Here is a 72,089-nt window from a genome sequence, read left to right as displayed (position 1 = left end):
TAACAAAGTAGGTGTGTTAAAACATATGTTGGATTTTTGTACATAGTATATCAAAATATACTTTGGTAGATCACATTTGAGAGCACATCAAACTGTACTTTTGTAGTATATCAACATATACAAAGAGAGTGTGATTTGGTATTCAACAAAGCCTTAGTGTATCAAACTACACTTTGGAGACTATAGAAATACCACGAAGGCAATTTCTATTTGGTTTAAATTTGGTTTCTGACATTCCATACAACAGGAATGGGGTGTCTAGTCCTATAGCGCTATATCATACTACCAATCGGCTGGGTGAATGTGTAAAAATGGTACAATCCAACAATTTGTTTATTAAGTTTTGGAAAATCAGTGTTTAAACCATAGGTAATTGTTTAATTTGTCAAAAGAATATGTATTAAGCATGTGTAATCATATAGTTTAAAATCAGGAAAATAACAGATAGGCATATATGTTTCACCCCAAAACAATTGAAAACAGTAAAAGAGGGGACTATGTACTCACTTGATATTGCAAGTATCCTTGATTAAGTGTCCTAACAAAGCTCGGGAAATCAAGGAATCAAGTGGCACCTACTATGGATCACTATGTTAAACAATCGGATCCTAAATCGGGAGATAGGATAGAATGAAGTTCTATAAATCAAATGAGTATTGCAACTCATATGGTATGATTTAATAGAGCTAGCATTCTGATTTGGAAGTTTACCTAAGTGCTTTTGACCCGTTTCGACCCATTATGGTAACATAAGCCACTATAATGCGTCGTTAGCGTAAAACTATGTTCGGATGGTAATCTATGTGCTATGTCAAGTCTTACATGCCCAATTATCCCTAAACATGTTACTAAATCAGATTACTTGTCAAAAATATGTTCACATAGTCAAATTACGGATTCTAGCTTCAAAAGGGCATTTTGGTCATTTACTATGGGCATACAAGCTAACTAGCAAATGACTAACCAATCCTATGTGATCATAAGGTTATAACCTCAGTGGTTATTCCCTATGAAATTATGATCACTAACTAAGCTTGGTCGGATCCAAAGATCGACCAAACGGGTCGGGTTCGGAAGTATAAGCGGTTGTTTAGTCCGCTTATCTTACGATCCTAAACAAGCACAAACTAATAGTGTCGAGTTAGACATGTCAAAACATGTCTAACCTACTGATTTGGTATCAAAACAAAGTGTTTTGATACCCTAAAGTAGTTCCGTTGCAAAATGCGTGCTAAAACGCATTTTGACCGAAACTTTGACTCGACACTACAACTAGATAACGTGGTAATCAGCGGTTATAATCGCGAAGGATTACAACTATCGTGATTACAATCACGTGTCAAAGTTCAATTGAACTTTGACTTGACCAATTGATGGTCAAAACCGAAAGTCAAATTGTTGGCCAAACGTTTGACTTTCTGCACTACAAAAGGAAAAAGGAAATAAAAAGAATGAAAGAAGCTCACTTAAGGTCCTTGCTATCTTTTCTATAAGAAGACAAAGTCCCAAATGCTTGAGAGAGAGCTCCAAAGCAGATGTGAAGAGAGGAATGAGTGAATGAGCAAAGAAATGAGTTGATGGAGCATGGTATTTATAGTTGGACATGAAGAACAAGATCTCTCCAAGTGTTTTTCTTAGTCATTAAGCATTAATCCTAGCCATACATGTGTTAGGAGCAGGTGCAAAGCCTTGGAGAGGTGGTAACTTGGTTACCACACAAAGAAATTACAAGTTTGGCCCCTGAAATTACAAACTGTTGCTGAAAATGAACTTTCTGCCCAGATGTGGCACTCGCGTAGCGCGACGGCATAGGCAGGAGGGCTCGCGCTACGCTACGGTGTGTCTGATTCAGCAAAGTTTCAAAAATGGCAGAAATGGTCCCTGCACGCGTTTAAAGCCTTTTTCGATGCGTTTAAACCTCGTTAACCTCATCTCAAGGCTCTAAAATGAAGTTAAAGTATAGGGGACTCAAAACATGCTCAAAAATATCTCGGGTGTCGGTTCGTTTGGTCGTACGATCGCGTTGTTCGGTTAATTACGACGGAACTCAAACGGATGCGAAAACGAACCAAATTAAGCGACGAATGGAATTTTTTGCACGCCGATCACTAAAATAAAAATATTTTAGTGTGTACAAAAATTTTGGATGTCCAGATGTGTCCAGAACGTAAGATATGCGCGAAAATGCAAACTTACACCGTTTTTGACACTTTTAGTCCCTGAAAGATCACATAAGCATGTTTTCGCACACCGAACCACTCAAAGCTTGTTTCTAAGCTATGATTAGGTTATATATGGTATGTTTAACTTATGATCAAGTTCCGGACTATTCGTTACCTTACGAATCGGTATAGTTTCGCAGTTTGACGCAAATAGTCCCTGCGATTGAATAAACTTGTTTTTGCCATACCAAACCTTCCAAAACTTATTTCTAAGTTATGTAAAGGTCATTTAAGGTATGTTAAGCCTATTTCACTATTCCGGAGTGTTTGTTGCGCTAAAACTGATTAGTTTACGCACCAGTGCGCATCTAACTTTCCAGAAAGCGATTTAAAGCTCGGAATTGAACAAAAATTGATATGTGCAAAGGATACACATATTTATACAAATCCCAGGTATGAAACACAATGTTTCATAGGTTTGGCATTTGTTTGGTGTTCGTGGTGACACAGGTGTCACACCAACCTTTACTAGTCTTGAGCTTGTAGCGTTTCAAGATGATGCTCCTACCTCCATTCCCCTGACCACTCCCACGACGTCCTTGCATCCACCCCAACCTGTTAATGAACATCAACTCTCAAGTGATATCTTGCGTCATACATCCCCTAACCCACCAATCTCTTCATCATCTCCTGTGCATTCGCCACCCTCATCACCTACATCATCATCCCCAATGATAACTATATCACTGCCCACTACTCCTTCGTCTCCCTCAAGTCCGTCCTCGACGGCCTCATCGGTTCCTCCACCACCTCCTCTTCCATCTCATCCCATGATCACTCGTGACAAAGCTGGCATATTCAAACCTTTCCACTTTGCCGACTTCTCCCATTTAGTTAATCAACCGCTCCATAATGCCTTGCTTGCGGCCAATGACCCTAAAACTCATCAGTCGGCACTAAAAGACCCTAAATGGTTAGATGCAATGCACAAGGAGCTTGATGCTCTTCATAAAAAACAAACATGGTCCCTCGTCCTCCCAATCGCCACATTGTTGGCTCCAAGTGGCTTTTTCGGACAAAATATCTCTCTGATGGCACGATTGATCATAATAAAGCTCGTCTCGTTGCTCAAGGTTTTTCTCAATACCCGGAACTTGATTACTCTCACACGTTTAGTCCGGTTGTCAAAGCATCTAATGTTCACATTATTATGACCTTGGCTGTCTTGAAGAATTGGAAATTACACCAACTTGATGTCAACAACTCGTTTCTTCATGGGAACTTAACTGAATCCATGTACATGGAACAACCACCGGGATTTCATGATCCGCGTTTTCCCAATCATGTTTGTAAACTAAATAAAGCTCTTTATGGCCTAAAACAAGCTCCACGGGCTTGGTTTCGTAGGCTAAGTGATTTTCTTATTTCTAGTGGATTTACTTGCTCTCAAGCTGACCCATATTTATTCATATTTAACAAGGGTGCATGCACCATGTATGTTCTTGTATATGTTGATGATGTTATTGTAACAGGAGGGACATAAACTACAGACGTTCATCAATGCTCTCAACACTGAGTTTGCCCTCAAAGACCTGGGTGAACTTAGTTACTTTCTTGGACTTGAGGTTGTTTACACGTATCAAGGTTTGTTTATACATCAAACAAAATACGCCACAGAAGTGCACGAACGGGCTCGTATGATGGATACAAAACCAGCGGATACACCTTTGTCATCAACGGTCTTGTTCTCGTCTACAGGTGATCCGTACCCCGATCCGACCTTTTACAGGTCTATAGGTGGTGCTCTGCAGTATTTAACTATCACTCGTCCCGACCTCTCGTATGCGGTAAATCAAGTGAGCCAATTCTTGCATGCTCCGACAACACAACATTTTCAAGAAGTCAAGCGTTGTCTTCGATATGTTAAAGGCACAGTCTCGTATGGGCTAAATTTCACCAAACCAACCAATGTCAACATCCTTGGGTTGCGGATTGGGCTAGGTGTCTTGAAACACGGAGGTCCACCTATGGTTATTCCATCTTCTTTGGAGGCAACCTGGTGTCTTGGAGTGCTAAGAAACAGCCAACTGTGTCCCGCTCCAGTTGACTAAACCCATACCCGGTTCCTACCAGCAGTGGCGGATCTAGGAATTTTTCCATGGGGTGTGGAACATTTTTAAAAATTTTAGGCTCCTAGGTATATAAGTAAAAAAATCGGTTCGTATCGGGTCGGGTCGGGTCAGGTCATGTAAATCAAACGAACATCAAGCTAAATTTATATAGTCATCAAAAACATGTCAAACCTTGTTACAAACATAATTAAAACGTCGACGCCGTACGGGTTTTCATTTTTTGAAATCTATCCAAAACATTATCTAAAACTAATTTCTTAAGCAATTCTTTCTCTATATAACATAAGTTTATCGCTTCATAACATAATGTTTCAATTTTAATTTTCAACTATTCAAGCCCTAGAAATCATAACGTAAGTTGTAATCACCCTAAAATTATATAAACAACATAATCACCCTAAAAATATATAAACAACATAATCACCCTAAAAATCATCTAAACAACGTCAACACACACAAAATTTCAAACCTATTTAACAACTTTATTACCCTTTTTTCTCCTATAATATCAACCAAAATCATCAAAATAACAAAGAAACTTACACGTGTTCGGATTCCGGTTAGATTTGGTGTCAAACGACGGTGGTATGGTGGCTGATTACGGTGGTCGCCGGCTGCTGGATTGTTGTCGCTGGGTGATGTTGTTCGTGGGCAGTGCAGGGACGCAAGAGAGAAAGAGTGGGAGAGAATTTTAAAGGTTTTGGGCTTTAATTATTTTATTATAGTTTGAAATATTGTTGGGTTTGGTTAATGGGCTAAGACTTAGTGGGCTAGCTAATTAGGAATTATAAGTGGGTAAAGGTATGGGTATTTGAGTTTAATTAGTTAGGTATTAAAAGTTATATAATTTAGGTAGTATTTTTTTTAAATAAGAGTTTACTAAAAAAATTTAAAATATAAATTGTTAACACTTTTTACCTAATGGGTGCGGACGAAACATTTCAAGGGTGCGGTCGAAAAATTCCAAGGAGTGCGGACGAAAAATTCCAAGGGGTGCGGACGGTATTTTCGACGAAACTTAGCACTAAATTTCTTTTTCCCCGGGGGTGCGCCCGCCCACCTTTGGCTGGGCTTGGGTCCGCCCATGCCTACCAGGTTCTAAAAAAAACTATTTTGTGCCTCTCTAGCCCAAAGGAATAAGAAGGAAAAAATATTGGAGGGGTAGCTGAATTCAAATTGTTACTATGTACTTGATTTGGATTTTGATATTATTTTGGATTTGTCGAAGATTTTGATATTATTTTGGATTTATCGAATATGTTTACTTTATTTGATTAAACAATTTTGAGTTATTAAACTTGAATTTCATTTCACCATTTACTTTATTTGTAGTCATCAACTGATAATTAGGATTAAGTTCTCGTTTGTCAATGGCTTGTTTATCATTAACCAATGAAGCTATTGTTTTTAGTTTCTTTAAAACCTAGAACTAGTAATTAATTAAGTTAATACACACTTGTGCAAATTATTTAGTTTCACATTGTTAATTAGCACACCCAGATAAACTCTCTTTTTGTTATCTATAAACAAGAAGTTTAACGAATCGTGTCTTTGTGATTTCCAGCTGATGAAAAAGGTAGGTTACTTGATCCGCTTCACACCCTAAAACCCAGGGCTTCATCATTCTTCTCAACAACTAAAGTTCATTTGCTAATCGCAAATATTTTTCCAAACAAATCTAAATATCAAGTTTTACTTTTAAATTAGTAAGCTATATTTAGTTTAAATAATTAAATGAAACATCTAATACTGACCACATACGCTACTTATTCTAGCCATCATGTTTAATTAGGTTTTTCATGACTTAAACAATAGTCATCATTATCCTAACAAGTATTATAATGTCTAGTATAAATATAACATATCCACTATATATGTGAAATATTTCTTTTGTTTGAAAAATATATATAAACACTTCATGTGACTTCGTATAAATAAGTTTCGGTGCAGATGACTTAAACGATAGTCATCACCAGCCTCTTTCTCAAAAAGCGTGGGAATACTGGGAATGCGTACGTGCTCTACGTTTCCAACAAAATGTGTTATTAAATATAAAAAAGAGCAAAATGCCAAAATGGTTCCTAAGTTTAGGTTATTTTTACCATTTCAGTTCAAAAATAAAACTTTTTTGTATATGGGTCAGTTCAAAAATGAAACTTTTTGTATCTCGGTCCCTGATCTTTCTTTTTTGTTGTCATTTCCATCCAAATTACTAACTCAATTAAAAATATATCGTTAACTCCCATGTACGATTTTAGCAATTCTCAAACCTTAGGGACGATGCACTTTCCCATTTATTTTTTTGTTTTTTAATTTTATAAATTTTATTTTATCTTAAAATAATTATCAATAACATATATATGTATACACACAGATGCACACTGTACGTCCCTAATCAGATCTTTAACAATGATATCAATATATCCATATCAAGTATGGAGGAAACACACAAGAAACGGTGAATCAAGAAAAGATGAAATAGAGATAAACTTGCATACGATTACTTGTGAAATCATCTGATACAAGTGTAGCCCTTCTAATGATTTCGATAAAAAACACAATGAACCAACAACCCTAATTGTTAATCAATAACCCTTTATATAGTGGTCAACATGACCTAGCCCATATCAAAAGTCGTATAGATTTCGAGATCCCTAGCCCATATTGCATAAACCTTTATTAGCCCAACAATCTCCCCCTAGGTTTACGCAATAGACTTCAAGCACTGCCTCTAGTAGCACCTGTGCCTTCACCTGCTCTGGTATTAGTACCAACACTCAGCTTATACTCTTTCACATTTTTAGCAGCATTGGTCCACATCTTTGTATATACTTCGTATTGCTCTAAAGATCGAATTTGACTGGCACATAGCACAAGCAGGTCTTCTTAGCAAAAACTAATTAAGTCATTTGGATCCACCAGCCGATAAGCTTTATCAGCACATACTACTACTACTACTTCTCTCATCTTTTCTTCATAGATCCAATACTTAAAGTTCTTCAGGCATCCTTGTGGAAACTTCTTAGGGAGTGGTATGTTCTTTTCCTTCTAAGTTGGTGGCCGTATCATAGTTTGCAGACGTTTGCCAGTATCAGTATTCATCACACCTGGATTTGTCTTCAGATATGTTTTAACATTCTTCATATTTGGAAAGTTATGTTCAACCTCATGCTCTAACTTTCTAAAGAATGCCCATCTAGACCCACCGGTCTTGGCGTCAGCATATGGAGCCCTTATCAGTGTCTGCAAATCTAGTTTAGTTAACGAATCAAAGGTAGCTTGAGTTTTGTAGGACTCAATCTCTTGATTACCTCTTGTGATAACCCAAAGACTTCTATCATGATCATATCTCCAACTCACTATACCTGACTTGTTCCCAACCTTGTCATACAAGCTCTTGCCAACATGCGTCAAATATCTATTGGGAACCTTGCTTGGATCAATGAAATTCAGATTCTTATCCAGTGGATTCACATTTTGATTTTTTGTAACAATAATCTCTCTCTTCTTATTTGCTGGTCGAGCTCTTTTCTTTGGATGCGGAGTATCAAAATATTGCTGCAATAAAGCTTCACGTTCAGCGTCTAATTAAGCCATTTCTTCAGCAGTTGGCCCTCTTCTCTATTCATATCGTTCTTTATCGCCCTTATCGGAAAATTCTTCTCCAAACTTCTTCTCAAGTTTTCCCTTAAGATCATAAACCAGCGAAATAAGCATTGTAACATCACCCTCTAACTGCTCTATTCTCCTATCTGTGTCTTCCATCTGATCTTCTAGGGCAATGATTTTTGCATCTTTCATTAGAGAGTCTTGTTCAAGAATCATAACCTTCCTTCTCAAATCAGCCACATCCACATCTTTGTCATTAGTAAGATCATCAAGAATTGGTTTTTTCCTCTTTCCATTCTTGATCCTTCAGGCATTTGCACTTCTGTATTACCGCCACTTGAACTACTAGTTTCAGAGTGACGAATTGATTCTTGAAAATCTGCTTGTTTTGAAAACGAAGGTTGCATATCTTCAGTTTGGGCATGACTAAAGGTAGGGTTTTCTTCAGTAGCTTCACTATGTCTTCTTTTCAAAGGGTTAGAGTTGGTCACTGACAAATCATCTTTATCATCTGGCACATGAGTAGCAGTGGGTAGCTAAAAAGGAGGATTTCTGAGACTGCCTTGCAAGCTCTTTAGTATTTCAGCAAGTCGTTCAGCAGTAATAGTGGTCAACTGCCTCTCAGATTCTTGAGCTTCAAACGTCTCCTGCTCCATTTCAACTTCCACATTCGCATTCAACACTACATTCTCATCTTTTGAGACTAAGTCTTCGACTTCCACATTTTCTTCTCTCAGATTCTCTCCAACAAACCGTACGTCATGTTCCTCATCCACAACAACATTAACAACTGGCTCAGGTTCATTTGCTTCTTCTGGTAATGCTGGAAATTTGCCATACTTCTTTAATGGAAATTTTCATAAAAAATTCTTCTTGGCAGTGGTTCGCACCTGGTTGACAGCAGTAAAGCAACTAGGACCCATTGACATTCATATGAGGTAGAAATGGCAGATGGTACAATCAAATTAGCTTCCAAGATTCTTGAAGGATGCGCCATATCCATTAAGAATCATTCCATTCCAATAAACCTTTTACCCATGACTCTTGCGGGATTTGATATAGTGTTAGGTATGGACTGGGTATCCCATAACCAGGCCCACATTTCATGCGACAAAAAGATAATCGAAATCAAATAACCATCTGGCGAGATGCTCATCATTCATGGAGATCGAGACTACGGGTTGCCTTAGAATACATCTTTGCTTAATGCATCCAAGTGTCTGAAGAGAAGATGTGTCATTTACATGCCACATGTGACTGTAGATACGCCAAAATCTAAGATAGAAGATATACCAGTCATCTCTGAATTCCCTAAAGTATTTCTAGAAGATCTACCCCGATTACCCCTAGAAAGGCAAGTCGAGTTTAGAATCGTCATATTGCCTGGGTCAGCTCCGATAACTAGAGCTCCATACCGTTTGGTGCCAACTTAAATGAAAGAGTTAAAGGCGTAACTTGAAGAACTTCTTGAGAAAGGATTTATACAACTTAGTTTATCCCCTTGGGGAGTGCCTAGTCTATTCGTTAAAAAGAAGGACAGGGATTTGCATTGATTATCGTGAGCTGAATAAGATAACAATCAAGAATCGTTACTCCTTGCCAAGAATTGACGACTTATTCGATCAACTGCAAGGGGCAAGTTTCTTTTCCAAGATTGATCTTCGATCTGGTTATCATCAATTGAAGGTCAGGAGTGAAGATGTTCAAAAGTCTGCCTTCAGAAACAGACACGGACATTATGAGTTCTTAGTTATGCCATCTAGACTCACTAATGCTCCAATAGCTTTCATGGATCTCATGAATAAAGTCAGCATACCTTATCTGGACAACTTTGTCATTGTCTTTATGGACGACATACTTATCAACGATCACGAGAAACATCTTAGATGTATTCATGATTTGCTAAATCAAGAGAAGCTTTATGTGAAATTCTTTAAGTGTGAATTCTAGCTTAGAAAATTCCAGTTCTTAGGACACGTAATTAGTGAACATGGAATCCAAGTGGATCCAGCCAAGATAGAGGCAATCATGAATTGGGAAGCACCCAAAACTCCTTCTGAAATCCGCATCTTTTTGGAGTTGGCTAGTTATTATAGTAGGTTCATTGAGAACTTCTCGAGAATAGCCACTCCCCTAACTACGTTGACACGTAAGAAAACCAAAATTGTTTGGGGGCTAAAATAGAAAGAATCCTTCGAGATTCTTAAACAGAAATTGAGTAACGCCCCGGTATTATCTTTACCCGATGGAATTGAAGAATTTGTAGTCTAATGTGATGCTTCGCACACATGATTAGGGTGCGTGTTATTGCAAAGAGGCAAAGTAATTGCCTACGCATCACGACAACCTAAGGTGCATGAAAAGAATTACCTCACCCATGATTTGGAATTAAGTGCCGTTGTATTTGCACTAAAGTTATGGAGACATTACTTATATGGTACAAAATGTGTTATATACACAGATCATAAAAGATTTAAATATGCGACAACGCCATTGGATGGAAACATTGAACGATTACGAATGTGAGATTCGTTATCATCCTTGCAAGGCAAATGTTGTTGCTGACGATTTGAGCTGTAAGGAAAGAATCAAACCAATTAGGGTTCATGCTAAAAGAATTGAACTACAAACTTGTTTAAATGAGAAACTACTCGAAGTTCAAAATCAAGTCTTGATGGAAGCAAATGCTTATAACGAATCCTGAGATTTAATAATAGAATATGGATTGCTATCTTTGGAGGACTCAAAGATCTGATTCTTCATGAATCACACAATTCCAAATATTTAGTTAAATTCAACAGAAACAGAGTTATCAGTGGTAAACCGATGGATCGAGATTAATTTTTTTAGTTAGTTTAGGAGCATAAAGAAAGTTTTTGAGCTTAAGGGGTGGAAAGGGTGGCGGTAAGGTTTGGGTGCCATGTCCAATGACTAGGTTGGCGGAGCCATTTCCAATAATAATGTTATGAGGAATGCTATTATTAAAAAAAAGTATTGCAAATTACCTGAATTATTTGTCATGTTGCCTATTGCTCTAGTGTCCATGAAGAGACTCGAGCCCGGTTGGTTAAGAGACATGGTGTAGAGAGTCTGCTCAATGTCAGTTGGTGTATAGGTCGTGTGATAGTACTGAGCGGGTCGCGGCCTAGAAAACCCATTGTCGCCACCATTATTGTTCGGCTTGTAGGAACTTATCGAGAACGGTGGGCTAGCATCCCAGGCGTTCCATGGTGGCTGCGAGTTGGGCCAAGACTGGTTAGTGGCCCATGTTGGAGGTGTTTCTGCCTCTACTGTGGCCATGATCGTTGCCCCGACCACGACCACACTCCTAGTCTGATCGGTATTCCAACGAGAGTCTGTAGGAGGTGGTGTGTAGGACCGGTTTCGACATGAAGGAGTCGTTCGGAAGAGCTCTCGTACGTTTCAGAGGCGGAAACTAAGAAACGAACTTGAAAACAGCTAGAAAATCACTTTAATCCTCTTTTATATTCAATTGACAATGTTTACAGTGAGAGGAAATACCGGCAGCACTTCGGTATCAATTGACCCTTTCGTTACAAATGTTGACAGTTTGAGACCTATATATAGTACACGACCCTACCGTTTGAAACCCTTCAAACGGAACCTTATCTCAAACGACCACTATTCAAACGGACATGCTTTTCAAACGGAGACAAATTTCAAACGATGACTACCACTCAAACGGTCACCTCACACATAAAATACATTCAAACGGTCACACCTAATTCTAATTGGATCAAACTAATTTTTGTCTTATATGTAATGATGCAGTGATGATGTCACAATAGTGATGTCATCATCAAGATGATGACATAATCTTTGATTCGAACCACAACGAACCCGAGACTCGATATTAAGACGAAGACGACGGATGACTGCACCAACAGACTCCCCCTCAGATGTTGACGAGTCTTAAGTGTCGAGTCTTCAACGACTTTAGTCTTTATCAGTCTGAATGCTCTCTGAAATATCTCACAGTGCAAGCATCCTCAACTCTTTCTCTTCTCTTTTCATCATCATCAACAGACTCTCCACGCACAATCTCTACTTGGATGTCTTCAGACTCCCCCTTTCGATATGCTGGGATCGCAGTCTGGCATGTTGAAATCACAAAGTCTCCAGGTATCGGAACCTGGTTTTCTATCACTTCGAAACCTGCACATTCTCTACCCAAAAATAAATTTTCTGATGATAACATGTAAAAATCTAATGAATCACTCGCAGACATTTTACATACAAAGAATGATTTTACAATGTTAATCTTTGAAGAACCACTTGAAGATATATCATTTTTATTTTCAAAACAACACACTCTCCCAAACCGTTTGTTCATCATGATTAGCACTCGGAATTTTGAAAATCAACTTTTCAATATCAGTTGTCGAAAATCTTTTTGAATTTTTTTTCTCAAAATTTATGCTAAAACACACTAAAATCTTTTTGGATTTTTTGAAAGAAATATGAAATGCAGTAAAGAAATATTTACAAACAATATTTTTGTGAGTTCGTGTAAGAGGATCATATCAGTTTTGAGACAAATCACCAACATCGTTAAGCTTCATTTCATTTTAAGTTTTAAACAATTCACCTAGATTGTCAGTATGTTTGTCCACTTAAATTTTCACACAAAGTTCAATTGATTCGAGATACGATATTAATGTTTTAAGCACTTAAACTTATCCGTTTGTCCCACTACTTGAATATACTCCCGTATCCAGATCCCAATATTCAGTCTTACAGGTGAGTATACCACAGATGATATCTGTAAGGGGTTAGGTGCGAAACCGTGAGAGCTCAGGTCAGAACTTCCGTTCAGCAGAGAGATGACGGCTCGACTTTTGGTGGGTCCCCTTTAGAGGATCTTTTTTACAACAGCAATGACTATCAATTTTATTGTTTCATCAATTTGCTGAGGGCGGCGCTTTTTCAAGCATTTGTAGAAAGTATTATCCGGGGACTAGGTCAGTACTTCCATACAGCAGAAGTCCCGGGATAATACCCCAGATATCACTGAGCATAAAGACCTAGTATCTCAGAATAAGGGACCTTTCAAACAAGATTTCAGGGGTTACCTATATATCCAAGCAGTTTTGTTAACCCACAGAATAAGCAAGTTTGAAATTTAAGTTTATATCTCGTCACAATCTACTAAATGTGCAAAAATCTACTGGCACATCCTCAGTAAGATTGTTTAGCATGTTGTGATAGTCCACTGATGTACTATCATTTCCTCTTTTATACAACAAAACTCATTTTTGATTTTATCATGTTTTTGGCTTTTTCAAATTTTCTAATGTTTTTGGATTTTCTGAAATTTCTACTCCCCCTAAAATGCAAACACATTAAAGAAAAATTGAAAACAAACTATACAGAAATATGACAACCGATATCAAATCGCATCAATTCGCCATTCTCTTGGCATAAACAATCAGAACTCCCCCTATCAACAAACTATTTTCTCATTTAGATTTCAAAACACTTAAGTTTGTTTTAATCAAAATGATTTTTCCGGAAAATGAGTTTGTTTTTACCACTTGTTTAAGTACGGGGATATGGTTCATCATCTTGTCAATGTTATCAAATGTAGTAAATCAAGTACAACTTAATGTCCTTGATTCACTGTTTGCAATCAAACAACCTCTAAACCACTTGTAAAAATAACCAAACAATATCACTTGTAGGTATGTCACTTCTACACAAACCATTTTACCAATCAAAATGCCGATTCCTGCTTCGCACTTACCAACTTGGAAGCTCCGGCGTAGTCATTTAACCTGTAAAATTTTAACAATTTCAAGAATTTTTCATACAAACTCATAATACATGAATGATGCCGATTCCTGATCCACGATTACAAACTTGGGATCTCCGGCAAGTCAGGATTTTCAAGCAAAGAAAATGTCCACCCAAGCCTGACCAGCCTTGGGTGATTTCAATTCAGATTTTGTTAGGGTGTAAGTTGCTTTCTTTTTAGCGTAAAAGTCTTTTACCCCTTTCACCTTCCCATCGACCATCTTTCCGAAAATCTTCTTAACTTTCCCATTAAATGCTTTCTCAACATCAAAATTATCCTTTTCAGAATAACCCAGAATAACCCTGATTTGAGATTTCAGTCTTTCCAACTTTTCTTTTAAAATTCTCAGTCCTCAATGGTGGAAAGTTGTCGTCATCCATTGAAGGAACTGAGTTTTCATCACTCTCATCAAACTGTGGCTCCTCTGATTTTGTGGAATCAGATTCATCACCAGATTTTACCTCAGATTTCTTAACAACCCATTTTTGGTTTTCAAGTTTCACACTACGCCTTTAAAATCTCTTCGAACACTCACCAACTTCAAATGTTGAATTTTTGAAAACTTTAAATTTTTCAGTTGGTGGTTCGGTTTTATCAACAACAACTTCTTTCAGTTTTCCAGAAACTCCCTGTTTTGTGTTTGTTGCTTTCGGACAGTTCCATGCAATGTGACCAGCTTCATTGCATCGGAAACAGATTCTGGTTTCTTTCTTCACATAGGCTCCATTCTTTCTCTTCTCAGCAAGAAATTCTTGGTTAGATTGTTTCCAGAATGTGCTTTTTGCTTCCTCTTCCGAGCTTATACCTGAAACAAATTTTGTATTTGTTTTAGAAAATTTTCCATTTTTATAGTTTTCTGGTGGAGTAAAACCAAGTCCTTTCTTTTTGTAGCTACGATTTTGGTTTGGTTTCTTTTGAAAACCAGAACCAGAATCGTAACCTTTTTTCTTGTTTAGTCGTTGTTGAACTCTTGAGGTGTAAAATTTAGGGTTTACAATAAGATTTTCATCTTTTATTTCAGAAATATTAATTTCTGTTAGTTTGAAAACCTTTTTAATCATTTCTGGTTTAACACCTCTTATTGGAAACTTTTTATCAAAATATAATTTGTCAGAATCATTCAAAGTATATGCAACTTCAAACGTTTCGTCATTCAAATTAGATTTTGACAATAAAAACTCTTTACTGTAAACCCGTTTTTCCGATGATTTTGAACTCTTTTCGGACGAACTCGAACTCCCGACTGACTGACACGAACTATCGGACTCGGACTTTGACTCAGACTCCTCATCTTTTTCCAACACCTGATCGACTACTCGTTTTATCAAATCGGACTCATGATCTGTGTCGGACGCTGTGAACGTGACGTCAATATTTTCCCGTAAACCATCGGTTATCTCGGATTCTAACTTAATATTGACCGCCTGTTTTAGTTCTTCTGATGTGTGTGTAGTGTAATATTATTTTGATGAGTATTTAACCCCTTTTTACACTTTTAGCCAAGTTTTAAATTTATAAAACACGATATTCACTAACACTAAACACACATATGGGCAAGTACACCCATCGTGGACGTAGTATAGTGTTGGTAAGATACCGAGGTCGTCCAAGGACACAAGAGCTTTTAATACCGGTTTATCCTCAACGTCTAATCAAATCGAAAAGTGAGAAAAATGTTTTAAACTAAGAAAAATAAAAACTAACTAAATGCTGAAAATAAAAATAAAATAAAAACAGATAGACAAGATGAATCACTTGGATCCGACACGTGTATTAGTATAACCTTTGATTATTTTCGCACTTTTGCACTTGTTTAAGAGATTATCTTAGTTATTGTAGTAGGCCCCTCTTTTGAAGGCGACGTTACCCTCAACCCAGTAGTTTGAGTCAGCAAGGATACAATCCTAAAGGGTCGGATTATTGAAAGATAATGAATTAAGTTATTAATGCAAATTATGGTAGGCCCCGCTTTTGGCGGTGACGTTACCCTCGGCTAAGTAGTCTGAGTCAGCAGGGATACAGTCCTAAATAGCCGGGTTATAGTATTAATAGTAGTTAACTTATGAGGGGGTCAAAGAGTTTGGATCCCCGCCATCCAATACCTATGGGCATTGAAGGAGATCCTACTAAATTTGACCCAGGTCCCAAGCAGGACCTCTAAACGCTGAACAAGGGCAAGACCTTTACCAAACCGTTCCCTTAACCCCCGACCAGGTAGCCAACATACCTCCATATAGACCGTGGGGATATGAATGGTGAAAATCTTTTATTTTATATAGACAGTAAAATAATGTCAAGACACCACGGACAAACGATAAGGAAAGATCACCTTCAACATAAGTAACTAGTTATTAAAGTCATTAATACAAAACCAAATAAAAAGTGCAAAAGATTAAAAATAAAAAGTATTATACTAAACACTTGTCTTCACCAAGTGATGTAAGAGACTTAGGCAAACATGGCCTTGATTGTCAAGAACTCTTACGATCAATCTTGGATCCCGAGACGACTCACACACTCTACGATGGACAATGGATGATGGTGGTGGATGATGGTGTTATGGTGGTGGTGGGTGGTGGATGAGGTGTGAGAGAGGTGGTGTGCCAAGGGATGAGAGAGAATGAAGCCAAGCTCCTCTATTTATAGGCTGGACAGAAGGCTGGACACGGCCCCGTGTCCGCTGGACACGGCCCCGTGCCCGTCTGACATTCTCTCACTTCATTAATTGTAATTGCGAATTACAATTAATGCGCCTGCTGTACTTTCACCACGCCCCCGTGCTCGCTGGACACGGCCCCGTGGTGGGCAATGGAAGCTTCTACTGGTTTGTCTTTTCTGCTGCTTCCTGGGCACGCCCCCGTGTTCGCTGGACACGGGGCGTGTTCAGACTCTGTTTCTTCTCCTTTGCCTTGGGAGGTGCCGTTGAGGGTCCGGGCAATCCACTTTTGTTCCTTTTTCTTGTATTTATGGTAGAATTAGTTGTCTTTTTGCTTCTTTTGTGATTTTGAGCTCATTTCATCCTGAAAATACAAAAGGAAGACAAAAACACTCTTTTTCCAACATTAGTACTAAAAAAGGGTTAGTTTTATGCCTTAATTGATGTGATTTATATGTTGCATTTTACACACATCAAATACCCCCACACTTGAACTTTTGCTTGTCCTCAAGCAAAACTCTTTAAATGTGGCTTACACTCCTAAATGGAATAGGTAGAAGAGAAGTTTTTTTAGCTTGTCCTAGAGTGTCGGGAATCCAAGGTTTTTATAGGTTTTATTTTTATTTATTTACAATCCTATTCGTTATGATTTATTTTGAACTTTCATAAGATGAATTACTTATTTGGGCATAGCATGCCTTATTAAAATTCCATTTATATACAAGTTCACATACCTCACGGGAGATCACTCAACACTCGGCCGAAGGTGTATATTTTAGTGAATAACTCGAGAGCGGCACGGAACTTACGTCTTCCATAGGCTTGCCAAGCAATCAATCATCCTCCTTTTTAACTTTTTACCTTTGTAAATATCAAGAGGACTTTTTGGGTGAAGGCTTGGGTTTAAAGGTGGGTGGTTGGTTAGTGGTTAGTAAAAAGGGCTAAAATCGTAACAAGCGTCGGTTTTCGTGAAGTACCTTGTTTTTAGTGACTTTTTATTTTGAAGTATTTCTCCAAACAAGCTTTTATAGCTTTTGTTTGTTTTTGACTTCATCATCATCATTTTTTTTTTTTTGATCGTCACATAAAAAGGTGATGTTTACGAAAAAAGTGAACTTGTTACTAAAATAAAAAATAAAAAGGTTTTTGGTGGGTAAAAAGGGTTTTGGGGTAATGAAATGAAAGGTTTAGGCTCAAAGGGGCTATCTAGGGGGATTTTGGGTAGGTAAAAAAAATGAAAAATAATGGTTTTGAAAGAAAAAATGGTTAGTCCTAATGCCTCCATCATTTACTTACTTGGGTTTAAGTTAGTAAGGACCGGGAATGTATCGTCGTGGCAAGTTCTAGATTTGTAAGGACCGAGCGGCTATTCACACAAGAAACGAAAAATGAGCATTTAATCTAAATATGTGTATTTTTGTGCTCAATAAAGGCTCAAAACTCACTTTTGTGGGAATGGGTTTTTAATGTGACCAAGCATATATAATCGAATTTTTAACTAGACTTGTTATGCCGTTTCATAATTTTCTTATGTTGGTTCTTTTTTTATCACGACGCTATCGGTTGTAAACTTGTAAAAATATAACCTTTTTAGAACTTGTTATTCCCAACTTAAACTAAGACAAGTAAATAAAAAAAATGAAAAAGTTTTTGAAAAAAAATTTGGGGTGTTTAGCGGTTCCAATAGAGTTTTGTGTAAGGCTTGTGTTTAGGATTTTGCAAAATTTCAAGGGTTTTAGCAAATCCCCCACACTTAAATTACACATTGTCCTCAATGTGTCCAAAAATAATGTTTTTGGTTGATTAGAATGTATAAAAGTGGGTTAAAAAGTAAAGATTTATGTTACTGGCATCCTGGACACGGCCCCGTGTTGACCGGGCACGGCCCCGTGGTCAAGTGCCAGTAACAAAAAATTACAGAATTGAAACAGAAGCCTGGACACGGGGGCGTGTCCGCTGAACACGGCCCATGTCCAGTTACCTGAACTGGGTGATTTTCTGCAGGGGCTCAGCACGGGGCCGTGTTGGTTGGGCACGGCCCGTGTTGAGCCTTCTGTGATGGAGATTTTTGTCGGGTTGCTCTGTTCTTCGTGCATGGTTCCATTTTTCTCGTTCCCTTTTTCATCCATTACCACCATGAGTGTGTTTTACTCTCAAAACAACCATCAATCTTAAAAACCATCATAACATTGCTAATAGAGAGACATTACATAAAGAGAAAAATTACATAAATATTAAACTTATGGAGTTCTAGCCCTATGTTTTATTTTAATTTAGCAAAATTTCCAAGAAGCTACTAATCTTGGTTAGATAAGGCTTTGTAGAACTCCTCCTTTCGGGTGTGGTTCTCCTCATATGTCGGCAAGCCACTCCTCTACCTCCCTTGGAAGGAGAAAAGAGGGCTCGTTTGCATTGGTTTGAGGAGTTTCAACTTCCGCTGGAACTTCTTGTGGGTTTTCCATAGGAGGTTCTGCGGGAAAGTCTCCCCACCCGGTAGGGTTGTTAACACCGAGTGCCAAGTTCCAGTCTTGTTGTGGAAGGACTGGTTCCATAGGGGGTGCTACCAAAATGTTTAACCTTTGGTGCAAAAGGTTAATCTCTTGGAAGCTGCTTTCAAGTCCCATTGTAAGATCGTTAATACGGTCAATGAGGACCTCCTCTACTGACGTCATTTCGTCGAGAGCTTCCCTTAGCGCTATCACGTAGTGCACAAGTGTAGCTTCAACGGAGGGCCTCCTTCCCCTTCGGCTGTTTGAGGAATGAACGGATGATGTTTCGCTGTTTTCACTCGCCATTCTATGAAAAATAAACCAAAAGCAGTTTATATGACGAAACAGTTTCTGGACACGGCCCCGTGCTCATTGAGCACGGCCCCGTGTTCATCTTTCTGCAGAATTTTGGAGCAAGGAATCTTAGGTTTTTAAGTTATTTTCTGAGTTTATGCAAGCTTTTTGACAGTAAATAACTTTAAACAATGTTACATAACATGTTTTTACCAAGATTCTATGATCAAAACTCATTGTTCCCTACCACAAAGATTGAAAATTCAAACTTTTCATGGTAGTTCTTGAAGAAAGATTAAGAAGAAGGAAATGTCTAGAAGAGGAAAGGACAAGATGGGTTGTTGGAAACTTCTTTTAGACTTACCTAGGATTGTTTGAGAGAAGATTCCTTCAAATCTCTGTCCCCAAGTTGGTCCAAATGTGCAGGATTTTTGGCTGCATTTATAGAAAATGACAGCCTGCTGGACACGGCCCCGTGTCCGCTGGACACGGCCCCGTGTGCAGATGAAATTCTGACACAGTTTGTCCGTATTCTGACGTTCTGATCAGAGGGGAATCTTTTGGTGGACACGGGGGCGTGTTGGCCGGGCACGGCCCCGTGTCGGAAAGCTGTCTTATGAAGTTTTGTCTTTACTAAGGAGCTAATCATTATCGGGTGGCTCTTGACTTGTTGGAACAACCCCAAAGTGCCTAAGATACCTTAATTGTCCTATACTAAGGCGAGAACGCAAGAGGTTGTCGGTGAGGGTAATTCCTATTTTCATTCTAGGTGGACAAGTCCAACCCTTTCCCAGGCTCTCGTTAAAGAAGGTGTATGCCGAATCGCTCAGGTCTATGTATGCATCGAACGAAGTCGATGGGGAGTCCTTCACGGCACAATCGGCACAGGGACGACTATCGTCCGCGTCTTTTCTAGGTAAGAAGGTATTTTCGGGAGCAACGAGGTTGTCGGAATACGGTTCCAACATTTCCTCATGGTCATCATCTTGGGATGGATCTAAAAAATCCTTCCTAAGTTCTTTTGACCAATTGAGAAGTAGTTCTTCTAGTTGAAATAACTCGTCAAGGAGCATTTCTCCTAGAATATCTGGCTGGGCGCATTCGAGGGAGAAATAGTGCTTATTTTTACTTTCGCCCCTCTTAAGGTTACAAGGAATCGGTGGGTCTATATAGTGGGGCCTATAAGTGAGGAAAAAAACATTTTAATTCCTCATGTTCGCCTCCACATATTCGACACCACAAACCATAAGAGTGCCGAAAGTAAAAAGAATTACTATTACTCATGTTTGTGTCAGAAATTACCAACCGCCGGGATCTAACGGTTCTGTTTTCAGCAACTGAATCTTGGGCACGGGGGCGTGTTCAGTAGACACGGCCCCGTGTTCAGCCTACTGTCTGACTTAAAACAGGATTGCCAGTTCCAATGATTGAGCACGGGGCGTGTTCAGCGGGCACGGCCCCGTGTTGAGCTCTGCAGAAGCTAAAAATCTAAAAAAAAAATCCTAAAAAAAATTAAAGAAAAATAAAAATATGATTAGGCCGTTGATTCCTAACTTTCTTAAAATCCTTGTGTCCCCGGCAGCGGCGCCAAAAACTTGATGCGTGTGTAGTGTAATATTATTTTGATGAGTATTTAAGCCCTTTTTACACTTTTAGCCAAGTTTTAAATTTATAAAACACGATATTCACTAACACTAAACACACATATGGGCAAGTGCACCCATCGTGGACGTAGTATAGTGTTGGTAAGATACCGAGGTCGTCCAAGGACACAAGAGCTTTTAATACCGGTTTATCCTCAACGTCTAATCAAATCGAAAAGTGAGAAAAATGTTTTAAACTAAGAAAAATAAAAACTAACTAAATGCTGAAAATAAAAATAAAATAAAAACAGATAGACAAGATGAATCACTTGGATCCGACACGTGTATTAGTATAACCTTTGATTATTTTCGCACTTTTGCACTTGTTTAAGAGATTATCTTAGTTATTGTAGTAGGCCCCTCTTTTGAAGGCGACGTTACCCTCAACCCAGTAGTTTGAGTCAGCAAGGATACAATCCTAAAGGGTCGGATTATTGAAAGATAATGAATTAAGTTATTAATGCAAATTATGGTAGGCCCCGCTTTTGGCGGTGACGTTACCCTCGGCTAAGTAGTCTGAGTCAGCAGGGATACAGTCCTAAATAGCCGGGTTATAGTATTAATAGTAGTTAACTTATGAGGGAGTCAAAGAGTTTGGATCCCCGCCATCCAATACCTATGGGCATTGAAGGAGATCCTACTAAATTTGACCCAGGTCCCAAGCAGGACCTCTAAACGCTGAACAAGGGCAAGACCTTTACCAAACCGTTCCCTTAACCCCCGACCAGGTAGCCAACATACCTCCATATAGACCGTGGGGATATGAATGGTGAAAATCTTTTATTTTATATAGATAGTAAAATAATGCCAAGACACCACGGACAAACGATAAGGAAAGATCACCTTCAACATAAGTAACTAGTTATTAAAGTCATTAATACAAAACCAAATAAAAAGTGCAAAAGATTAAAAATAAAAAGTATTATACTAAACACTTGTCTTCACCAAGTGATGTAAGAGACTTAGGCAAACATGGCCTTGATTGTCAAGAACTCTTACGATCAATCTTGGATCCCGAGACGACTCACACACTCTACGATGGACAATGGATGATGGTGGTGGATGATGGTGTTATGGTGGTGGTGGGTGGTGGATGAGGTGTGAGAGAGGTGGTGTGCCAAGGGATGAGAGAGAATGAAGCCAAGCTCCTCTATTTATAGGCTGGACAGAAGGCTGGACACGGCCCCGTGTCCGCTGGACACGGCCCCGTGCCCGTCTGACATTCTCTCACTTCATTAATTGTAATTGCGAATTACAATTAATGCGCCTGCTGTACTTTCACCACGCCCCCGTGCTCGCTAGACACGGCCCCGTGGTGGGCAATGGAAGCTTCTACTGGTTTGTCTTTTCTGCTGCTTCCTGGGCACGCCCCCGTGTTCGCTGGACACGGGGCGTGTTCAGACTCTGTTTCTTCTCCTTTGCCTTGGGAGGTGCCGTTGAGGGTCCGGGCAATCCACTTTTGTTCCTTTTTCTTGTATTTATGGTAGAATTAGTTGTCTTTTTGCTTCTTTTGTGATTTTGAGCTCATTTCATCCTGAAAATACAAAAGGAAGACAAAAACACTCTTTTTCCAACATTAGTACTAAAAAAGGGTTAGTTTTATGCCTTAATTGATGTGATTTATATGTTGCATTTTACACATATCATCTTCCTCGTTAGGTTTTCTAGGCGAGTACCCTTCCCAAATCGGAGGCGGACACTTATTATAACAGACACCCTGTTTCTTACCAGTATCCGTTTTCTTCTTTGGCTGTTCATCTTTAAATGCCTCAAAACCTTCAACTGTTGGATAAATTCTATCGATGATGTAGTCACAACCTTTGTAACTTTGTAGCAATCTTCTGATTCTTTCATTCTCAGCTGCTTCATTATCCAACTCTTTCTTCCACTTTGCACATTCTTCTATGTACATGTTGATCTCTTTCTGCTTTGTCATCATTGTAGCATTCATCATCTTCAAAGCTTTCTCTCTTTCAGAGTTAGTCTTTTCCAGACCATTCACATGCCTGTTCAATACATCATACGACTTTTTCAAGTTCTTTATTATCAAATAACAACCGTTCTTTCAGCTTTTCTAACTCACTAAACCTCTCGTCTTTCTCTATACATTGTTTACAAGACTCTAAACATTTAAGACAGGGTTTTGTGACTTCAACGATCTTCTCGACTTCAACAACTTTCTTAGCTTCAGTCACCTTTTCTGCTTCAATAATCTTCTCATTAACACTACTATTATCAATTGGTGATTGGTCAAACTCTACTGATTTGTCAGAACTATCATCTGAAGAACCAGAGTTAGATGATGTTTGATAAAAAACGAATGCTCTTTCGGAACTTTCATCTGAAGAACCAGAATCAGTTGATGTTTGATCAACAACAATTGATTCTTCTGAACTTTCATCGGATGAAACGGATTTTTCTTCTTGATTCTTCTTATTCACATCATTGTTCTCCATTTATTCTTCAAGCTTCTTAATGAATTGACAATCTAGAGTATTCTCCATTTCTTTTTAACTCCAACAGATATGTACCCCATTCTTGTTGAGGTATGGAATTGGCTAATCTCTTAACCCATTCATTTGGTTTTTTCTGAATACCCTTCTCAGACATTAAGCGAACAAGATGAATATACCTCTCAATTATACTCTTTGTACTTTCTCCTGGATAACCTGAAAACAAATCAAATTCTTCCTTTAATACATTTATTCTATTAACTGTTTCACTAGTCATATTAAAGAATTTTAAGTCTATGATTCGGAAACACGTTTATCGAGACAGTCACTTAAAATGAAATGTCAAATTCAAACTAGATCCCCTTTCGAATGAAATGATTCACCTCGTGAAACACCTGAAACAAACAAACAAAACACAATCAGAAGCAACTGAAACAAACTGATACTCTATGCGAACTGGAACACTCGAACTGATGAAAATTCTGTGCAGACTGAAGTTTGACACACTGTGCAGACTGAATTTGATGTGAATCGAGTTTGTTGTCACAACACGCGAACTACTATGACCCGGATTAAATTCAAACGACCGGATTCACTACGAACGAACTGATGGACTTTCAAACGAACTTGAACTTTTGACAACTTGTGAACTCCAAACTGTGCGGATTTGGTAATGAATCGGTTACTTTTGATCTCGTGAATTATATAACGGCAGACAACATTATTTATTGTGTGAATAAAGATTGGACCTCAATAATCACTAAACCAATAGCTGATTGGGCCGCAAATTTTTTTTTTTTTGAACGGTAAGATTCTATGATTAATAGAACGGGGCCAGCATATGCTGTAAAAACCCGAAAAGTACAAAACAAAATAAAGATAAAGACTAACCCCTAACACATCCCATTTACATCACTATATCTCTAATATTGAAATCCACCCACCTACCCCACTCGATACTATGGAATTTCGATCTTGATTTCAGCCAAATGAAGCTTTCTGCCATTATTTCTCCCAGTACATTACTTCCTGTCCGATAATGACCTTCGAATTCTTTTTCATTGCGGGACTTCCAAATATTCCAAATTGTCGCTTGGAAAACCATGTTGATGACTTTCTTCCAGCCATTAGATCCTGTTAGGCTGTTGGTGAACTCCAATGCCTCTTTGCATGAATTAAATTGATTGGGCCGCAAATACTTTGCATGCATTGAACTTAAAAAAAAAACAAAGTCACATGGGTTTCTTTATCTAGCCGACAACATGACCCAATACCACAACTTTTCACAACATTCAAAGGATTAGTCCGAGATAATGGATCTGACACTCTCAACCATGCATTGGGCCGCACAATGATTCACTTATCCAAACAAGTGATTGTATATTTTGGTTGTTCTAAAATAATAGGGCCGTACACTTTGAACATTCAACTAGATCACATGGGCCGGTGCTGAATGATCCCTTTGATTAGTCCTTGTACTGACACCACATGCAACTTTTACACATGGGCTGGTGATTTATGCTCTCATTGATTGGACCGATTATAGAAATGAAGTGACAAACAAACTTGATAGCCGACAAGAATTATTAATGTTTGATAACATTTAGTTCACATGGGCACAACATGCAGCCGACAATCATCAAGTTCAAATCAATACTATTGGGCCGTGATATTTGTAGTGGGCTGACACAAGACAAAACTTTACTATAATGATCTATGTCATGTGGACTGACAACATTTACAAACCAAACAATTGGACCGTAAGTCTTTATATTTTTTTTTTTAACGGCCAACAAATTCGAACTTTTATTCAAAAAAAACGAAATCGCCGGATTAACAATATGTTAAACACCGGACGAAATACACCTGTTACATCATACACCCATACTCACTAAATCAAAATTACACCATTTCTCCCACGTTAAATTCGCCAATTTTGATCGGCTTTTATACCAAAGATAACCCATTGCTGTAACCTCGTTCTTGTTCCGCTCCAAAGTAGGCTGCTTACTTCTAAATATAGCCTCGTTTCGACTCCTCCATATACACCAAACCGCGGTTTGGATCACCAAGTAAACTAAACTCCTCCATTTTTCCGATCCTCTAGCTTTCCTGTGGTAGCTAATTAAATCCGTAACACCGAACATGAAGAAGCCATATAACCTGCACCATGTAGCTACGAAATCCCACACTGCTTGCGACAATCCGCACGAAACAAACAAGTGTTCCGCCGTCTCTCGCTGTAGCCCGCAGAAAGAACACATACTCGATCCAAGTTGCAGCCCTCTAGCTTCCAAATTATCCACTGTAGGTAGTCTATTAAGGCTTAGTCTCCATGCAAGAAAGTTCACTTTTATGGGCACCAGCTTATTCCATTGAAAACCATTTCCCAGGTCTTCAAATGTAGCCACTTGCAACCGTCTTTTTATGCTACGAACCGAATAAATACCTGAGGATTCCAATGACCATTCCCATATATCAGTTCCGGACAAACTATTGAATCCCGCTATCATCCCAGAGAGAGTCGCTAGTTCGTTTGTTTCCGTATCCGAACTTGGCTGTCGCGTCCAGTCGAACGTCAAGTATGTCTCACCATTTGTCGTCCCGTATCTTTCTCCAACCGTTACATGTTTCTTCCTTTCCAATCCAAACAGTTCTGGAAATTTCCTGCATAACGGCTCATCTGCGGTCCACCAATCTGTCCAGAAACAAACTTTTGAACCCACACCCGGTCGGACCTTGATTAGTTTTTGGACATCAATATCGGCTTTCATCAAGTCTTCCCCAATTTTTCCAAGTTGCTTCCATGGACCTGCGAGAGACAGTTTAACTGGGATATAATTCCACGACCTTGAGGCTGCATGAATGCTCCAAACCACTTTCCTCCAGAGGCTTTGCTGGTCCACCTTAAACCTCCACCACCACTTTGACAACATAGCGACATTTGCCTCCCGAAGCGAACCCATACCTAGTCCACCCAAATCTTTTGGAGTCATCGCGTTTCTCCACTTTACCCACCAAACCTTCCCGTGTTCCGGTGTTACTCCCCATAGGAAATCTCTTCGAATAGCCTCTAAGCGTTTTATAACTTGGATCGGAGCTTTGTATAGAGAAAAGAAATACGTCGGCAAAGAGTTAAGCACCGCCTTGGATAAAGTTATCTTTCCTCCATACGATATAGTGTTAGCCTTCCAAATAGAGAGTCTTTTTCTAAACGTTTCGATAACCGAATCCCAGTTCTTACAAAGGTTCATGTTTGCCCCGACATACAGGCCCAAATATTTAAATGGAAACGTACCGACCCTACAGTTAAGCTCTCCCGCTAAATTCTGAACCCGAGACTCGTTCACCCCAACACCGAAAACACTACTTTTAGAACAATTAACTCGAAGACCCGAAGACAGGAAGAAACATCTGAGAAGTCTCCGGAGACATTGAGCATTATCTGAGGACCATTCTCCCACGAAGACCACATCATCGGCATAAAGAAAATGGGAGAGAGTTGGACCACCCATATTGCATTTAATCCCTTTAAAAAGTCCCACCGCACACGCTTCCTTCATAACCCCCGTAAGAGCTTCCATGGCTAGTACAAAAAGGAATGGGGACAAAGGGTCACCTTGTCTCAGTCCTCTTTGGCACGAAAATTCTTGTGTCGGCGACCCGTTAACTAGGACCGATGCTCTAGCGGCTGATACAATCGACATTACCCATTTCCTCCATTTAGGATGAAAATTCATTTGACTCAAAATTGAATCAAGAAATTCCCAGTTCAGTGAATCATAGGCTTTCTCAATGTCCACTTTAAAGATCATACCTTCCTTCTTGCTTTGTTTCAGCCATGCCACGACTTCGTTGAGAATTAGCGGGCCATCCAAAATACTCCTGTTCGATAGGAAAGCCGATTGCTCTTCAGACACAATATTCTGAACCACCACTTTTAACCGACCCACTAAGACTTTCGATAAAACTTTGTTTATACAACCGATGAGGCTAATCGGTCTATAATCTCCCAAACCTCCCGGGTCACAACACTTTGGGATAAGGGCTAAAAATGACGAGTAACATCCTTGACTGATTACCTCAAGATCATGAAACTCATCAAATAGTTTCCTAAAATCCCCTTCAAAAATGTGCCAACACTTCTTGATAAATCGGAAATTAATTCCATCAGGACCCGGTGCCCGATCCCCCGCACAGTCCCAAACAGCCTTACGGATCTCTTCCGAAGAGAATGGCGCAACCAACGAGTCTGACTCTACATCCGAAAGAGTATTCAAATTCGGGCAAATCAATGTTGGCCTATCTTGCAACGGCTCGCTGAACCTATCCGCAAAAAACGAGGCCACTTGATTTCGCCCCAAAACCCTGATTTCGCCCCAAAGTATACCCTGATTTCGCTCCAGGGTGCAACAAACCCTAATTTCGCCCCAAAAGTATACCTTGAGTTCGCTCCAGGGTGCAACAAACCCTGATTTCGCCCCAAAGTATACCCTGATTTCGCTCCAGGGTGCAACAAACCCTGATTTTGCCCCAAAGTATACCCTGATTTCGCTCCAGGGTGCAACAACCCTTGATTTCGCTCCAAAGTCCACCAGATTTCGCTCCAGGGTGCCAAAACCCTTGATTTCGCTCCTAAAGACAAGTTGTTGTCTAATTTCGCTCCAGTATACACCCTGATTTCGCTCCAAAGCTGATTATTGGTTAATTTCGCTCCAAAGTGCCTGTGTTTGAACAACGTGCATTGAAAAATGGATACTGAGTTCTACAACGCTTTTGCTACAACCCTGACTAATCCATCTGACATTGCTAAGACCATGACCATGGAGAATGAAACCGGAACAATGAAAAAACCCCCGAAACTTATGGGAATTAAAGATTATCATGGATGGAAGAAACGGTTCGAGAATTGGGTTCAGGCGAACCATTTAAAGGCTTGGGAAAGTATTGAAACTCAGTATGAGATGCCACAGAATTCAGTGGGAGTTGGTAAAATCATTTCAGAGTTCACTGAGCAAGAAAGAGAGAGTTATAAAGCAGAAAAAATGATGATCATTTTGTTACAACAAGCTGTTAAAGAGGATATATTTGTGTTGCTTCAACATGATGAAAGTGCTTATTCTATCTGGGAAGCTCTTAAAAAGAAATTTGAAGGAAGTACTGAAATGTTACAAAGTAAAGCAGCTTTGTTGAAAAAGGAGTTTGAATTGTTTACGTGCATGCCTGGTGAAACAACAAAGACTCTTATTGAGAGATATTGTCATCTTGTACGCACCATGTCACAGTTGAAGATTACAAAAACTCCAGCAGAATGGGTTGAAAAGCTTGCTGACGCGTTACCACAAAAGGAATGGGGTGCATATCTGATGATACTGAAGAATTCCGGACAGTTTAGCAGGTTATCAATTGCACAGTTTATTGAGAAGCTGGAGGCACAGGATCTTGAGCAGCAGAAAATTGCTAGAATGCACAGTTCAAGTCATCAACAAGATATCAAACTGTACTATAAAGGAAATGTTCAAACAGTTGAAGCGAGTCCAAAAATTCAAACAACTTTTAGTGCAGGAAACTCATCCGGAACATCTAATCCAAGCTCAGTCAACACTAGTGGATTTTCAAATGTGAATCCTCCAAGTGTTCAAAGTGCATCTGCTGGAAATGGTCATTTGATTCAGTGTAATGTAGCTCTACATCTTCAAAATGGTCAAAATTATTCTGAAGAAGTTGTAAAGAATCATATGGGATTATTGGTCACTGCATTAGAGTCTTATGAAGGGTTGATTGCCGGAAAAATTGGCAATCCAATGCTCACAAAAGAAGATTATGACCTGATTGATGCAGAGGAGCTGGAAGTAATGGATATTAAATGGGCATTGGTGAGTGTTTTGAGGAGAGCAGAAAAGTTTAGATTGATTACAGGAAGAAATGACTTCTTGGATGCAAACCTTTCTAATCTAGGATTTGATAAATCTAAAGTTGTCTGTTTTCGTTGCAGGGAGAAAGGTCATTTTAAAAGAGAATGCAAGAATCAGGAGCCGAGAGGAGAAAAGGAGTCTTTTGGCAAAGATGATTATTATAAGAAGTCCATTTATCAACAAATCACTTATCAACCACATCAACAAAAGGAAACTCAAACGGCACATGGAAGAATGATCGAGGATGCAAACAGGAAAGCTTATTATGGCATCGTTGATCAAGATAATGAGAAGGTGGCTGAAGGTTTTAGCTGGGACAAGTTTATTCCAGCTGATTCAAATGTTAAAGCGTTTATTACTCAGATTGTTCGAAAGCCAGAAATATTGAAAGAATGGATAGAAGTGTTATCTGATGAAGAGAAAAGTGAAGATGAAGGATCTGTTTCATCTGAAAACAGTTCATCAGAAACAAGTGATGATGAAGAGATGGAACAGATAAATCTTGGAAAAACACATTTATCTTCTGACACTTTTGAATTTTATTTTGCAGAAAAATTGAAGAAACTGAAAGTGAGGAAAGCTACAAAGGAAATGAAAGAAGTCAAAGTGGTTGAGAAGATTGTGGAAGTTGAAAAGATAGTTGAAGTCGAGAAGATTGTTGAAGTCACAAAACCCTGTCTTACTTGTTTAGAGTCTTGTAAACAATGTATAGAAAAAGATGAGAGGTTTAGTGAGTCAGAAAAGTTGAAAGAACAGTTGTTGTTTGATGTAAAGAATTTGAAAAAATCGTATGATGTATTGAACAGAACTGTGAATAGTCTAGAGAAGACTAACTCTGAAAGAGAGAAAGCTTTAAAGATGATGAATGCTACCATGATGTCAAAGCAGAAAGAGATCAACTTGTACATAGAAGAATGTGCAAAGTGGAAGAAAGAGTTGGATAGTGAAGCAGCTGAGAATGAAAGAATCAGAAGATTGTTGCGATGTTACACAAGTTGTGACTACATAATCGATAGAATTTATCCAACAGTTGAAGGATTTGAAGCGTTTAAAGGTGAAGAAACAAAGTCAAAGAAGAAAAAGGATACTGGTAGGAAACAGGGTGTCTGTTATAATAAGTGTCCGCCTCCGATTTGGGAAGGGTACTCGCCTAGAAAACCTAACGAGGAAGAACTAAAACAGGCAGTCAATATTAAATTAGAATCGGAGATAACCGATGTTTTACCGGACAATATTGACGTCATGTTCACAGCGTCCGACACAGATCATGAGTCCGAATTGATAAAAAGAATGGTCGATCAGGTGTTGGATAAGGATGAGGAGTCAGAGTCAAATTCCGAGTCCGAAAGTTCGTGTCAGTCAGTCAGTCAGTCGGGAGTTCGAGTTCGTCCTAAAAGAGTTCAAAATCATTGGGAAAACGGGTTTATAGTAAAGAATTTTTTATGTCAAAATCTAATTTGGATGATGAAACATTTGAAGTTGCATATACTTTGAATGATTCTGACAAATTATATTTTGATAAAGAGTTTCCAATAAGAAGTGTTCGTTTTGACATGATCAAGAAGGTTTTCAAAATGACAGAAATTAATATTTCTGAAGTAAAAGATTTAAATCTTACTGGAAAACCTAAAACATACACTTCAAGAGTTCAACAGCGGATAAACAAGAAAAAGAATTACAGTTATGGTTCAGATTTTCAAAAGAAATCAAACCATAAGTGTAATTTCAAAAAGAAACGATTAGGTTTTATTCCACCTGAAAACTATAAAAATGAAAAATTTTCTAAAAATACAAAATTTGTTTCAGGACCATCTGCTGAAGAGGAAAAGAAGAGCTCATTCTGGAGACAATCAAATCAAGAATTCCTTGCTGAGAAAAAGAAGAATGAAGTTTAGAGAAAAGAAACCAGAACCTGTTTTAGATGCAATGAAGTTGGACACATTGCATGGAATTGTCCTAAATCAACCAAGACAAAACAGGGAGTTTCTGGAAAACTGAAAGAAGTTATTGTTGATAAAACCGAACCACCAATTGAAAAATTTTAAGTTTTCAAAAATTCAACATTTGAAGTTGGTGAGTGTTCGAAGAGATTTTACAGGCGAAGTGTGAAACTTGACCACCAAAAATGGGTTGTTAAGAAATCTGATGTAAAATCTGGCGATGAATCTGATTCCACAAAATCAGGGGAGCCACAATTTGATGAGAGTGATGAAAACTCACTTCCTTCAATGGATGATGAGAACTTTCCACCTTTAAGGATTGAGGATTTTAAAAGAAAAGTTGGAAAGACTGAAATCTCAAATCAAGTTTATTCTGAAAAAGAAAATTTTGATGTTGAGAAAGCATTTAATGGGAAAGTAAAGAAGATTTTCGGGAAGATGGTCGATGGGAAGGTGAAAGGGGTAAAAGACTTTTACGCTAAAAAGAAAGCAACTTACACCCCAACAAAATCTGAGTTGAAATCACCCAAGGCTGGTCAGGCTTGGGTGGACATTTTCTTTGAGTAAAATCCTGACTTGCCGGAGATCCCAAGTCTGTAATCGTGGATCAGGAAATCGGCATCTTTCTTAAAAATCCGTTTGAGCAAAAGAATCTTAAAAGTGTTAAATTTACAGATTGTGGACTTGCCGGAGCTTCCAGGTAGGTAAGCGTGAAGCAGGAATCGGCATCTTGATTGGTAAAATGGTTATGTAGATGTGACATTCCTACAATTGGTTTTGTCAGAATATTCTTACAAGAGGTACAGAGGTTGCTTAATTGCAAAATGGTAAATTGGGGACATTAATTTGTACTTGATTTACTACACATGATAACACAAAGAACAAGATGATGAACCATATCCCCAATTTTAACAAAGTGATAAACCTACAAGTGGTTTTTATCTAAACAAACTTATTTTCCGGAAAAATCATTTTGATTAAAACAAACTTAAGTGTTTTGAAATCTAAATGAGAAAATGGTTTGTGAAAGTGGGAGTTCAGATTGTTTATGCCTAGTGAATGGCGAATTGATGCGATTCGATGTCTGTTGTCATGTTTCTGTACAATTTGTTTTCAAATTTCTTTAATGTGTTTGCATTTTAGGGGGAGTAGAAAATTTCAGAAAATCCAAAAACATTAGAAAATTTGAAAAAGCCAAAAACATGATAAATTCAAAAATGAGTTTCGTTGAGAAAAGAGGAAATGATAGTACATCAGTGGACTGTCACAACATGCTAAAGAATTGGAAAGTTAAAATGTGATAAACAATCTCGCTGTGGATGTGTCAGTAGATTTTTACACATTTAGTAAATTATGACGAGATATAAACCTAAAAATTCAAACATGCTTAGTTCGTGGGGAACAACTTCTTGGATATATAGGTAACCCCTGAAATCTTGTTTGAAAGGTCCCTTATTATGAGATACTAGGTCTTTATGCTCAGTGATATCTGGGGTATTATCCCGAGACTTCTGCTGTATGGAAATACTGACCTAGTCCCCGCTTAATACTTTCCGCAAAGCTTGAAAAAGCATCGCCCTCAGCAAGTTGATGAAACAATAAAATTGATAGTCACTGCTGTTGAAAACAAAAGATCCTCTAAAGGGGACACACCGAAAAGTCGAAGCCGTCATCTCTCTACGTATACGGAAGTATCGACCTGAGCTCTCACGGCCCTCGCAATTTAACTCCTTTACAGATATCATCTGTGGTATACTCACCTGTAAGACTGAATATTGGGATCTGGATACGGGAGTATATACAAGTAGTGGGACACGCGAATAAGTTTAAGTTCTTAAAACATTAATATCGTATCTCGGAACAGTTGAACTTTGTGTGAAAATTTAAGCGGACAAATATACTGACAATCTAGGTGAATTGCTTAGAACTTAAAATGAAATCTAGCTTAACGGTGATTGTGATTTGTCTCAAAAACTGATATGATCCTCTTACACGAACTCACAAAGATATTGTTTGTAAATATTTCTTTATTGCATTACATGTTTCTTTATTTCAAAATCCAAAAAGTTTTTCAGTATGTTTTAGCATAAAGTTTAAAAAAAAGCCAAAAAGATTTTGGACAACTGGTATTGAAAAGCTGATTTTCAAAATTCTGAGTGCTAAACATGATGAGTATAATTTGAAGGGGAGTTAGTTTTTAAAACTGATTATTTTTTATGAAAGCTTCAAGTGGTTCATCAGATTGAAAAATCATTTTGTTTGGGTTTTGAAGGAGAGTCTGAGTTAGTGCAAGTTTATATTTATGAAATGTGTATGTGAGAGAAATTTACTGTGTGGTAGAGTTTATGCAGGTTTAAAAGTTTGAGCTAAGTGATGATCCTGAGCTGAAAAAGTCTGAAAAGCCAGATCATTCAATCCTGAGAAGTCAAATTGTGAAAATCAGACAACGAAATGCCAGCATATTGCAAGGGGGAGTCTGAAGACCTACAACAAAACATTAAGAGAGTGAAGCCCAAAGATAGATCAAGACTGAAGATGCAAAGACACGACACTGTCAGACTCGATACGGCGACTCGTCAACATCTGAGGGGGAGTCTGTTAGTGCATGCATCTGTCGACTTCGTCTTGTATCGAGTCTTAGTCTTAGAATGTTAGATCAGGGCATATTGTACGGGAATATAGAGTTGTAGTGGTGATTTCCCAAGAAAGTTGATTTCACACGAAAGCTGATTTCACATGAAAGTTGATTTCACACGAAAGTTGATTTCACACGAAATGGACATGTCATTTCCTGGGAAATCAGAAGTTAGTCATTTCGTGGGAAATCAGGAGTTTGTCATTTCGTGGGAAATCAGAAGTTAGCCATTTCGTGGGAAATCAGAGTTTTGTCATTTGGTGGGAAATCAGCATAATAGTGATTTCCCTCCAAATGGTTTTTTGGACATTTCGAGCGAAATCAAGGCTCTATATATAGCCTATGAACGAAATCATTTGTAACGACTTCTTGATTTTCATACCGAGGTGCTGCCAGTGTGAGATTTGACTGTACAAGCTGTTATATCAATCAAAAGTGTGATTTAAGTGAATTTCTAGCTGTTTCTACGTTGGTTACTTGTTTTCCGCACCTGTAACTGATCAAAACTCCTCTGATAGACTCGTTCGGGTCAACATAAAAGTTCATTCATATCCATATCCATTGATGATTCCACCAAAACTTTTCATCGATGATGAACATTGTGTTTCCTGTTTAAAAGGTAAACAACATAAAAGTTCATTCATATCCATTGATGATTCCAAAACAAGTCAGTGATGACAATTGTTGCACATGGACTTGTTTGGCCCTGTTAAAATCATGAGTCTTAAAAGAAGAGGTATTGTTTTATCATAATTAATGATTTTTCAAGGTTTACATGGACTTACCTTTTCCACTCTAAAGATGAGACTGAAGGTATTTTACGCGACTTTTTAAGAAAAGTTGAAAAGCAATTTGACTTGCCAGTAAAAATCTCCAGGAGTGACAATGGAACAGAGTTTAAAAAAAAGGAGTTGGATGACTTCTGTGTGTCAAAAAGGATTGTATGGCAGTACAACATCCCAAGGACACCAGAACAAAATGGGGTGGTTGAAAAGAAAAACAGGACCTTGATAGAGGCTGCCAGAACAATGCTTGCAAATTCTGGTTTACCCTTGTCTTTTTAGGCAGAGGCTGTAAACACTGCTTGCTATGTGCAAAATAGAGCTTTAATCAACACCATACATCAAAAGACTACTTATGAAACTCTGTTCAAGATCAAACCACTGATCTCTTATTTCAAAATCTTTGGCTGCCCATGCTTCATTTTAAACTTAGAATATTTAATTTCAAAATTTGCAGCCAAAGTAGATTGTGGTTATTTTCTGAGATACTCAACTACTGACAAGGCCTACAAAGTGTTTAACACAAGGACTAAGTGTGTAGAAGAGACTTTAAATGTAAAGTTCAATGAAGTTTCTTCATTAAAAATCCCAGCAAATCCTGCTGAATTGTTTGACTTAGATAAATTTACATTTGAAGATGTGTCTGACAGGACTAACACTACAGATACACCACACTCTTCCCATCAAGATTATGGAATTGACATTGTGATTCCACAATACAAAGTCACTTCCACCACCAGAGGAATAGATGTTCAAAACAACAGTGAAAACTCTGCCACTGCTACATCAACAATTGTTGATCCTCAAACCTCTACCACCTCATCCAAAGCCAGTCAAACCACTACTGACCAAAGTCCATCATCTGTGGATAAAACGCAACCCATTTTCACATCTATTCCTCTCATATCTCCACCTCCATTCCAAACAGATGTTGGCTCTCAAAATTTCCAACAGATGTTAGCTCAGATTATTCACATATGCAGCTTTCACCCCTCAATGCCATCATTCCATATAAGGGAGATATAATCCCAAAAAAAGTAATTTCCAACAAATGTTATCCACCAGATCAAGTTATTGGCAACATCAATGAAGGGGTATTCACAAGAAGTCAATCCCAAAACATTTGTCTTTTTGTTGTTTTTCTGTCACTCAAACAACTTGTCCAGTACCAAAAGGCACAGAAAGACAACAGTTGGGTAGAAGCCATGCAAGAAGAGCTCCAACAGTTTAAAAGACAACAAGTATGAGAACTTGTACCATTGCCAATGGATGTATATCCAATTGGCACAAAATGGGTCTTCGAGAACAAAACAGATGAAAGGGGCATTGTTCTCAAAAACAAAGCTTGGCTTGTGGTTCAAAGCCTTAGACAAGAAGAAGGCATTGATTATGACGAAACATTTTCTCATGTAGTAAGACCGGAGGCCATCCGATTGTTCTTAGCCTTTGTTGTCAACCACAACATCAAGGTGTATCAAATGGATATCAAATGTGCATTCCTTTATGGTAAGATCCAGGAAGAGGTATATGTGTGCTAACCACCTGGTTTTGAAGATGCCATTTATCCAGATCATGTCTACAAGCTCAATAAATCTTTGTATGGCTTGAAACAAGTAGTAAGGGCCTGGTATGAAACTCTTTCCACCTTTCTCTTATCCATAGGCTTTACAAAAGGTAAAATTGATAAAACACTGTTTTTAAAATGGAAAGGAAAGGATTTGATGATTGTCAAGATTTATGTAGATAACATTATTTTAAGATCCACATATACTTCCATGTGTGAAGCATTCAGGAAACTCATGACAATAGAGTTTGAGATGAGTGCCATGGGTGAACTTCAATGCTTTCTTGGTCTCCAAGTTAAGGAATTGCAAAATAGTACATTCATTAATCAAAGCAAATATGTTAAATAATTGTTAACAAAATTTGAGATGAATGATTATAAACCTTGTAGCATACCCATGGCAACCACAAAGCTGGTCACTATTGATGACAAAGACGACTTTGTTGATCAAACACTGTACAGAAGCATGATTGGGTCTTTATTGTACCTAACTGCATCAAGACCTAACATCATGTTTGCAACATGTGTCTGTGCAAGATCCCAGTCAACTCCTAGAAAGTCAAATCTTATAGCTGTTAAGAGGATATTCAGATACATAAAAGGTGCTCCCACACTTGGTATCTAGTAACCTGCTAATGGGAATATTGAGCTTTCAGGTTATTTAGATAGTTATTTTGCTGGTTGTAATTCCACAAGAAGTACACTTCAGGAGGGTGCAAGTTTCTAGGCAATTTGTTAGTTTCTTGGTAAAGCAAAAAGCAAGCAGTTGTTTCAACACCAACAGTAGAAGCTGAATACATTGCTGCTGCACGCTGTACAACCCAACTTCTATGGCTTCAAAATCAGTTGTGTGATTTTGGTGTGACTGCTCTAAAGAATCTTCTCATGTTGGATTGTCAAGCAACTGAATACATCATCAAAAATCCAGACTCTCATTCAACCACGAAGCACATTGACATCAGACATCACTTTGTGAGAGATTGCTATGAAAAAGATTTGATTTCTCTACATCATGTTCCAATTAAGGATCAGCTGACAGATGTGTTGACAAAAGCTTTAGACACATCCACCTTTGAAAGCTTGATCTCTAGGATTGGCATGCTAAACATGAATCAAAATCCAACCTTAAAAATACCTTTGATTTAAATTTTTTTCAAGAATCCTTAAAGTCTATTCCAAACCGCTGTTTTTTAACCTCTGATTGGCTAAAAATTCATCCACTATTGATAGGTATCCTCTGTTTCTCATTTACCGATGTTATTCTCATAACCTATGTTTATCATAACCTCTGATGTTTATCTACTAATAGACTAAAATCAGCCACTGTTCCTATTCACTGTTCCTAACCTCTGTTCCTATCCAACATAGGTTTCCAAACAACTGTCATCCATTACCACAACAGAGGTTGTCACGTGGACAGACGTTAGCCATCAGATCTTTGAAGCAGTCGCCACGTCAGATTTCACTTTTTCACTGTATAAATACCCTGTTCCTTCCCCAAATAGAGCTTATACTGCCATCTCAAATTCAAAATTCTCCAAAGTGGTTTCCATTATCATCTTCTTCAACCCTACTCATCTTTCTTCTCCGATCATGGCTTTGCAAGTAAAACCCCCCATAACTACCTTCCTAACTTCGAGAAAACCAACAAAAATACCGTTTTTCTCTCAATAATTGACATTTTGACGTCATCAAAATAAAAAACAATCCTAACTGCCGATGCACCAATCAATGTGGATACCCTCCCGACAATTTGGGCAAATGCTGAAGTTCAACACAAAATAAAAATCCCTATGCTATCACGTCTAAAGTCGGAGGGACCATTGTTCAGATATCCCCATCTTCAATATCTACTACATTTGCTTTGGACGATTAGGCAGGTAAAACCCTCTTTTGAAAAACAAGAAATTCACACAGAGTTCACTGAAAGAGGGTATGAAGGTCAACTGACAGGTGTTACAATTTTCAAACCAAAATTTCCTGTAGAAATGAAGTATTTTTTTCATACCCTCCTGATATGTCTCTCAGCCAAGACCACCTCATTCAATGAGATACCACAAAAAGTTTGATACTTGGGATATGGAATTTTGACAAAAACTGATTATAATCTATCCCAGGAATTGTTCTTAGACTTGGTGGGAAATCTGAATTCTGTTAAAACGGCTCAAATAATGCATTTCTTATGTATCCAAGACTTTTAAGCTATTACCTTCAAAAACAAGTGTTTCAAAAAGATTTTTAACAAGGTGTAGCTTTTCAAACAAACAGTCTTACAAATGAAACTTTTACAAGAATGATGGACAACGAGTCAAAAGTTTCAAAAACACAAACAAAGGGGAAAGAGCCTGTTTTAGATGCGTCCACATCTGTTGTTGAAACCTCTATTGTTGAGCCCACTGCTCCTGGTTCTCATGACACCACAACCGGTGTTGTGAAACCCACACCAGCAAAACCCAAAAAGAAACACCCCGCTTACAAAAAGCCTACAAAAAAACAATATAAAAAGGTACCACTGTAAGATGAGATCCCAGAGGATAACCTTATGACAACGCAAAAGTCACTAGAAACCACTAGTGCTACTTCCTCACAACAGTTAGAAAGATCTCCAACCAACCAAACTCCTCTTGAATCCTCACAAAAGGATCAAGTTGTAAGCACAGGGACACCACATCATAAGGTAGACATTTCACTTGAAAGTCTATTTCAAAGCCCCTCTCCCAGGGCTATGTCTCTTTCCACTCCACAACCTTCCACCCCAATTCCACCCCAATTCCACCCACATTTTTACCTCTGTTTGATGCAACTGAAACTCAGATATACCTCAGTCCCTATCATTCACATGTTAAAGAGAGCACACTTCCACATGTGATTGAGTTTAAGCAATTTCATCTACTAGCCAACAAATAGTTGAGGAGGCTACACCACTTGAGTTTCATGAAACTCTTGGTGGTAGTTGAAGTGAAGCAACCACTACAACTGTTGAAACAATCGTTTATCAGTTGGGTAGTGGTTACATCTATAAGTATTCCTTGAAGGCAACAACTGTTGAGGGTACAATTGTAACCTCTGTTCCAATTGGAAGTCCCTAGTACCCAGATAAAGGGGCATTTGGTTTTGTTAACTTGGAGAATTCTCCTGTTAAGGAACCAAATACAACTACATTTGGTATGGATTCAGATGATCCTATTAAATTATGTGATGAATTAAGATACAAGAATTGATAGAGAGAATGACTTCAATGGAATCATCCATGGCTGAAATGAAAGATATGATGAGGCAGATGATGGAGCATTCTAAAAGTCAACTTACCACTCAATAAATTGCCAATGAGCTGTGGAAATCGGTGCAACCAATCATCCAAGCTCAGAGGAATTTGGTTGATATCAACCATAACACTGACATGAAATTGATTAGAAATATAGTTGAGGCCAGATACAAGGTAACACAAGCAGACATCAAGGCCATAAGGGAACATTTGGTAAAGACTACTGGCTCTACCCCTCCAACAGTCCTTCAAGAAGAAGTTGAGGATGATGCCAAAAAGGAGAGAATGATCAGTTGAGAAAGTTGCAGCCTTCATCACAAGCAAAACCAAAGGTGCAACAACAAAAGCCAGAGTTTGTTCCAACCAAACCTTCTGCAAAGGCATCAGATGCTGGAAAAGAAAAAGGGATTGATGAGACCCTAAACAAGAAGGCTAAAGAGATTGCCTTAGAAAAGCAGAAGAAGCATGATACACTTGAAGCCAAAGCTTCAAGATTAATAGAACAAGAAAAGGCATAGCAGAAGAAAAAGGAGGATATTTGTCACACCCTCAAATTCCACATGCGGAGTATTACCTCGAGGCGTGCAACTGCCCAGGATCCAGTCACTAATCATATTGAACCGTTTACGTAATCTATAAATCATTATGGATAATACAATTAGCGATTTAATTTAAAAGTTTTAAAAAATATAATTTAAGTTTGCAGCGGAAATAAAAGATAAACCCATCACAGTGTGATACCAAAATTTAAATGAATGTACAAAACGTACAACTTTCCAACCCACACACACTCCATCTGTTTGCAACGTCCGTCCGTAGCTGTACCTAAAAACCTGCAAGCATGCAGTAGGGTGTCAATAAAAAGTTGGTGAATTCACGGTTTTCAAAAAGGTTTTCTCGTTTTATCCCAAAAACATTAATTATTTAAGTTACCAGTTATAAAACATGCCATAAGGAGCTACCCCATGTAACCTACTAAGCTGTGTGGTACCGAAGCTGAGACTATAGTGAAGTTGCCCTTGATCAATGTCTATTATAATCGATCGGTTATAAGGCCATACTAGTTCACTCCCGTCCTCTAAGGCCTGGTGTGAGGTTTGTCAGACCTAATCGCGCTATCAACTAATATCCTGTTCGCCATATCCAGCGACTAATCGGTATACGTGTTAGGGACTTCATGATAGAGTTTTGTTTAGTACACTAGAAGCATGAATTATAGATATTGTTTAAGTACTATTCCGTTCCCCTGGAATATTAGGTTCCCAATCCACCGGGATACATGCTTTAAGTATTAGTGTGAACTCACATTTGCTTTGCTCGGTAGATAGAATAATTTTCCTAAGTTGGTCAACCACGTCCTATTATGGTTACCAATATTAGGACCATATACAAGTAATCATGTATTATCTACACGTACCTAACACGTTGTACGCAAATCGTTATATAACTCATAAGTTATAACAGTTGAAAATGGATTCAAGTGAACAGTGTATATGTGTGCAGCCCACTATGGGAATACGGCCCAACATAGTGTATGGTCGAAGGAGTGTGCGGCCCACTAGTAGGTGTGCTGCACACTTGAGGGTGTGCGGCCACCTATTAGTGTGCGGTCATGCATTAGGTGAGTGTACAATTAACATGTGTGCGAGGTGAAGGTGTAGTATGCGGTTTACCATAAGTGTGCGACACACTAATGAGTGTGCGGTTATGAGTTGTGCGACTTAATAAGTGTGTGGTCTAGTCTGGGGTGTGCAGCCCACTAAGAGGGTGTGGCCCAACATGTGTTTGTAAACTCAGAGTGTGCGACCAATTCAAATAGTTCAAACAGTATTTCTTTCAACTTTATCCGATCAAAGTACCACAAAACAAAGATTTCAACATTACTTCCATGACTTCCAATATCATATTCTATTAACATACAACGCAGATTTTTACATAAATTCTTATTGATGCACATATCTAATCATTTTCAATCACTACTGAAATAGCATATTATTTTATGACACAAGAATACCCACAACAATCATCAACCAGATCTTTAACATTAAAACACTCATATCAAGCGAACTTGTTAATCCTCTTACAAAACCATTCATGTACAAACCCATCTAAGGAATTACCAACCGACTTAGAATTACTTTCATCAATTACTAACAAGAGAGCATATGAACATTCAAATCATTAATTCAGCATTTTTTATACCCAGATAAATATCACAGCCATGACTCCTATAAAAACCCAAATCTGATTAGTTGACAAGCATGTGTCCAAATCTAAATAAACATTTTATCTCAGGAAGTTCACCAAAACAAAACCCTAACATCAATTATAAATATCAGACATGTATAGGAAAACACATTCTTTATAACAACATTTTATCCTCTTTTTAACCCACATTCAAAGCAGCTCATATTCAACATTCTAACCCCTATTTCTATACCTTTTTTACACTACATTAGTCAACAAGTAGGCACCAAATCAAGAATCATAAAAGATGCAAATAATGATCAAGTGATTAGCACATACTCACCAAAAATCACGAAATGCAGACTAACACATACTGACCAGGTGATTACGGGATGAACATCTGTTTCCGTCGCTGGCGTCGACCCTCGGGCCGGTGCTGTTGTTGTTAGTAGCCACCGGACACCGCCACAGCTCAGTCATGAGCCTACCACTATCATCTGACGTCTTATCTGGTTGTCGGAACAGCAGCTTTGCCACCTAACACCGTCGCTGATCTCGTCCTCTCTCCCTCTCTCCTCCGCTTTCTCTCTCTGACCATTCTCTCTCTGTAACTGTTTTTTCTCTGCCGATTTCTTTCCAGATCAGATGGGTAGGGATGAAATGGTATAAGAAGAAGGGGGTTGGGGGTTTGTATGTGTATAACTAATTACAAGGGTACAAGAGAGGGGTATACGAAGGAACGAGGTGGAAGGTGGCCAGTGTGTGAGCGGTGTTTGCCGGAAAAAGGATGTCCGGCTGGCGGCTACCGGCCGGAGATACTGGTCGTCGGACCAAGGCAGGGAGCAGGAAGAGATTAGTGAAGGGAGAGGGGGCTAGGCTTTCTATGAGGGGATGGGAGTTAGAGATATATTTATAGGGTAGGGTTTTAGGTGTAAGGGAGTTGGGTTGGGCTTGGCCCATGTGTACTAGCCCGTTAATTATTTCTGTGTTTAGTTTATAAAATTGGTTCGTTTAAATTTATAATATAGCGGTAAGTATATATACATTTAAATTAAATACGCTTGGCTCGGGTTGTCGGTTAGATAACACGCTTCCTCCGTCGCGGGTTATTATTAAAATAAATAACAACAACAACAACAATAATAATAGTAATAAAATACCCTTCTCTCGACGATTAGGGTCAAGAGTACGAGTTGTCACAATATTGGTACTTCACAAAGGAGAAAGTCAACAAGAAGAGTTAGACAGCTAATCATTACCCCTCCTAAAACCTCTGCTGGACCTACTAAAAGTGTATCCTATGTTGAACCCAAACCCAAACCAAAACCGTCACCACAAAAACCACCACTCAAGAAACAAAGAAACCATCACCACCAACATCACCAATACAACCAACAGATGCTGGTACAACAGATGTATCAGCAGATGTTCCACAAACCACAGCTGGTATACCGGTTGTACTAGTAGATGTTTCCCAAACCAATGCTATGATCATTTTTCCTACACCACCAACAACTCAACCACCTCCCACACCACAAAGAATTCCTACATGCCCACCTTCACAAAAATCAAATTCACACGCAAAAGAAAAACTTTTGTTGTGCAAGAAGATGGCGAGGAGATTAAATCACTAATCCCCTTATCATCTGCCCCTATTCAAGCCACACCACTCTCATCATTTCCATTCAGTTCCACTTCACCTCCACCCATGGCACCAAAACCATCATTCAACCCACTGGCTGCTTAGTATCCTCTGGAGATTCATGTGATTAAGGGTGAAATTGAAGCATTTTACAAAATAGAGGATACATCACAACTTACCTTCCCATCTCTCCTTGGTTATAAAAAGCCTAGCAACTTGGATGAATACTTGAAGCTAAAGGCTAGACAAGCTGACTATATTGGAAATAAGAAGTGTAAAGGGTTGGATGATAGGGCTGCTCAGGGAATCTTATCACATGAATTAGCAAGGTTAGCAAGATTGAAGATTATGCTAAGGACCTGAGCAAGTCCATGTCAGAGAAGCTAATCAATGCTGAGCTTGGCAAGGAACTAAAGCAGGATTACCTTGATCATATCATGACACACAAACCATACAAGGCAACTAGAGCACAATTCAAAGACTGGTCATCAGATGCTCTCAAAGAAGAAATTAATAGAATTCAAAAGATGCTCAATGATCCTTCACTAAAGCCAACTCCTCCAGACTGAAAGAAAGACAAATAAATTGATCCAAACAAGGCATTGAAGCTGAAAAGAATGAGAGCAGAGCTTGTTGCTGCAAGTTATAGTAATGCTAGGTCTGTTGTCAAATGGTCTGAATCAAAGATTGTTGAAACTTATAAAAAACTTGGACAGCTAAGAGCAAAGGATCCTTTAGTTCCTCAAAAGCTAGTTTATCCAACAATGGTTCTCCTTCAACAGACCCTGACATCCAAAAAGTTGCCCTTAGCATCTGGCTTATCCATAGCTACCATGAATCAACTAATAAAGAAGAAGCAAATAGTTGAGGCTGATGAGCAGATGTTTGAATACTACAGAAAGGAGGGAATCAAAAACCAACTGAAGTACCACACAGATCTTGCAAGTGACAAACTAAGAGAAACAGTTGCAAAACTTGTTAGTAGGCCACAATCACCCAACTCATCAAGAATAACTCTTCACCCAAGAAAACTGTGACAACTCGAAATTTAGAACCTTTCGTTGTAACTTACTTGTACGTTATGTGACTAGTTAAAATGATAACGTGAATCTTTTTATGTGATAAGTGCTTTGTTACGCGTGTATTGTATATATATATATGTGTGTACGTGTTATATGTGAACCGAGAACCCGACACGAAACAACGGACCCGACTCGAGACCAAGAGGTCTCGAGTGAATAGTGACCGAATAGGCCTTTGGGCCGAGAACCTTGTGGCCGGTTGGGCCATTGGGCCGTGAACCCCCACTCGAAACCCACTAAGGGTGCACACTCTTGGAACTTGACTATATATACCATACCTTAGTTAGTTTTTACCATTTGTTGAACATTACACCCACACACTCTCCTACTTTTCTCTCTAAGCCTTAAGCACACAAACCCACCTCCAAGACTCTCGGATCTAATCGGTTAGCACAAGAACTCTCGGGCTTGGAACTTCGGATCGACACACACACACACTTCATTAACCGGTTAGTGCTTTTAATGTTTATGGATTTATGTTAATCATGTTAAATGATAAAATGCATGAGATGATGTTTATTGTTAGTATTTCTTGATGATTATTGTTAGTTTATGTTATGTTTGTGTTTAAATGGATGCATGAATGAGATGAAGTTTTATGTATGTTAACAAGTTATAGTGTTGGAATGTGTTGCTAAAGAACTCATGACATCTTGTGTTAAATAGAGTTAAACTACTAGATCTTGATGATACATGAAATCGGATTTGCATTTCTCATGAAATCGGACATATATAAAAACCGAGTTGTGTGTTATGTTTAGTGTTTTGATGCTTGTTCATAGTTTTGTTTGAATAAAGGTTGAATACTTGATGAATATGTGTTTGAACATAGGAAGAACACTTTGAATGAATGTTGAGGATTGAAAACCCTTGTGATTTTGATCCATCTTTGACTAATGGCCTGATTAGGAAAAATGTTAGTGGATTTCTATTGGTTGTTTCCTGATTTGGGCCTGATTATATTGTACCATTAATCTGACTATCTGCATCAGCACCTGAACGTGGAAAATGACAGCTTACCGACTCGCAATCACCTGGTTGCGACTCGCAACCACAGCGTGATGACTCGAGACCACGCGGTTGCGACTCGCAACCATAACAGGACAAGCCGAGACCGCAGGTTACGAGTCCGGTTGCGACTCGAGACCTTAGCATGATGAACCGAGACTACGGTTGCGACACCGGTTGCGACTCGCAACCATCCATGATCAACACACAGCATGACTCGAGACCATGCTTGCGAGTCCGGTTGCGACTCGAGACCACACTTTTTGGGCCTTAGTTAATGGGCCAGACTGATGGGCTTCTGTGTTAACTGCTTTTACGTGTTTGGGCCTAAGTAGTTGGGCTGAACTTGTGAACCGTATGTGCTACGGTTGACTGTTAACTGTTACTGCTAAACGTGCTTGCCAAACGTGTTGAACATTTGTGCACTACTTGGTTCGAATCTGATTATACGTGATATCCGTGTTAGGACGTTATTGACTACTTGCGACTTGATTGACTTTCTGTGTTTGACTGCCGAGCAAACCAAGGTGAGTTCACACCCTTTACAAAGCATGGGATTCCCTGGGTTGGGAATGGGATTCAGGAACATGGGTTCCTCGTCTACCATTGGGTAGGACGTCAGTGGTTCAGGAATGTGATTCCTCGTCCGGATGGACGGATAAACGTACTAGACTAAAACTCTATCACGAAGTCCCTCCTTTTTGTATCGACTAATCGCCGGGCCAATGGCGAGCGGGTCATTAGTTAGATAGCGCTATTTAGGTCTGACAAGCCTCACACCGTGCCGCAGAGGACGGGCGTGAACTAATGGATCTGGGGCACGTCAATGATGATAGACATTGATGTTTTCAGGGCACATAAACATGACTACAGTCAGCAATCGATACGGTAACGAGTCTAGTATACACATGGGGTAGCCCCCACGGCCGAAATGCCTGATAACTACATGGGGTAGCCCCCACGGCCGAAATGCCTGATAACTATATGGGGTAGCCCCCACGGCCGAAATGCCTGATAACTATATGGGGTAGCCCCCACGGCCGAAATGCCTGATAACTATATGGGGTAGCCCCCACGGCCGGAGTGCCGGAGTAACTGGGAACGAACTGGTCACGTTTTTAAAACTATGGGGTAACCCCCACGGCTGGATGCCAGATAAAGTAAACTGTTTTCGAAACAACTAAAACGAACGCCCACCCGTGAACTCACTCAACTAGTTGTTGACTCGTTACTACATGCTTTGCAGGACCATAGGTACTTAGCTGGAGCTTGCATGGAGGAGGATCGTTGTGGGACATGGATTGCTACAAGGCCATGATAAACTTGAAACTTTTGGAACTTATGTTATAACTTTAAACTTATGCTTCCGCTTGCAACTTAAACTTATATGTTTTGAAACACCAATCGGGATGGTTAAACTTTTATAATTACTTATATGCTTGTTCAGTATGATTGGTGGCTGGGTCCTGGTCAGTCACGCCTCCAAGCGGTGGTACTCCGCAGGTGGGATTTTGGGGGTGTGACAGATTGGTATCAGAGCCATTGGTTATAGTGAACTTGGTTTTAATAAAGGAGAAACGTTTTTGTTAAAACCAGACTATAACCGGTTTAGTGCTCAACGGTCCACAACGACACTTCGCTCCTCATGCAAGGCTCGACGTTCTAGGTAATATAATGTATGTATATGGCCTACTTGTTAGTTGCGTAGTACATTGCTCATGGTATGCTTGACTAGTATAACTACTGTTGTTTGAACACATGCGTACTTACTCTGTCCTACTATCGTGCTTTCGCGAACCTCTCTCACACGTATTGCTTTTATTATGAAGAACCATGTCTGGACGCGTTAACATGACACAAGCCCAGTTGACGGCTTTGATCAACGAGCGAATTGACGCAGCGCTCGCAGCTGCACGCGCAGGAGGTATATCCTGCAGTCCGAAATTGTTCTAGGATCGTTTGGATCCTACTCTCGTGAACCAACCTTTGTGTTAAACTCTGTCTTTTCTTTCACCTACCTTAGGTCAGTATGCTCAGGCACCGGTGTGCACTTTTAAGACCTTTATGGACTGTCGACCCACAACTTTTAGCGGCACTGAAGGAGCAGTAGGTCTCCTACACTGGTTTGAGAAACCGGAGTCTGTGTTCGAAATGTGCGAATGCCCTGAAGCGCGCAGGGTGAAGTATGCTACTGGTACTCTCGAGGGTTTGGCTCTCACGTGGTGGAATGCTCAAGTGCAGATGTTAGGGTTGGTTGCTGCCAACGCCACCCCATGGGAAAACTTCAAGGAAATGATCAGGGAGGAATACTGCAGTCGTGACGACATTCACAAACTGGAAGATGAGTTCTACAATCTTAAGATGTCGGGGTCGGAGATTGAGGCATACACTAAGAGATCGCATGAGCTTGCTTTGTTGTGTCCTACTATGGTGGACCCTCCATATAAGCGAATTGAACTCTATCTCAAGGGCTTGGTGCCGGAAATCCAAAGTCATGTGACTTCAGCGAGGCTGACTACTATCCAGCAGGTTGTACAGTTGGCTCACCGTCTCACCGACCAAGCGGTGGAGCAGAACAAGTTACCGAAGCGAATAGGTGCTGCAACTACTTCTGGTGCTTCTAGTGGGGATAAACGGAAATGGGATGGAACTTCAAGCAGGGGTTCAACTTCAGTGCAAACTCAGTCTCAGCAGAGAAAGACGGACGATCACAAGAGCCCCAGTCAGCAGTCGTCTGGTGGTCAAAGTCACGGTGGATACAAGGGGAATCACCCCAAGTGCAATCGTTGTAGCCTACACCACAGTGGGCCATGCACCAGGGGCAACTGTCATCGATGCAACAAGCCTGGTCATGTTGCAAAGGATTGCAGAAGCGCATACCCCGTCAACCAGAATCGTCAGCAACCTCAGCAGAATCAGCGACAGCAGCAGGGTAACAACAAAGGGTGCTTTCAGTGTGGAGCTGAAGGTCATTTCAAGAAAGATTGTCCCCAACTGAACCAGAACAACAACAACAACCAGGGGAATGGTAACAATGGAAACAACAACAATGGTGCTAGGGGGCGTGTGTTCGTGATTGGTCAAGGTGAAGCAAGGAATGATCCCAACGTGGTGACGGGTAAGTTCCTTCTCGACGACTTTTATGTTACAGTCTTATTTGATTCGGGTGCCGATACTAGTTATGTGTCACTAGAAGTTAGTAAGATGCTTAAGCGTATTCCTACACCCCTGAGCGACAAGCACACTGTAGAGCTAGCTAATGGTAAGAGTTTGGAAGCCTCTCACGTAGTCAAGGGTTGCCAGCTTATTCTCGCTAACCAGACCTTCTCTATCGATCTTATTCCTATTGTCTTGGGTAGTTTCGACGTCGTCATTGGGATGGATTGGTTATCCCAACACCGAGCAGAGATTCTTTGCAACGAAAAGATCGTTCGTGTTCCTGGTTTAGGTAGTGAACCTCTCATGATTCGTGGCGACAAGAGAAGTGCTGTTGAGAACATCATCTCTCTTCTTAAGGCCCAGAAATGCTTACGAAAGGGCCACACTGCGATTTTGGCTCTAGTTACTGATACCACAGAGAAGGAGAAGAAGTTAGAAGATTTTCCCGTTGTACGCGACTATCCTGAGGTATTCCCTGAGGAATTACCTGGTCTTCCGCCCCATCGCCAAGTCGAGTTTCAGATTGATCTAGCTCCTGGAGCCGCGCCTGTAGCCCGTGCACCTTATCGTTTAGCGCCATCAGAGTTGGAAGAACTCTCCACGCAACTACAAGAACTCTTGGATAAGGGTTTTATTCGTCCTAGCTCATCGCCTTGGGGAGCTCCAGTGTTATTTGTGAAGAAGAAGGACGGTACCTTCAGAATGTGTATCGACTATCGCGAACTCAACAAGGTGACTGTGAAGAATCGTTATCCTCTACCGCGCATTGACGACTTGTTCGACCAGTTGCAGGGGTCGAGCTACTACTCAAAGATCGATCTGAGATCGGGATATCACCAGCTGAGAGTTCGAGAAGAGGATGTTTCCAAGACGGCCTTTAGAACTCGATATGGGCACTATGAGTTTCTGGTCATGCCGTTTGGGTTGACGAACGCACCGGCAGTTTTTATGGATTTGATGAATCGAGTGTGCAAACCGTACCTGGATAAGTTTGTTATAGTCTTTATCGACGACATCCTGATCTATTCTAAGAGCAAAGAAGAGCACGAACAACATCTACGACTTATTTTGGAACTCCTTCGGAAGGAACAGCTTTACGCAAAATTCTCGAAATGCGACTTCTGGCTTCGTGAAGTCCATTTCCTAGGGCATGTGGTGAACAAGGATGGGATTCACGTTGATCCATCCAAAGTGGAATCTATTAAGAACTGGCCTGCGCCTCGTACACCAAAGGAGATTCGCCAATTCTTGGGATTGGCAGGTTACTACAGGAGATTCATTAAGGATTTTTCTAAGATCGCGCAGCCTCTCACCTTACTAACGCAGAAAGGCGTTGTTTATCATTGGGGAAATGCACAAGAGTTAGCTTTTCAACATCTAAAGGATAGACTTTGTAGTGCACCTATCCTTTCACTGCCAGAGGGCACAGATGATTTTGTGGTTTACTGTGATGCATCAATTCAAGGTCTTGGTTGTGTATTGATGCAACGAGATAAAGTCATAGCTTACGCCTCACGACAACTTAAAGTTCACGAGAAGAACTACACGACACATGATTTAGAGCTGGGAGCTGTTGTTTTCGCACTTAAACTATGGCGGCATTACCTGTACGGAACCAAGTGCGCCATCTACACCGACCACAGAAGTTTAGAACACATATTCAAGCAGAAGGAACTGAATATGCGGCAACGACGATGGGTCGAACTGCTGAATGATTACGAGTGCTCTATCAGGTATCACCCGGGCAAGGCCAATGTTGTGGCAGACGCCCTCAGTCGAAAGGACACTACGCCTAAGCGTGTAAGAGCTTTACAACTCACGATCCATTCTAGTCTACCTTCGCAGATACGAGCTGCTCAGATAGAAGCACTGAAACCAGAAAACATTAGAGCCGAAGCCCTACGCGGGTCAAGGCAACGCTTAGAACAGAAGGAAGACGGTGCTTATTATGTAACAGGACGCATTTGGGTCCCACTCTATGGCGATTTACGAGAACTTGTGATGGATGAAGCGCACAAATCTCGCTACTCGGTACACCCTGGTTCGGACAAGATGTACCACGATATTAAAACCACGTATTGGTGGCCTAGCATGAAGGCCCACATAGCAACGTATGTCAGCAAGTGTTTGACTTGTGCGCGAGTCAAGACGGAATATCAGAAACCCTCAGGCCTACTTCAGCAACCAGAGATACCACAATGGAAATGGGAGCAAATTTCCATGGATTTCGTTACTGGCCTACCTAGATCACAGCGCGGAAACGATACTATCTGGGTGATCGTGGATCGACTCACGAAATCCGCACACTTTTTGGCAATCAAGGAAACGGATAAGTTCTCCACTCTAGCGGAGATATACCTCAAGGAAGTTGTTTCGAGGCACGGGGTGCCCACTTCTATCATCTCTGATCGAGATGCACGTTTTACTTCGGAACTGTGGCAGGCAATGCACAAGTCTTTTGGCTCACGTTTAGATATGAGCACAGCATATCACCCACAGACGGACGGGCAGTCCGAGCGTACTATTCAAACCTTAGAAGACATGCTTCGCGCTTGTGTAATCGACTTTGGCAACAGCTGGGAAAGACATCTGCCACTCGTGGAATTCTCGTATAATAACAGCTACCACACCAGCATTAAAGCTGCTCCGTTTGAGGCATTGTACGGACGTAAATGCCGGTCACCCCTCTGTTGGGCAGAGGTGGGGGATAGTCAGATCACTGGTCCAGAACATGTAGTAGACACTACTGAGCGGATTGCTCAAATACGACAACGCATGGCGGCCGCTCGTGACCGTCAGAAGGCATACGCCGATAAGGGCAGGAAACCACTTGAGCTCCAGGTTGGGGAGCGGGTATTACTCAAAGTTTCACCCTGGAAGGGTGTGGTTCGTTTTGGTAAACGCAGCAAACTCAACCCACGATACGTTGGACCTTTCGAAATCCTTGAGAAAATAGGCAAGGTGGCTTACAGACTGAAATTACCAGCAGAACTCGGTGCAGTTCACAACGTTTTCCATGTGTCGAATCTGAAGAAGTGTCTGTCAGATGAGACGCACGTAGTTCCTCTGAAGGAACTCACGATCGACGAACAGTTGAAATTCGTCGAAGAACCTGTCGAGATCACGGACCGGGATGTTAAGGTCCTCAAGAGCACTAGAATACCTCTCGTTCGAGTTCGTTGGAACTCACGTCGCGGTCCAGAGTTCACCTGGGAGCGCGAAGATCGGATGAAACAAAAGTATCCCCAACTGTTTGAGAACAGTACAAACGCTACTGAGGCTGAAGCTACGGAATTTCGGGACGAAATTCCAGATCAACGGGGGGTGGATGTGACACCCCAGGAAAACCGGGAAAACCTTGCAACTTGACTAGCTTCCTCAGTGAGTGCCATCAAATTTCGGGACGAAATTTCTTTCAACTTGGGGATGATGTGACAACTCGAAATTTAGAACCTTTCGTTGTAACTTACTTGTACGTTATGTGACTAGTTAAAATGATAACGTGAATCTTTTTATGTGATAAGTGCTTTGTTACGCGTGTATTGTATATATATATATGTGTGTACGTGTTATATGTGAACCGAGAACCCGACACGAAACAACGGACCCGACTCGAGACCAAGAGGTCTCGAGTGAATAGTGACCGAATAGGCCTTTGGGCCGAGAACCTTGTGGCCGGTTGGGCCATTGGGCCGTGAACCCCCACTCGAAACCCACTAAGGGTGCACACTCTTGGAACTTGACTATATATACCATACCTTAGTTAGTTTTTACCATTTGTTGAACATTACACCCACACACTCTCCTACTTTTCTCTCTAAGCCTTAAGCACACAAACCCACCTCCAAGACTCTCGGATCTAATCGGTTAGCACAAGAACTCTCGGGCTTGGAACTTCGGATCGACACACACACACACTTCATTAACCGGTTAGTGCTTTTAATGTTTATGGATTTATGTTAATCATGTTAAATGATAAAATGCATGAGATGATGTTTATTGTTAGTATTTCTTGATGATTATTGTTAGTTTATGTTATGTTTGTGTTTAAATGGATGCATGAATGAGATGAAGTTTTATGTATGTTAACAAGTTATAGTGTTGGAATGTGTTGCTAAAGAACTCATGACATCTTGTGTTAAATAGAGTTAAACTACTAGATCTTGATGATACATGAAATCGGATTTGCATTTCTCATGAAATCGGACATATATAAAAACCGAGTTGTGTGTTATGTTTAGTGTTTTGATGCTTGTTCATAGTTTTGTTTGAATAAAGGTTGAATACTTGATGAATATGTGTTTGAACATAGGAAGAACACTTTGAATGAATGTTGAGGATTGAAAACCCTTGTGATTTTGATCCATCTTTGACTAATGGCCTGATTAGGAAAAATGTTAGTGGATTTCTATTGGTTGTTTCCTGATTTGGGCCTGATTATATTGTACCATTAATCTGACTATCTGCATCAGCACCTGAACGTGGAAAATGACAGCTTACCGACTCGCAATCACCTGGTTGCGACTCGCAACCACAGCGTGATGACTCGAGACCACGCGGTTGCGACTCGCAACCATAACAGGACAAGCCGAGACCGCAGGTTACGAGTCCGGTTGCGACTCGAGACCTTAGCATGATGAACCGAGACTACGGTTGCGACACCGGTTGCGACTCGCAACCATCCATGATCAACACACAGCATGACTCGAGACCATGCTTGCGAGTCCGGTTGCGACTCGAGACCACACTTTTTGGGCCTTAGTTAATGGGCCAGACTGATGGGCTTCTGTGTTAACTGCTTTTACGTGTTTGGGCCTAAGTAGTTGGGCTGAACTTGTGAACCGTATGTGCTACGGTTGACTGTTAACTGTTACTGCTAAACGTGCTTGCCAAACGTGTTGAACATTTGTGCACTACTTGGTTCGAATCTGATTATACGTGATATCCGTGTTAGGACGTTATTGACTACTTGCGACTTGATTGACTTTCTGTGTTTGACTGCCGAGCAAACCAAGGTGAGTTCACACCCTTTACAAAGCATGGGATTCCCTGGGTTGGGAATGGGATTCAGGAACATGGGTTCCTCGTCTACCATTGGGTAGGACGTCAGTGGTTCAGGAATGTGATTCCTCGTCCGGATGGACGGATAAACGTACTAGACTAAAACTCTATCACGAAGTCCCTCCTTTTTGTATCGACTAATCGCCGGGCCAATGGCGAGCGGGTCATTAGTTAGATAGCGCTATTTAGGTCTGACAAGCCTCACACCGTGCCGCAGAGGACGGGCGTGAACTAATGGATCTGGGGCACGTCAATGATGATAGACATTGATGTTTTCAGGGCACATAAACATGACTACAGTCAGCAATCGATACGGTAACGAGTCTAGTATACACATGGGGTAGCCCCCACGGCCGAAATGCCTGATAACTACATGGGGTAGCCCCCACGGCCGAAATGCCTGATAACTATATGGGGTAGCCCCCACGGCCGAAATGCCTGATAACTATATGGGGTAGCCCCCACGGCCGAAATGCCTGATAACTATATGGGGTAGCCCCCACGGCCGGAGTGCCGGAGTAACTGGGAACGAACTGGTCACGTTTTTAAAACTATGGGGTAACCCCCACGGCTGGATGCCAGATAAAGTAAACTGTTTTCGAAACAACTAAAACGAACGCCCACCCGTGAACTCACTCAACTAGTTGTTGACTCGTTACTACATGCTTTGCAGGACCATAGGTACTTAGCTGGAGCTTGCATGGAGGAGGATCGTTGTGGGACATGGATTGCTACAAGGCCATGATAAACTTGAAACTTTTGGAACTTATGTTATAACTTTAAACTTATGCTTCCGCTTGCAACTTAAACTTATATGTTTTGAAACACCAATCGGGATGGTTAAACTTTTATAATTACTTATATGCTTGTTCAGTATGATTGGTGGCTGGGTCCTGGTCAGTCACGCCTCCAAGCGGTGGTACTCCGCAGGTGGGATTTTGGGGGTGTGACAAAAACCATCTGATCCAAAAATTCTAAAATGGAAGTCATCCTCAGACAGCCACGAGTTGATTCTGCTCTGATCAGATGGTAGTGATTAAAAGCTAAAGATGGAGGATGCATATGGTCTGGATGCAGATGACCTCCAAGATCAATTAAACCTTGAACTTGAAAAGGATTTTGAAGACATGGTCTCCATGAACTTTGAGTTACAATTCAAAGGGTAAACCAGGGAGATGCTGATGAGGAATAAAGATCAGAAATAAAGAAGTGTTTTGGCATCATCAGTTCTAGGGGGAGATTGTTGGATCATGTTGACCCCACCAAAAGAATAGATGATTGGAATGCCAAAATAATCTACAACATCTAATCACCAATAACAGTGCTTAGAAGGTCTGCCCCCCCCCCCCCAATGACAAAGGCATAAACATCTGTTACTCCAAAAGTCTGCCAAAGAAAAACATCTGATAAAGACAAAGTCTGCTGATACAAAGGTCTGCCAAAGTGAACCTCTCCTTGAAGACAAAGCCTATTGAAACAAAGGTCTGATCATCCTCTACTGATGAAGACAAAGTCTGTAGAAGCTAAAGGTCTGCTATGGCTCAATAGAGGTTAAAACTCAACAGATGTTATCAATGTAACAGTACTTAGGCCAATAGCAGATGTTAGGAGTTTGTTAGGTTGTTAGATGTCACTGTCTAGGTGACGTCAGCCAAGATGCTTCAGATGTTTGATTTGTACTATAAATAGAACAGTGCATGTACTGTTCTATTTATCACTTTCCTTCTTGACATTTTGTACGAACAAATAGGAGTGATCAAGCTTAGGGGGAGTTTGTAATTCTCATGCATGTAAACATTGTAGTTTCACTCTTTATGAAAAGCATGATGATGAAAGCAAATCTTCCATTGTTGTAATTCAAAAGTTTATTCTTCCACTGCATATTTCCTTATTTGTTTATCTTCATTCGTTGTTTTATCTTTAAACTGTCACAACAAGCAAACTCAGATCCTAACATATAGCTTAATGGAATTTTAAGAGACATGTTATGCCAAAATATATTTTTCTTAAAAAGTGTTCAAAATAAATCATGTCGAATAGAATTGTAAATAAAATAAAAACAAAATAAAAAGAACTTGGATACCCGACACTTTAAGCAAGACCCAAAACTTCTTCTCCACCTCTTCTATTTGGGTGTTAAGCAATATTAAAGAGTTTTGCTTGAGGATGCAAAGATTCAAGTGTGGGGGTATTTGATGTGCACAAAATGCAACACTTAAATTATATCAAACAAGGCATAAAATCAACCCCTTTTATGTAGTAATGTTGGAAAAAGTGTGTTTATTTGTATACTTTTGATTTTCTGGACTAAGTGAGGTTAAACGCACAAAAGAAACAAATTAACGGCAAAAACCAACATAAATACAAGAAACAAGAGTTGACACGCCATGCCTACCCTCCAAGCTACACCCCAAGACCAAAATAACAAACTAGAAGACAAGCATGGGGTCGTGCCCCACTATAGAATGTGTTCAGAGTCCAGGCAGATCTAGATAAAAAAGGCAGACAAGAGACACGGGGTCGTGGCCCATGGACACGAGGCCACGGTCAACTCCTAGATATGTAGAATCTCTCAATGGACCCCACAAAGCTGACCAAGGGTCGTGCCTATTGTCATACGGGCTCGTCTGTGCATACGGACTAACACAGATCAATAAATGAAGACAGCGAAAGAAGGACACGGGGTAAACCCCCTGAGCATGGGACCGTGTGAGGAGTCTGATTTCCGCTACAAATAGAGATTCTTGGCTCACTTCCAACTCATCCCTTGGCAACCCTCTCTTCCACTTCACCACCACTCCAACACCAACATCCACCACATTCTACCACCTTTAGGGTGTGTGTAGTAGTCTCGGGATCCAAGATTGATCGTTAGAGTTCTTGTCAATCAAAGAACATGCTTGGCTAATCTCTTATATCACTTAGTGAAGACAAATCTTTTATGTATTTTTTTCTATTCCCAAGCATTGTCTACTTTTTATTTGGGTTGTGTTAATTACTTTAATAACTAGTTTTTTATATTGAAAGTGAACTTTACTCTATCATTTCTTCATGTTTTGTTGATTCACTCATTCGTGTCTTTACGGTCTATATAAAGCGCGTTAACTGCCAAGAAGGGGGTTAAAAGGGTGGTTTGGGTAAAGTTATTGCCTCGTTTAGTGTATAGATCCTACGAGGACTTGATTAAAGCTTATTAGGACTTCTTTTGAGGAAGATAACATCAAATCAGGAGAGGTAAGAACGGCTGACTCAGACCAATATGATTGAGTTTAGTGTTGCCTCTAAAAGAGGGTCATGTCACATTTTGCATTAATAACTTACTTAATTATCTTTCAATAATCCGGCCTTGCTGGACTTTATCCCTGCTGACTCAGACCAATATGGCAGAAGGTAGCGTTGCCTTTAAAAGTGGGACATGCCACAATAACTAAAATAATCTCTTAAAAAGCACAAAGTGCGGAAATCATCAAAGGATATGTAAAAGACGAGTCGGAACCAAGTGATTTTATCTTGTTTATTACTTTTATAATATTTTATTTTCATTGTATTTTTGTTTACTAATATATTTTCTCAAAATTTTGGTTACATTAAACGTTGACGATATTCCAGTATGAAAAGCTCTTATGTCCTTGGACGACCTCGGTATGTTTCCATCACTATACGACGCCAACGATGGGTGCACTTACCCTAACGTGTTGTAGAGAGTGATTGTACTATATCGTGTTTTATAAATTTAAAGCTTGATAAACGAGTAAAAAGTGCTAAAAACATATCAAAAATTATAACACGCTCGCTTTCCTGAGTAAATGTGCTCGTTTTTCGCCTGGCGACTCGAAAAAATAGTAATTGAGGCTGAGATGAGACATTGTGGAATGAATGCTTTGTCGAAAGCAAGAAAGAATGAAGAGAAGAAAAATAAATGATTCATTTATCTTCCTCTTCCTCGTTTAAAATGGCAAAGAAAAATTTAATTTCACATATCAATATGAGTCGTATAGACTTATACGACTCATATTGGGCTGGCGTAACATCTTATTATGTCTCTTTCGGGTCACTGTTAAGTGATATGAAGCTAACCTCGTACTTGATACGGGTCGTATAAGTCTATACGACCCGTATAGGGTTTGCACGTGAACGATAATGTCAGAGCTGAGTGACAACATAGTATTGATATGGGTCATATAGACCATTTACGACCCGTATAGGTGTAACACCCCAACCGCCTATAATAAAAACCCGCGGAGGAAATGTCGGGGGGTCACGTTACAAATTGTTTCACAACATATGCTACATAAAGTTTTGTTTTATTGAATTAATGAATTACATTGTCTTGGAACAAAAACATAACATAAACAATTGTTCTTTGTTTTAAAGTAAAACTAAGGCCCGAGTCCAGGTCCTAAGTGTAGCATACTTGATCATACGTTAGTATCTGAAACATATGTGAAAATAACGTCAACATTGAATGCTGGTGAGAAATATAGGTTTTGTGATCAAGACTCATGGCTTTGAGTGTTAAAAAATGTTAAAGCAACTTCAAGAGTAGCCATGAATCTTTGAAAAAAAAGGCATTTCTTTTATAAAATCATACGAGAAATCATTTGATTTAAAAGAAAATAATGTATGGTTAACTTAATAACCATTTATGTCTTTGTAATAACCAATCAAAATGTCTTGTCTTGTAATAACCAACCAAATGACTTGATTTTGTATAATCAAATGTCTTTGTAATAACCAATTGTCTTGTCTTGTATAAACCAACCAAATGTCTTTGGTTAACAAAATGTCTTGTTTAAACCATAATGTTTTGTCTTTGTATAAAACAATTGCCTTTTTGTATAAAACAAGTGTGGATTGTTGGCGAATACATTCAAGCCTTGTTGACTGTCAGGCAAACCTTTATAAGATTAAAGGTTTATCAATTATGTCACTTAGTTTCTGTCAATCCTAGAGGTAACTTCCAAACAGACCTAGGAAGCGGGAATGGGGTTGTCAATTCTATGGTACCATAATATACTACCGGTCGGCGTGATCAATGTTAATAAATATATCACTATCATATTCAACGCACTCTCAAGTTTAGTACAACATAAGCATTTTGTGTATATAAACCATGTACTATGTATGCTAGGTATTTAAACCATGTATAATCTTTTGAAATCATGAAAATAGTGATAGGCACATATGAATCACCCCAAAACATTTGAATACGTAAAAGAGGGAAACTATGTACTCACTTGGATTTGCGTAGATGTCTTATGTATGCAAAACCCAAATGTTCAAGTGTTTCCTAATTATGTCGTATAATTAAGGTTAGTGTGTATCGAGATTTAGACGGAAGATTGGATAGAATGTGGTTCATTAACCAAACGAGCGAAGGATCTCGTATAATATGATTTGTTAAACGTTACATTCTTATTTGGAAGTGTCTAAAGGTGTTTTGACCCGTTACAACTTGTTAAAGTGGTTTACGCCACTTTAACGAGTCGTATGCGTAACTACGGGTTCGGATGGTTAAATGGATCCTATGACGAGTCCAATATGACAAATCATGTTTACTTATGTTGTATGATCAGTTTGTAAGTCAAAACAATGATCATATATGTTTAAAACTAATTTTTGTGCCAAAATGGCATTTTCGACAATTTAAAAGTATATATAGTTGACTCGCCATTTGACTAACCAAACGACATGACCATAAGGTATAACCTTAGAGGGTTATTCCCTATATTACTATGGTCATACAAATGGGCTTGGTTGGATCCTAAGGTTAACCAAACGGGTCAGATTCGAAAGTCAAAGCGGAAGTCAAACCGCTTGACCTTCGACTTAAGGAATAAACACTAAACTAGAAATGACGAGTTAGACATGTTAAGACATGTCTGATAATGCTATAAAACTGATTTGGTGTCAAAACTTTAAGTTTTAATACTCGAAAACACTTTCGTCATAAAATGCATTTTTAAGCAGTTTTGACTTTTATTTCGTAAAAGTTTGACTTGTCATTTCGCCTAGTAAACGTGACGATCAGAGGGTGCAATCGCAAAGGATTAACACCTTCATTATTACGATCACGTAGCAAAGTTCAATTTGAACGTAGGCTTGACCAAAATGTTCAGAATCGAAAGTCAAAGAAAAAGTCAATTTACTTGACTTTTGGCTCATAACTAGCCAAAATAATGAAAAGGCTAAGGAAGAACACTTACTTGTTTTCAAGGAAAACTTAAAACTTCAGCAGGGGGCCTGTATAAGCAGAAGCAAGCTCCAATAGAAGAGAGAAAATAAAGATTGAAGGTGCAAGTTGAAATGGCTCAAGATCACCTCTATTTATACTTGCATCATGTTCATGAGATCATGCTAAGTGTTGGCATTGATTCTTAGATGTGTGCTAGTGTCTAATGAGGTGTTTGAACCAGAGAAATGGTGACAAATTCGGTGCTAGGTGGCAGAAAATGGGTATAGATGGCAGAACTTGGTGAACAAGCATAATTCTGTTACTGGGCACCCCGTACGGACCGTAAGGCTTTAAGTCTTATGGTCCGCAAGGCCTTCTGATAAAAAGTTTCTATTTTTGTCAGTTTTGGCCCCCGGACTTGTATTTTCACTTATTTGTTATTTTAATCCTTCTAACTTGTAATTTAAGCTATATGAAGGGTATAAAGGCATATGTAACTTGCATTTTATGCCATATATGTTGTGAATATCGTTTCGCTCGATCATACGATTACGTATTTCGTAAATAAAATATAGAATTTTATTTAATACGAAAACGATCGAAGTTGCACAATGGTTGAAAATTGCAAATGTTACAATAGGTCTAGCATGTGAAGACATTGTCAGCCTTTGACTGGTCTTGGGAATTGATATTTTCATAATACGGGTCGTATAGGCGTATACGACCCGTATTATCGGTGTCGATTTAAGAATTCCAAGTGTGCCAATAATACGACCCTTTCCCTAACTCAACAAATTTCGAAAAGACCTAATTAGTCAAATCTAAGTCGAAACGTTATTTACTAATGATTTATTGACGAGGTGCAAAACCTTCATTTTTTGTATTCTATTTCTATAGACCTTCGTCTGTCAAGAACTTCTAAAAATAGTTCATTTCTTTGTTCTTTTGTCTGTCAACTTCTAAAATAATTCATTTCTTTGTTATTTTGAATTATGTTTAATAAGACTTTTTTTAATGGCTAATGGTACAAACTCCTAATAAGCTTATAGGGGTGTGGTCATGACCCTTATGACCACCATGACCCTCCATATAGGTGTCATATCATCCCACTTTAATCCATCACTCAAAACCACTACCCTAAGGGTATGGTCATGAACCAAATCACTATCCCATTTATTTTTGTCTTAAAATTATCAAATAGGAGGGTCGTGGTAATCGTGGTTTAATCCATGGGAACCACCATCAATCAAGGAGAGGGGTGGTGTACCCAGTGGCGGATCCAAAAATTTTTCCGTGGGGGTGCCGGGTGCGGAATATTTTCAAAGATTTTAGGCTTCTAGCTGTATAAAAATATCGGTTCATAGCGGGTCGGGTCGGATCATGTAAGATAAAAGAACATCAAATTAAAATTTATAAATCCTCAAAAACACGTCAAACGTCATTACAAATTACAAACGTATTTAAAATTGTGCCCTACAGGTTTTTTTTTATTTTTTTTTTTGAAATATATCAAAAATATCATCTAAAGATACTAAACACGCCATAAGTTTATTACATTCTTACTCATTGTTCCTAACACATCTAATGTTCTCCATAAGTTCATAAAACAACACTAAACACTTAAACAAAATAAACAATCATGTTCAACCATAGCCCATAACTTTCAATTATACTTTTAAACATTCAAGCCCTAATATTAAATGTTGATTACTTGTAACTAATAATTTAAACAAGCAAAGCTATAAGTAAAACAACAAAATCATTTAATTACAAGTCTAGAACAACAAAAAAATCAAAAAAATATAAAAAGATTAAAGCCTTACACATCTATATTTTCTTCTAATTATCACATAAAACAAAATAAATAAATAAATAAACCATACTAGTTCTATATTGGAATGCTGACGTAATATGGGTCGGTCCAACCGGAATTTTGGTTTTTCCGGTAAAAAAAGCCACCAGGTCGTGAGCAGTGGCGTTAAGTCGCTGAGAGTTTTTTTTTTTTTTTTTTTTTTTTTTTTTGGGGGGGGGGGGGGGGGGGGGGATTTGAAAATGGAATGGGTGGATGGGTTTGGATTATCTTATTTAGTTCAAATTTCTTTAGGTTGGGTTTGGGCTTTTGTTAATAAAAATTGATTGCAAATTGGGCTTTTATTGGATTAAATAATTAAGTGAATAAGTTGTTAATAATTATATTTTTATTAAGTGGGGAGGTTGAAAATTTTCAAGGGGTGCGGGTGAAAAATTCCAAGGGGTGCGGTCGGGATTTCAGACGAAAAATAACACTAAAAAATATTTTTTCATGGGGTGCGTCCGCCCACCCTTGGCTTAGGGTGGGTACGCCTCTGGGTGTACCATTTAATTAAAGGTCCTATGTGGATATAATGTTCCAATCCATGACCCCCATACCCCGTAGCTAATAACTACTAAATTACATCAACTCATCACCATGCGTAGGATTCAAGCCAAGACCTTCCACTAAAAGATAAGAGCTTCTACCAAGTGAGCTAACCGATATTGGCGTTTAATATGTCAGTAATCCATCGATAATCATTAACTGATACTTCGTGACAGAAGGAATTTTTTTTTTCCTAGGTAGTATAGATGATATCATTAATTTCCTTTAGTTCTAAAAGAAATAAGTAATTCCAATTTTGGCTGTTTACGAAAACCATTTTTTTCTTTACTTTTACTTTAGATGTATTCGTTTGGGTAGTAGGTTCTGACAAAAGAAGAGGAATGGAAGGTGAACGTAATTAAGGAGGACGAAGTTGATAAACAAATTAAGTTGACAGTTTAAACGGCTCATCATCATGAATTGTCTGAGTTTCAAGCCCATTGGAACCCAAAACATGATCCGAAGTGGTATTCAAGTTTTGTGCCTAGAAGTAGAGTTTTCGAAGGGAGCTCAAGGTACCCAACTAACCTTAAGTTGCACCAATTGACCTATATAGAAGCGACATAAGGAACCGATTAATCATTAACTTATCATTAACTTTTCGGCTAGTATTGCAATCAGAAGCCACACCATCAACTAAATGCTGAATTTTGTTCTTTTATCATTTGAAAATCACACATCCAACAATGACACGATCACAAAAACAATTTAACGAGCGTTTAAGGTTTCTTGAGAATGACATAGCTTTAATAGATTACATAAAAAAGACTAAACCAGAAAAAACCTGACACTGACGATGTTGCAATGGTTAGGAATGAGTTATTAATGATGCACTAGAGAGTAAACATAAAGTAGAGCAATTGCAAGACACTTTCTTCACCAAAACATGTGGGAAGCTATCTGTATTCTTCTTTTGTACCAAACGCCATTAAAGGAATCACAGTGTTGTATTTGTTTGTGGATGAAAGTATGTTCATTCCAAAGACATGCACATGGTGCTTCACATGCTCTTAGTTCTAAAGATTAACGTATGCCAACTTGTGTTTGTATAAATATACATAATATTATAGTTATCATCATAAATATTAGCATTTGATCGGTTGGTTAAACCGTAATCCAAACAATGGCATCATTGCCATCGTTTGCTTCGTCTCCTTTGAATGCATACCATGCAAGGTCAGTTAGCTTTCCAACCGGATCACATCACAATATACTTCATGTTGAAGAGGAACTAAAAAACCTCAAAACATGGGAAACAACTATGTCATCTGTTCCTGATGCAGAAACATTTTGCATAGGTATGACATACCTAGAAAGAATGTACACATGTGTTGACAATCTTCTAAGTTCCCAACTGACACAACAAGCCCTTTCTCACTACCAACATAAGAAACTGGTCGACGAGTTGCTGATTCGATCAATGCGACTTTTGGACATATGTGGTTCCATTAAGGATGTTGTGTCGCAAGTTAAAGGACATGTGCGTGATATTAAATCGGCCCAGAGGAGGAAGAAGGAAGATTTAAGCATCGACGCTTCGTTCTTAAGGAAGCTGGAAAAAAATGCCAAGAAAGCGGTTACTGAGTTAAAACAAATCAATCAGATTTACTGCTCAAAATTGTTGAATGTTGATAGCCACATCTCTTCAGTGATCACAATAGTAAGAGAAGTAAGTGAAGTCAGCATTTTCATGTTCAGATTGCTCTTGGTTTTCATGTCTGTGTTCATTTCTAAGCTGAAATCATCAAGTAAGTGGCCCATTGTCTCCAAATTGATTCCAAAAGGAACATCAGCAAACAAGTATCACCATCAAATCTGTGTGGAGGCTTTAGATTTGCATGTTGAAGCCATTGAGAATGGGCTGTCTTCAGTGTTTAGGAGGCTGATCAGCACAAGGGCATCCCTCCTAAATATTCAATCAAACTAATGCCAATCAAGTAACGTATGGTAAAATATACTATAGAAAGTATAAAAAATAAAAAAATATACATATCCTATATAACCATATCTACATATACATCAAGAAAGATATTTTATAACTTTTTTAAGACTGTCCGGTGTCCTTAAAGACAATCCGAAGGTTTATTACTTATTTACTTTTGGTAAAAAAAGGGTTATTTTTAAAGATTCCTGGTAAAAACAATGGGCAAGTTTCCAATTGTTTTTTTGCAAAAATGGGTCTTTTAATCATTTACACCCTTTTCATTTACATATTAATTCCATCTTTTTATCACCAAAGAAACAAGTATACATATAAATAAAACATAATTATGGGTTAAGCGAGGAGCTATAAAAGTATGTGAAGAGAGCTGTGGTGACATGGAATGTAAACCAAATTGACTGCGAATTGACTGCAAATTGACTTTGGTTGGCAGCCTATTGAGACAAATCGAGATCCATAGGGAAGCCATCAAAAATATATTCCATTTATGTCCTTTCTTTTTTTATATCTTTTATTTGAATACCCTTGTTACATATATTCTGTAATTCATTAATTTGATAAATTAAAATTGATTCCTCACGTTGTGGGTCGGTTTTTTTTAATTACGTATGAGTGTACTGATTTTTTTTAATTGCTTAACGATCAAAAGGTAGACCAAGGGAAAAAAATCCATAAAAATAAACACGAAAATGTATTATATTTGATATGACTCATCAAATGTAAAGTAACTCTAATTGACCATATACGTTTCCAAACAAAACTTAAATCAAAATGTAGGCCAACTCAAAATGTCCAATAAAAGAAGCACAAAATGTATTATATTTGACATGACTTATTTTCAATAAAAATTGATAAAACTTACTTTGAAACGTAAAATGTCAATTTCTACCTGACATGTACACAAAAATAAGCATGTAAAATCGAGGGGGTGTCAAAATGACATGTTACAAAGTTTAAAGATATTTTAGAGCGTTGAAACATCAATATTAAATAGTTAAGGGGTGAAATCCTCAAAAAGACAAAAAAAAATCAAATTAAAGTTAAGGGGTAAAATTCACAAAAAGACAAAAAAAAAATTCAAATTATTGTAGCTAACCACTTAGTCTATTATATATATATGACTTGTGAGTTACCACCCGCGCTCCACGGCGGCTTTGAAACACACATAAAAATACATGAATGTGAGGATAGAAAAATCACAAGCGACGGTATATTCGAAAGTCATGGAAAAATTACATTATATTGTATACGAAAGTCAAGTTAATCGAACAAACTTTACACTGAAACACATATACATTAGATAAACACGACGACCATGCATTACAGTGCGTCGGTTTACACGTGGATTAAAAATCACGTTGCAATGGTGTATTTAGAGAAGAGCATTGGCAATTTAAAAAACCAAATGATTTAATTATTGTTTAAAACAACCGCTTGGTTTAAAAACATCGTTACGAAAATTCTCTTCAAAACGTGATATAAATAACACACTTAACAGAAAACTCGTTAAAAACTCAAAATGACAGTCTTATTAAAGTTAAAGTTCAAAGAGAGATTGTAACGTAAATCGTTAAAGAAAAAAATATTAACAAACCTAAAGATGAAGGGGTGCAAATGAAAAATATCCACTAAAAAAACTAACAAACCAAAAGATGAGGTGGTACAAATGAAAATTATCCACTAAAAAAAAAAAAAAAAAAAAAAAGAACATAGCTAATAGAATTTGGTGGTCAAACTAAAACATAAAGAAATTTTGTGGCTAAAACAAAAAATTTCAAAGGTACTTTTAAGTTAAGGAGTTGTTAAATTATATATATAATAATAATATCTCTAGAGGTCTCAGCCTCTCAGGTTCAAAGGTTCAAATCTAGGTACTGTAAAGGTATCTAATTATTAGTGTATTGTAGAAATAAAATTTGCCATTAAAAAAACTAAAATTTAAGCATTATTTTCACTGCAAGGAAAGCGGGTTTTAGTATCCGTCTCTAAAACCGAATAGGACAGATCGTTGTGATCTCTAAAAGGGTTTCGGTAAATATAATCCGTGAACACAACCAATATTTTGATGAGAACATGTCACTATTAACTATGTTATAAATCACAAGCGATTAAAACTTGCTTCCAAGCAATATCCAGATAGTGTTGCAATGGAATCTTACCGATAAACATAAAACTAAAATATAATTAATATAGTTATTCGTGTCTTCTTTCTGCAAGCTAATCGTCAACTTTAAATTGTTGAATTAGTTTCTCTTTGAAATTCAAATATAAGGAAACCAACCCTGATTTATTCAAATTCGGGTGCGTGAAACTTTTGACTCCCAGTAGTTCTTATAAACTTTATTTTTGGAAGCATTTTGGTTAGGGTAATGTACATTGTAGTTGCAGTGTTAGTTGAGAAATAAGAGAAGAAAACGACTAAAGTTTTCTTGTATTGAAAAGTGCATATAAAGAAAACCAAGGAAGACAAACAAATAGAGAAGCTAATTATTAAGATATCTAGGTAGTGGGCTATAATATGAACCAAATAAAAAAAGCCCCACTAACTTTATTATGCTAACAGTCCCATTAAAACTCACAATAATAAGCACTAAGAATTTGTCAGATAAGAAACGAATCCAAAACACTAACCGAGCCTTTGTGAAAATATCAATATTCTACAAGGCTCATGGAAGATGTAATTGATGACGAGTGAAATAGCAACCGGTCTCAATATGATGTTTGCTCATGGAAACAGAGATTTTTTGCAACCAGCATCTTACTTTTGTTATCATAATGTAAGGGGATAGTCTAATGTCTCATATTTGCAAGAAGCTAACATAACCGAACATTCTTGTATACGTGGTTACGACCAAAACTTGATACTCAAGCTCAGAAGAAGATCTAGAGACAACATTTTTTTCTTATTTTTCTAGGAGATTGATGAATCTCCATGAAAAACATAGAAAACAATAGTGGATTAAATGCTAAAGAAATCAGTGTTTCAAAAGATACACCCACGCATAATCAATATAGTCATTGTTAGGATCCAAGGCTGACATGATTAAGTTTGTTTGTACAAAATGAACATTCAGTGAATATAAACTTATGTAAAGTGCAGCGGAATTGTATACAAACTTTGTAAACACAAACATAGAAGAGAGTAGTATGTTTAAACACTTGTTTCACCTTGAGTCGAATGATTACAATGAAAAGCAAAAGGTTACAATGCAAGCTTACAGACTAAACTCCCCCTCAGCCTGATACTCCAGGGCTGGTTGCACAAGATGAAAGGATTGAATTGAGGAGAAGAACTCACTCAAAACGAATCAAATATAACAGTACAGAGTGCTGTTATATTTATAGGCAAACCAAACAACTGATGTACTTCAGCTGACGTCACCATGATAGTGACTTCTAACAGCCTAACAACCTATAGACACTGATCTATACAAAACTACTGATGTCTAACAACTGATTGATAGTACAATACAAAACAAGTCTAACATTGTTCACGTTCCACTGTTGTAGCCTAAGCACTGATTACTTGAACATCAGTGCTTTCTTCAAAAGGTGATCAGTCTTTGAATGAGCAGTGCTTGAATCTTCAGCAGTACTTAAGAGACAGCAGTAGATAGAGCTCAGCGTTTTGCCTTTTAGCAGTCTTTAGTTGTTTCATCAGTGTTTGGTTCATCAATTGTTCTTCTGAGCAGTGTTTAGAGTGTATCAGCAGATAGGTAACCACTGTCAAGGGGAGAGCTTAGTGTAAACATCTGCTTATTGTGAATCCACTGTTGTGAACAGGTTTTGGCTTTACATTATCTGTTCCTTTGGTAAGGTTCAATCCCAATAATCTCCCCCTGGAACAGATAATGCCAAAACCTTTCATTATTCAGGACCTTTATTACTCATCAAGAGTTCCTTAGCTTGTTTCTTAAATTCAGCTTCAAATTCCTTGGAACTCTGGTCATCCTCATCCCTACACAATGTAAGTTCAAGGAGATCCTGCAGATCTTCAACACCAAGGCCAAGTGCTTCTTTCCTTGATATGTACTTCATTTCGTCATTGGATCTGACCAAAGTCAATACGTGGGTCTTTTGATCAGACATCCACTTTAGTATTTTAAATCCTAATGGGTTTCTTGGGAGAGATTTATTCTTTGATGAGTTGGGGGATGATGGCCTTGTAAACACTTGCAAACTCTCAGACATTCTTTTGAAGGCTTCTTCAATGACTTTGTTTGCTGCAGCTATGTCTTCTGCAGTTTCTTGTTCAATAAGCTCTTGCCTTTCAATTTCTGACATGTCTGTTGCAGTGTTTGGTAATGCAGGTTTGTTTAACACCTTCTCAAAAAGGTTCTGAAGCTTTGTTAAGCTATCTTTTTTCAGACCCATTTTCATGATGGCGTCCTTGAAGTACTCTGCTTCTCTTTCTTTGACCTCTTTCTCAGTCAGCTGTTTACCTTCTTTTTGGTCTGACACAAAAATAGGGTTGTATGCTGATTTGAACATTGTTCTGAGGTTTTCAATCTGTTGTTCAAGTTTTATCATATGTTCTCGTTTCTTTGAAGCACTTGAAGCAGTTATCTTTCTTTTCTTTAGCCTTTTATAGGCTTCATCAGTCTGCTGCCTAGACCATTTTGATATGGCTTCAGCAGTATCCATTTTTGCATCCACCAGCTCCTTTTTCTTTCCTTTGTACTCAGCAGTGAGGTCAGCAATGAGCTTTTTGTATTTGCTCCAGTTTGGAGCATTTTTCTTCTTTGTAGGATCATTTTTGATTCTGTCAATCCTCTCAGCTTCATGCTTTAATGCAACTAATAGCCATTCTTCAAACTGTTGTTCTTCAGCAGGATAGAATTTCTCTTTCATGATGTAGGCTAGATACTCTTTCCTTAACCTTTTCTTTTGATCAGCCTTTTCTTTGATTAGCTCGTGTGCAAATTCTTCTATCTGCTTTACTTTTGTGAAGTAGAACTCCAGTCTTTTAGCAATGCCTTCGTCGCTTAGACCTTCACTTTCACTCTCAACCTTAGCTTTTACTTTAGCTTGCCTTGCCTTGATCTTGAGGTAATCATCCATATCCTCTGGTGGCATGTAGCCTATGAGTGAGGAGAATCTTCTTTTTGAAGGATCTTCTTCTGTATAGAATTGCCTCATCTCATTTTTTAGAGCTTTAATTTCCAGTGGATATTTTGTAGCATTAGGATCATGTATTTCCTCATTGGCAGGGATTGGCTTTCTTTTTCTACTGAGGAGCTTTGGTTGTGATATAGGAAAGGTGATAGCAGTGGTGGATGATTGACTAACAGCTGCTGAAACAACCGGTGTCTCAACTGTTGTTGTCATTACAACTACTGATGTATCAGCAGATGTCTTCTGCTTTTGAGCAGGGGTTATTATGGTGGTTGTTTGAGTGGTGATAAGTGGTTGACGAACAGTAGTTGAAACAACTGGTGTTTCAACCACTGTTGCCATTACAGCAGATGTTGTAACATCTGTTGTCTTCTGCTTTTTGGCCGGAGGCAGTGGTGGTGATATGATTGTAGATGATGATGGTGGTGGAACAGTGGTTGTGATGGTTTGTGATAGAGTGGTGTGTGTTAGAGGTGTGTGTGTTGATGACATGGCAGCTGTTTGGCTACTGACAGCAGTTTTTGTAACTACTGATGTATCAGCTGTTTGATTTGAAGTTTTGGATTTTGTGGTTTGAGGTGATTTAGATGCCTGTTTTTCTTCTTCAGGTTCAATATACATCCCATCTTCTATTCCTTTCTTTCTCAACTTGATTTTCTCCCCCTTTTTGGCATTATCTGCAAGGGGTGTATCCATGAAGAGGATGGAAGATGGAACTTTTCCACTATGGGCAATCTTTTGTATGCTAACCTTTATAGCATTGATATCTGCTTGAGTGTCTTTAAACCTTGATTCCACCATGTTGGTCAGCATTTATACTTGAATAGCATGCTTTTGATCAGCCATATGTTGCTGTTTTTCAAGCATGGGTTGAAAAATATTCCAAAGCTCATTTGCAGCAAATGCATGTTGTGCAGGTGCTTGAGCAGGAACAACAGTAGCTTGTGCTTTTTGAGCTTTTAAAATCTCTTGCACCATGTCTTTAATTTCAGCAACTGAATCTTCAAGTTTTTCAACTCTTTTCGTCAATTCCTGATATTTTGAATCATCACCTACATTAGTAGGATCATCTGAATCCCCACCAGCAGTGGTTGTACCAATGTGTGACTTAGGAACTGAGTCCCAAAAATCATCCATTGATGCCCCTTGTTCTTGGTACTGGGGACTTCTTTCTTCAGCACTCGATAAACCTTTGATGGTACCGGTGGTTAAAAACAACTCGCTGGTGGTTACCGATGTTGCCATGGAAGAAATTGCCTTCAAGGGAGTCTTATTAATGTAACAACTGTCCAACTGAAGATCTGTTGATCCATCAGTTGTAGTTGCTGCTCCACTTGAACTACCACCGAGAGTTACTTGTAACTCAGGGGGTGTAACCTCCTCAGTTGTTGCTGGGATAGCAGAGGTATAAGCATCAGACACAGTCACTTGTGGAGGTATACTCTCAGTAATGGGTGATAGAGAGGAACTGGTTTGTGTCTGTGCAATATCAACTGCATGCAACAGGGGTATTATTGATTGTGGCATTATGATTGGTGAGGGTATGGATGTTGAAAGATGCATGTCCTTAGGATTAGGACTGTGGAAGATAGATCCGAGTGGATCCAGAGCTTCATAATTTGGTGTCCCTGTGGTTACAACCTGATCCTTTTGTGAGGATGCAGGAGGAGTTTGAGGCTGGGGTTGAGATCTTCCTTCCAACTGCTGTGAGGAAGTAGCAGCAGTTGTTACTTGTGACTTTTGTGCTGTCACTGGCATTGACTCTGGGATCTCATCTTCCAGAGATGCCTTTGTTTTGGGTTTGGTGGGCTTTCTGGATATTTTCTTTTTGGTTCTTTTTGTGGTGGCAGGTGTGGGTTTCAAAATAGTGGGTGTGCTGCTTTGATCACCTGGAGCGGTGGGCTCAGCAGCAGATACCTGAGGAGCAGTTTCATCTGCTAAATTCTGCTCAGGCACCTCTGCTTTTGTTTTTATTGGTGCCAACATTCTTGAGAATGTTTCAGGTGTTAAGCAGTTTATTTTAAAAGAGGCACTTTGTTTGGGCAATTCTGCGTCTTCCTTTACAAATTTTTGTTCAAAATAATAGCTTAGAAATCGTGGAAAGAGCAGAAAAGCTTTATTATCAACGTTTTTTACCAAATCATCAAATATTTCCTGGGAGTAATTAAAGTTTTTATTGTTTAAAATTGCATACCCCAGGCATTGAATTTTTGTTGGTATTTCATTAAAAGACGTTGTTTTATTAGAAACACACATTAACAGTGTGTAAAATAAAAATCTGGGTGCAGAAGGAAAATAACCTTTTTGTAAGGTATCCCTTTTAGGTTGCTCTGCATAGCCACTGTTGTAGCCTAAGCACTGATTACTTGAACATCGGTGCTTTCTTCAAAAGGTGATCAGTCTTTGAATGAGCAGTTCTTGAATCTTCAGCAGTACTTAAGAGACAGCAGTAGATAGAGCTCAGCGTTTTGCCTTTTAGCAGTCTTTAGTTGTTTCATCGGTGTTTAGTTCATCAGTTGTTCTTCTGAGCAGTGTTTAGAGTGTATCAGCAGATAGGTAACCACTGTCAAGGGGAGAGCTTAGTGTAAACATCTGCTTATTGTGAATCCACTGTTGTGAACAGGTTTTGGCTTTACATTATCTGTTCCTTTGGTAGGGTTCAATCCCAACAGTCATCTATAAAAGATGCATATAAGTCGACTCACCTGTCACACCCCCAAAATCCACACTCGTAGTACCACCGCTTGGGGGCGTGACTGACCTGGATCCAGCCACCAATTATACTGAGCAATTTAATTAATAGCAAAAGTAGTATTCACCAACCACAGGGTTAGCAAATATCATAATCAAGTTCAAAAGTTTTAAGTTCAAATAGTAACATAAGTAGCGGAAGCGTAGACAAACAGTTTAAAACAATGTTCATGGTTCAAGTTTATTTAGAACACAACACATGGGTTAGACGACCA

At 38.9% G+C, this 72,089-nt stretch overlaps 1 protein-coding gene and 1 long non-coding RNA gene across 3 annotated transcripts; one reads left to right on the top strand and one right to left on the bottom strand.

The window, feature by feature from the left end:
* Positions 1 to 40,004: 40,004 nt before the first annotated feature.
* On the bottom strand, positions 40,005 to 42,416 carry LOC110918657. 2 transcript variants are annotated; one of them, XR_002581484.2, is made up of 2 exons: positions 41,885 to 42,416; positions 40,005 to 40,187 (listed from the first exon to the last, which is right to left on the bottom strand). It is a non-coding gene; the product is annotated as an uncharacterized LOC110918657 (long non-coding RNA). The 2 variants fall into 2 exon arrangements; XR_004883474.1 differs by having other exon boundaries at positions 41,920 to 42,416.
* A 20,773-nt stretch (positions 42,417 to 63,189) lies between these two features.
* On the top strand, positions 63,190 to 63,993 carry LOC110918058. Its single transcript, XM_022162444.2, has one exon. The coding sequence runs from the start codon at positions 63,190 to 63,192 to the stop codon at positions 63,991 to 63,993; it is 804 nt and encodes a 267-aa protein (XP_022018136.1).
* The last annotated feature ends 8,096 nt before the right edge of the window (positions 63,994 to 72,089 follow it).

The sequence above is a fragment of the Helianthus annuus genome, chromosome 16 (genome assembly GCF_002127325.2).
Source record: "Helianthus annuus cultivar XRQ/B chromosome 16, HanXRQr2.0-SUNRISE, whole genome shotgun sequence".
Lineage (NCBI taxonomy): Eukaryota > Viridiplantae > Streptophyta > Magnoliopsida > Asterales > Asteraceae > Helianthus > Helianthus annuus.
This window is presented reverse-complemented; position numbering and strand designations above follow the sequence as displayed.

Bases quoted from the DNA above. Each gene is read 5' to 3' on its own strand.
- LOC110918058 (XM_022162444.2), top strand. From the start codon at position 63,190: ATGGCATCATTGCCATCGTTTGCTTCGTCTCCTTTGAATGCATACCAT.